Here is a 71,736-nt window from a genome sequence, read left to right on the forward strand (position 1 = left end):
ATAGTCAGGCCCCTTCATATCTGTTACAGCGAGGCTCAACTGTATTACTGTTAGACTCCTTATTTATTCAGAGGCTTGTAGCCCACCATACGTAATATCCATATCAGTTTCTAGAATTTTGAAAATGCAACTCTCGTCGCCACTGTAGCGCAATGCACTTTGGAGATGCACACGGGCGAAAGCAAAGCCGCACTGTCAGCAAGAGCGCTAGTGACTCATACGAGCGCGCATCAATACAGCGGTGCGGATGTCGCGTCCTCCTTCCTTTCGCAGGGTCCGACTGGAAGCGGCGAGCGGGCATAGGCCGTGGGATAACCGCAGCCTAAAAGTCAAGTTTTGCACTTTAAGATTAAAGGGACACTGAGGAGAGCACTATAAATATTTTTTTTTATAGTAAAATCCGATAGTTCGGCATGTCATGGCTTTGTTGCCACTTGGCCGGCAGCGAAAGATGCATTTATTTCTAAGAAATTTGGATTCAAAGTTGAAAAAGTTTTTCCCGCCGCTCTGATTCAAACTTGGGATTCTCTTATGACGACACAGGACTAAGAGACGTGAAACATGACGTGCGCATGACGTAGCGCAGACTCCGTGATTTCTGGCGGCCAGCAGTGCGGCCTAGCAGCAGCCGAAAAGAAAGCTACCGCCGACCGCACGTTGAAGGCATCTATCGGCTATTGCGGCCGTCGCTACAGTCGCTTCGATTACGTTTGCACTGGGGTTTTGCCAGCGTTACGATGGATCTCGTTCTCGAAGTCGTCAACGAAGTTCTCGCAAATAGACACCTTTAGCATACCGTGTACCTTGTTACCGCTAGCGGAATACCGGGAGCCCGCCTACTGCCGGAAAACAGGCGCTGATTTGTCCTGATGCTTCAGGAGCGCGCGTAGCTGCCAGGCACGTGGCGCCATCTGGCGAGGTCAAGGAGATTTGCGCATGCATTGGCTGCGCCTCAGTGATTCATGGCTTCTCGGTTCCTGGTGTTGCTAGAACCATTGGTTCTAGCAACACTGTTTTGTCCTATGACGTCATCACGCTTGTACTTGCGAGTTTGGCCTGTGGCGGCGATACCTGTATTTTGGTTCTTGCTCTTTTCTACGTTAGAAGAGCTTTGTTGTCAGTATGAGTGGTGTTTTTGTAATCAGGAGCTGGTATTCTGTCGATAGAAGCCAACTTCAATTTCTCTTCAGTGTCCCTTTAAGAAAAGAAGTTTGCGGGGACACGCGGGGCGCAGCTGGCAAAGGACAGGGTTAATTGGAGAGACATGGGAGAGGCCTTTGCCCTGCAGTGGGCGTAGTCAAGCTGATGGTGATTACATCTCACGCTGCATATGTTTATCAGAGTTAAGTTTTTAGGCATCCTTGCACTGTGCTTCAGTGGGAAACGCAAAGCCAACTGTTTACTGAGACCTCGATACTGAGTAATATCGTTCTAGCAAGTTGTCCCGAAACAAAAATTAAAAACATCTCACCATAGGCATGTGAAATGTGCGCGGCGCGGCCTTCAATTTATTTTTGAAAACTGCAGCTGGCAGTAGCTCGCAACTGATTGCAACTGATTAGGGCGACATCTTAGCGTTGCGCGTCCCCTATCTTGATGACATCATTGGAGTAGGGGACGTGCGGCGATGAGCTGTCGCCCTAATCGGTTGCAAGCTACTGCGAGCAGCAATTTTCAAAAGTTCATGGATTATAGGGTTTACGCAGAGCTTTCAAATTTGACTCGAGTACCAACAAAGACCATCTCTACACGTATGTTGTGCTATAATATGCCCATCGAAATCATTTCAGGGTCCCTTTAACCGATCAACACATCACCTGAAATCGCATGAAAAATGTACAAGGACAAAAATGAGGCTACTGCAATCTATGCGCACTGTTTTGCTGTTCACTTGCCGCACACTTTCTTGCTCAGTGCTTTTCAAGCACAGCCTGCGGTGACCACTGCAGCTGCCTTGGCAGTTCCGCTTTTGAAACCGTGAAAAGATGCCCCTTTTTGCACTCTCTGAAAGTCCCTGGAGTGCAACAAGCATAAGTGCTCTATTGCACAGTTGGGAGAATTTTAAAATGAACACAGATCCAAAGGGGCCAAGGTGCAAAAGAAAATACTGCTGTTCCTTCTGCTTCGATAACCAAAAGAAGTGGATGCTCAATTAAGAAAATGAGAAAACACTCAACGCATGCCATATATTTTTTGGATTCTTTTATTTCAACAAGTGCCGAAGCAAGTGAGAGGAGAGTTGAAAGTGATGAGAGGTTGGCCAAACCCAAATGCACAATTTCCACTCCGTTCGTCCAGTGGAACTCCCGAACTGCAGGATAATGGGCCAGGTGGGAACACGAAGTGGTAACAGGTGCCCTGCAAATGAGACATCTTGAATGACACCTGTGCTGCTCTAGTAGCAGCAGTTGCAAAGCACTGGAACTCCAAAAAATGTGACTGCTTTGTAGCGAAAGCTACATTACACGCAAGTCTCGCCGTGGCCGCACCGTGACCTTGAGCCGCTGCCTAGCAACCGCCATCGCTTGCCGCGCCATCTGGCTTGACGTCACAGGAGGAGCTGGTGAAACCGAGTTGCAACAGCTGTGCGCATGCACTGTAGGAGGAGGGGGGTTGGTGCAGCTGTATATACAGTAGACGACCGATTTTTCGGACTCTCTAGGGCATAGAGTTTCTTACTATTACCTAGAGGGAAAGCTGGCAAGCCGTCTATGGGAGTTTGCATGGAGACCCCACGTGACCACCTCAGCCACCATGGGCGCTCAAAGCATCATGGGACGGTGAGCTACTTGTTGCGGAACTGCAACTTTTGGCCAAAAAATAATCAAGAAATAAAGCTGTTTGATAGCTACAAACGTCCTAACATTCAATATCTTGTCTAATGATTGCAACAAACGAGCAGAAAAGCATTTAAGTGCAAAGTTTGCCTAAAATAAGAGATGACTAGCTTTCCTATTGGCCAAGTGATGAACACTAAAAAAACTAATATTTCGTAATTAACAGGCGCACTTTTAAAAGTAAATATGTTTTAAAAAAAAAACTTGTTGTTTAGATACTTTAATAGGTTTTTTAATGGCATTTCGGAAGAGTAAAACCTTTTATTGGCGTTGTGTGTCGTCGCGTCTTCACTACTATGGCTTTTGCACACTGCGTTCGCGCGAAAGTCGTCTGCGCACACACGAACTACGTTTTCGGAATGAAACGCCTTAGTACTGCCACTCTGTGTTCCCGAAAAACTACGACTGTTCCGCAACAAGTAGCTCACCGCCCCATGATGCTTTGAGCGTCCATGTTGGCTGAAGTGCAGCGCCGCCAGCTTTCCCTCTAGGTAGTAGTAAGAAACTCTATGCTCTAGGGACCGCGAAAACGACCGAAAAATCGGGCAGTCTGGAAAATCAAATTTCACCGAAAAAATCACGAACTTATTACCACTATGCCGGAGAAAGCGGCCAATTGTATTGTACACATTCTAAAGCTCCTCATTACTTTATTTCGCCGCGCGAAATACCGTATAAACGCGTATAAGGGCCGCACTTTTTTTTTTTTTTCCAGATTCGAGGGCCAATTTTTGGGGTGCGGCCCATACATGCGATGTGCGAAAAAAAAATTTTTTTAAGTAAAAACACACCAACCAGGGAATGAGCGACATTTATTCTACGTTCAATCGTCACTCGCGAAATATTTAGACTCCTGAGCTGGTGCTGCGCTCTGGTGCACGCTCATGCCAAAAGAAGCCGCGCAGCATGTCCGCTGTCAATGCGTAGCCGTTGTTCCGAAATTCCATCACATAGAGGAGCAGCTCTTCTTCCAGTTCAGGAAACTCGCACGGCTTGCCTCGGAAAGCGCGCTTTTTGCAGCTTGTGTTTCTCTTTTGGTTGCACCATCATCGGACGCACTTCTCGGCCACGTCGAATGAGTTCCGAATGAGGCCACAGATGAGTTCCGTGAACTCAGACTACGGTTCAAGTTCGTGCGGCGGAAGACATTCAAGGACAGTACGAATTCGAAAACACGCGAGCGCAATGTGCCGACTCGCGCAGAATTTCAGCGTCGCAAGAGGCTCCCTTTAAGCTTGAATTTCGTTTTGTTTGATCAAGTTTTCGATATCTTCTGCAGTCTGAATTAATGAGGTTCCACTGTACACATTATATGGCGGCTTGGGTACTGGCGGCGAGTGCGAACGAGGTCCGAAAAATCGAGTGGTCAGTTGCGGTGCGTCCGAAATTTCAAGCGCTCTTACACATTGGCTCTATGGGCCATGTCGCGGTGCCGCGAAAAGGTCCGAATAATCAAGCATGTCCGAAAAATCAGGCGTCCGAATTTTCGGTCGTCGACTGTATATATATACAGTTGAATCCTGCCACAACGAAATCGGCGGGGCGTACGAAAAATTTCGCTGTCGCGGAATTTCGTTGTCGAGAAATTACAGACGAGTCGGCTGATCCCGGGCTGGCGTTGCATATGTCAAAGGAGTGCATATTGCAACCGCGCTAAAACGACGCAGGACAAGAAAGGAAAGCACAGGACAAGACGCGTCTTGTCCTGTGCTTTCCTTTCTTGTCCTGCGTCGTTTTAGCGCGGTTGCAATATGCACTCCATTGTCAACCACCAACTAGCCCGCCTTCACTTGTTACATGTTGCATATGTCTCCTCGCCCAACGCCGCCTCTCCTCCTCCTCTTCTCCGTTCCTTCTTTCACCACCTCCTCTACTTGCCTCCTCCCCCACATCGTTTCGAGAGCCGTCGGGCCTCATTGCATCTGCACCGCTGCGTGCTACCACGGCGCTCTCGCGGGCTTGCTGCCGCCGGCCTGGCGTTGCTTAAGTCAATGCTCACGCGCGCTCCAACGAAACGTCTTGATACTGCTACTCGGGGTTCAACAGACCCCTGCGATGACAAAACGCCGGCTGTAAGCCGCCCTAGGCTAATATCGCAGTTGGCTGCGTCACCTTCTTGTGTTGAGCTGAAGTGCCCGACGCAAGTGCCTTGCCGATGTTTTCTTTGCTCTTCTTGCTCTTCAGTATCGTTGATAACGAACTCGGCGCAATGCCAAAATCTGCGGCAATAATCGACTTCTTCCCGCTTCAGCGATAATATGCGCTTTTTCTTCTAGCGAAAGAAATTTCCGTTTCTTCGCTGGCGGTGACATCCTAGGAATTCAGCAGAGCAGAGACGCGACGAGACCACGCTAAACGGTGCACACACAAAGGAAGAAATGGTGAAGCGGAGTGGGCTTCTTCCTGCACTCTCGCGTTTTCCTTTTTTTTTTTTCTCCGACAGGACACGAAGCTCCGCCCACCGATGGCTCCGCCCACCGGTCCACACAGACTGCCTGAAACGCGCTCGGTGCCTAGCAGACGACGCGGCCACGGAGGACGCGGCCGAAGACGCTAGCAGATGGCGTGCGCTGGCGCATTTTACACGCATTTTCGAGGAGTCCCTCTTCGTTTGGAGGCCGCGAACGGTTACCAGCCAACACTGCTAGCACGTGATCATGACGCGCTTTCGTGCTTGACAGGAAACCGCGAGCACCATGACAGCGAGCTACATCAATCGAAGAAGCCCAGCAAAGAGCCAATGAGCGGGGCGTGACGTCACTTCAAAAATCACGTGGGAATCTGGAGAAAAAAAAAAAGCACACCAGGGTGTGCGCGAGGAGGATGTGCGATTGAGTGCGCGTACCTCCCCCCCCCCCCCAACAGTCTGCGATGCAAAAAAATTAACGGCGGGAACGGGAAAGTCGCTCTTCAGCACTCAACTTCTGAAGAAAGACAAGACGGAGGGGCCACTCACCCGCGAAAATTCGCAAAAAAAATTCGTAGAAGCGAGCACGTGCTCGCAAAGTACTTCGTTTTTGAGGAAATTTTAATACATTAAGTCCTATGGGTGTTTCACGGGGAATGCAAATTACTTCGTTGTGGCGAAAATTTCGTTGAGGCGGCGTTCGTTGTACCGGGATTCAACTGTATATATATATATATAGAAGGTGACCCGGTGCAGCCGTCAGTAGATATGGATAGTGAGTCGGAGGGACTGAAAGAAGCCAGGCTTCAACTACAAGATGAAGAACCGGAAATAAAATAAATGCGTCACACTTTGCTGCATTACAAATGTCCTGCCTTTAATGTAACCAGAATTATACGCAACGGGGGGATAACAACCAAAGCTAAACATTGGACGTAGCCAGAGAGAAACGAAGCTAAACGACAAGGTGCAATCAAGTTTAACCGCACTCTTGCTATGTATATCCTGGCCTAGCTGAGCTAAGCCACTCCTATTTTTTTTTCACCACCTGAATGAAGAAAGGACCATGATTAAAAAATCTTTGATCCCTCAACAACACTTCACCTTGAAGTGCACTTAAAAGATGTACACTCTGGCTTCAAAAAATGCCTATGTGTGCCCAGAGGCATGGCAAAACTAAAGTGCAGTAGTGTTGCAGTACTTTAGTAGGTTTCTGGTGATGAAGCTTCAGCATAATGCTATATAATTCTGCATAATGCTGCCAATGGTGGTCACATGGTCACCAACGGTCACATGGGGGCCATGGGGAAGGTGCGTGCTACTGGCAGTGACATGTTGCACTGGCATGATGAGGAATTGACACGAAATTTTTTCACTTCATTATTCTGTGCAGTGCAAGTGAAATACTGGACGGGATCGCAATGACGAATGCCGAAGATGTGCTGTGCACTGTGCTGCCGGTTCGGCTTCAGGAGAACGCGCGAAAAAACGCCACTGCCCGCCTCACCGTGTGACCGCAAATGGCGAGGAGTGCGGTAATGGGCCATGCCACGGCAGTTTCTATCTTTCCTGTTGTTGTATAATGCACAACAGTCATTCTCAAATTGAGCACGGAAGTGGCCAGAAAATTCGCAGTTTTGTGCAAAAAGTTCGTTCTCTTTCACACTGTTCACGACTGTACCTCTCTGTGGCAAATGCAGGAGTCTGCAGATTTTGCTTACGACACCAAGCGGCATTCCAACATGTAATGTCCAAAAAGCAGAGCAAAACAACAGGACATGGCAAACAACACATGGGATGAGCAGTGGTGCCCATCTTAGTCGCTCAGTTGCTCACGTGATGGTGAAACCGATAGCAAATGCACAGCGGGTGTGGGAATGGCAGAGATCATCGGCAATGCAAGGCTAGGGCAGGAGTCCGTTTTTAGGACAACAGTGGCCAGAAAAAGCACACGCAAGAAGAGGTGGGTGCTTCAAACTCCCCGACCTCCTCATCCCACGCACTTTGGCGTCGCCAATGCAGCGGCAGGGGTGACGGTGGCGGCATCCGCTGAAGTTGCACTAATCAACACAATTGTCAAATGTTTTTTTTTGCATTTATGACTTCCGGTAACGGGAGTTCACTGAGAACTTTAACAACCTACATTTATTTTCCATTTTGGTTGTGCGCAACACAACGTACTAACCACTATACGACCACTATACTATACGATAGGGTAGCCAACCGGACACCTTTCTGGTTAACATCCCTGCCTTTCCCCCTCTCTGTATCTACCTTCTACAGTGAAACCTCGTTAAACCGTAGTTGGCCGGAACCCGGAAAAAGTACGTACTAAACGGTAGTACCGCTTAACAGGAGTAGCATAAAATCGCCCACTTACCTACCAAAAAACAAAACCAGAGATCAGTAGTAGTTGAAAGAAGGAAAAAAAACATGCAGCCTTTATTTTGCACTGAAAAAGTCGGCAATCTTCGTTTGACGCCGCGGTGTTCTGGCAGCGACAACAGCAGCCTCAAACTCATTTAGGCCCCGAGCCAGCTTCTCGGCCAGTCCCCTTTTTTCAGCGAACAGCCAGCCGCATCACGTTTACAGCGCGCGCAGCCTCTGCCACTGTTGGGCCCAAATCACCCTCACTTTCCACGTCGTCCTCATCACTGTCCGGCGCGCAGGCACTGCGCGCTACCCACTCGAAAGTAGCGCGGGGAGGAGGTGAAGCGGGCGCGGCTTTGGCCGCTTATCTGTTCTTTCAGCCAGCGTCGGCTTCGCGGTTGTTGCTGCGACACGCGTCTTATCTTTTCTCTTTATCTTTCCTCTGATCTTTGAACTCTCCTCTATCTGCACTAGGCAGCGGTGGTGGCTCGGCTGAGCCAGTAAGCAGGGTGCAATTTCCTTTCACCCTTCTCTCAGTCAACAAAACAGCAACAAGCAGCGCACGACTGCTGCGACACAACAAAGCACAAAAAAAAAAGACGCCAGCTGCTTCCGCCGCCGCTAACCTCGCTTCCCTCGCCCTTTCTCACGCTGCTGATGACGATGACCATACCGATCGCCTATGAGCAGTACAGTAGCGCCGCTCGTGGCAGTATTTTTTTCTTTTTGCTCTCGGCGCACCGGCTTTGCGGGCTGCGGAGTGAAGTCGAATTAACCGACGCACGACAAAATTTGTTCGAATTAACGAGAGTTTCGCCCCATAGACTCTTATGTATAATTGTAGGAACCTCGCGTGCGCGTCGAGTTATCCGATTTTCCGAATTATGGCCTCCGCGATCGGCTCCGGCGGCTCGCCGTCGCGGAGGCCACGGGTAGTTACTGCTGCCGCGGCAATAAAACCCCCAAAGATGGCGCTAGTTGTATGATTACCAACTTTGGCGCCAATTTGTCATTAGAACCGTCCTTTGGGTCGGTGCTACCGGCGTGAATTCGTCACGCGCGAGTGCGACGAAAAGTGAAAATGGTACGTGCTAACCGATACGACCGCGATAAGCTGGTACGGTTTATGCGGATGCAAAATGCATTATGTTCAATGGGTGCTCAGTCGGGGACTTGACTTCACTACTTTTAAAACGAAAGTACTGTTTAAGCGGGTACGTTTTAACGAGGTTTTACTGTATTTGGTTCTGCACTGTTCCTTAGCCTTTACACAAACTTTTCACAGACACAGACTTTTACAGAGACTTTTCAATTTCACTATGCCCAGTTTTAACCATATACCACAGAAATGCAGGAAATGGGGAAATTAACATAACCAGCACTGCCTCTACAGAACAGTGCAGTGGCACGCTGCGGAAGAATTCGCTCACCTACAAGCCGATGAGATGAACGTGTGACGCCGTCTTTTACTGGATGGGTGCTGGCGCGGGCACGCTCAGCAGAGGAGAGTCCGTCGACTCCGGCTCAGCCGCTGGCGGGGTCGTGTCTTTCAGTTTGCCTTGCAAGGCCTGGACAGCTGGCTTCAGTCCTTCATTGGCCTGCAGGCAGAGGGAGAATGCGCCACTGCTCACTGGATGTGCTGCCTCTCATTGTCACTCTCAGATACAGAAATAAAATTAACTAATTAATCAGTACTTTGGTGTGCGTACTAGACGCTCTAGCAATGGCACCCATGTCTTCGGATGTGGTAGAATCAACGTTAGAGCAAAAATGCAACTTAGAAACGGCAAAGGCATAAAGAAACAAACACACACCAACATAATCAGCAGCAGTAAGAGAAAATCCCTTCGCACTGGCACACCTAAGCGGACTTGAGTGCCCCCCTGGAATTTTCCTCGAGGGCTGTCCTTGTACGCAGTGCCAAAGTCGAGCCACTGTATCCACTCAGCCTGGGCCCCATTCACGCACACTTATCCACTAATCCCAGTCAGCATGCACACACGCTTTAATAAGAGAACCCACCTGGGACAGAGGCTGGAGTGTCTTCATGAGCCCCTGCAGCCTGGCCGGGGGCAGCTTGGGGTGCACGTGCCACAGCAGCCGAAGCAGGTGCCTCGCAGTGTTGTTGGCACACTGGAAAATAACAGGTGGCACAGGGCAATCAACATCAGAGGAGGAGCAGGCGCAAATCAAACAGTGCCCGTCCTGCAGCTCTGGAGGTTTCTCAAGGTTACCATACTCAAATTAAACTTAGTTTTTAAAAGCTGCTTTATTCGATCCCCGTGAATACGGAAATCCGGATGATTAAAACTGCCAGCTCAGTCCCAGCTAATGCCTGTGTAAGTCTAGGGCATCAGGCACCTTCCAAGGGAGGCCGCGTCCAGGTATGACTGGCACATCAAGAGATCGTCAAAATAGCCCTGCTCAAAGCCGCAATTCCATGCAGCATAGTCAGTCACTCACATAGCTCTGGCGCTTTCTGTGGCCTTAGTTGAGATGACTTTTATAAGCAACACTGCATTGCAATGTCACATACATTACCCAGATGTTAATACCCGGCCCCGGCTTCACCGACAAAATTTTGAGGCTTGCGTTAGGTCGTCCCAGAAATTTCATGAAAGGGCTCATCACTTACAGTCTGTTACATCCGGCATTCAACTTACATATGGGTGTCTTTCTAGTCACGTTTATGGCATCGTCCCTGGACAAGAACCTGGTTTCAGTTTCGACTTGCTGTTTTCATTTTCTTTTAAATGGTTTTCCTCAGTGTTTTGAAAAACACTTCGCTGTGGTGAGAAAAGGGGACCCTAAGAAATGTGGTGTAACTATCAACTCAGAATGTTTAAAAAACCCCAGGGTTGCCCCCTTTAAACTCGAAGTGACAACAAATTGAATCTGGCTGTAATGACAGATTATCCCATTCTAACAGCAAAGAGACTACTCTCACCAAATACACAGCTTTAATAAGGTACGGAAAGGCCACAAAACAAAATAGATCTATTGTGAATGCTGGCCATGTCAGGAAGCGAACTACAGTACAGTCAAACCCGGATATATCGAACTCGTAAAAAAACGGGAATCAGTTCGATATATCGTGTAATTCGAAATACAGCTTTTAACAAATTTGACAATGTACAAACCGCACCTCAGTAAAAAGCATTCTTTATTTGATAAAAACATGTACGGTGTGACTATTAATGCGAGAAATAGTCGTTGATCTTCTTCTGCTTTTTGATTTTCAAAGCATTATTCAGCATGCACTTCTCAACGTTATCGAGCGACTGAGAACAGCTGAGCCCGCAGCCTTCTATTGACTCACAGTGACGGCGAACAACGCTCAGCACGTTAAGTGCGTCGGAACACGATGGCGGGTCCGAACTCGTCGTAGCCTCACAGTTACTGTCGCCGGCGGCATCCCTAGTGAGGTCGGCAATGATGTCTTCGTCAGTGAGCTCTCCGGTTGTCGGAACATCGTCGTCGACGGAGACGAAGTCTGTTGCTGCAGTCCCATCACAAACAGCACCCGGGAACTCGGCAAGCTGGCTAAACAATTCATCAAGTTCCTCCAGCGGTTCACCGCTATCCAGGGGTTCATGGTGATTGCTTGATGAGCTCGTGCCAGCCTCGCCGGAAGCAGAGAGTCCACAATGACGGAAGCAGTTTTGAATTGTTTCTTGTTTGACGTCGTTCCATGACGCATTCAGCATGGTTATTGCTCCCAGGAGGTCAATTTTCAGCTCCCGGCCAGTGCGGAGGTTTAGCAAAAGCCTCTGCACAAGTCGCTTTCTGTAGCCTGCCTTCAGTGCACGAATGACACCTTGGTCTAAAGGCTGCAGCACCGACGTTGTGTTGGGCGGAAGAAAACGAAGCTCGATATTGCTGACGCTGACGTTGCAATGGTGGGCAGAGCAGTTATCAACCAGTAAGCAGACCTTTCTGCCTTGGCTTACCAGGTCGTCGTCCCAGGACTTGAGCCACTTGCCAAAAAGTTTGCTTGTCATCCAAGCTTTCCCATTCGATCTGTAAGACACCGGAACAGAAAGTGCGTTCTTTAGGCACCGCGGCGATTTGCTCTTTCCTATTACGAGCGGTCGAAGCTTGGTTGACCCGTCGACGTTGGTGGCGAGCAACACGGATATTCTGGCTTTATTGACCTTCCCGCCGTGGGACTTGTCATCACGACAGGCCAGCGTTCTGTTCGGAAGCATTTGCCAGAACAAAGCAGTCTCATCGGCGTTAAATATATCACGGGGATGGTACCTTGTTGTAATGTCGTTCCAATTTTCATCAATCCACTTTTGCACGCTGCCGAGATCTACAGCGCGGCTTTCACCGGTGACAGCACGGCCGACAATGCCGTGACGCTCTTTAAACCGCTGATGCCAGCCTGAGCCGCCTCTGAAGTCGGGTCTGTTCAGCATGAAAGCGAAATCCTTTGCTTTCTGTTCGATCATTGGGCCAGAAACGGGGATGTTTTGCGACCTAACGTCAACAAACCACTTATACACTGCTGCCTCTACGTCTTCAAATGCAGCCATTCGTACTCGTCGAGCGCTGGTGGTAGCAGTAGGCCTCTTGTCCGCCTTAGCCCTAATGTCGGCCTTATTTTTCAAAATCGTACTCAGCGTGCTTCTGGGGATGCTGTACGCTGCGGCGACATCCGACTTCTTTTCTCCGCGCTCAACACTTCTGATGATCTCCAGCTTTGAAGATATGGTTAGGTTCTGTCGCTTCACAGCAGCCATCTTTCACGAAGCGGACGAGCTCACCGCTCCCACAAAGCAACGAAGCACACGGAACAACGCAGTCGCAATGGCAGTCGCGCGAGTCGCACACCAGAATGCAGGCGCACGTGGCTGCGAGTAAACTGAGTGCGCGGTCGAACCACTTCTGCTAGGGGTGGCCGGGTGGCTGTCTGAGGGAGCGAGAGCAGCGCTGGGACCCTATTTATAGCAGCGCCGTGCGAGCGCTGTTGGGCTAAACCACTTTGGCCAAGGGGGGGGGGTGGGGGGATGGATGTTGGCGCAGCTCGCCCGGCCGCCACGCGGGAAAGCCAACTTCTGGAGCAGTTTTGCGCGGCTTGAAGTTCGATATATCAAGCGCGGCTGCTATTTTTGTTCGATATATTAGTATTTTTTGCTATATATTCTCATTTTAGCAATACAATGTTCATAAATTGTTCGATATACGGGGTAATTCGATGTAAATGGGTTCGATATAGTCGGGTTTGACTGTATTTACTCACATAATAGTCACACCCCCAGTTTGGTTGCGGAAAATCAGATTTTTTTATTTCCGCGCATAATAGGCGCTCCCCGAACTTGGCACTGTGATCAATACTGTATTTACACGATTGGAAGCCGACGCCTCGCCACCCCCCGTTTCCCAATCTTTATTTTAACGAAGTTTTTGCTGAACTGACTACTAGTCCTTACTAGTGCTGCTGCCGTTGCAGCTGCTGCGGACCCACAGCACGTACAACGACATCGCATAGAACAGCCGCACACAGTTTTCAGGGATGCTCACTTTAAACGTCTGTTTGGAAAGCTTGATCTCCAGCCGGAAACATTCCCAACAAAACCTCGGCGATGGGAGTGGCGTACGAAAATTTAGGCACGCCACAGTCGCAGCTGCCGCATTTCTCAGACACGTCAAATTTCCGGCTTGCCGCATGCTTGCCATGTTCGAGAGCAAACTCCCAGCCGTGTAGCTGTTAAGGTGCTTGCCCATCGTGCTAAAATAGCAATGCTCGGCGGCAGCACACGAAAGCTATATTTACGATGAAATGACAGGCTACCGCAGATCCTTGGCCTTTGACAGCTACAAGAAACTGGAGCTAGTGATGCCAATATGGATAGGGAAACTTTTGGCAGAGAAAAAAAGTTGATGATGATGATGACCCTGGTCTCGGGCACCATCAGTGAGCAGCACCTGGAAGCTCCTGCGCGCACGTGTGGCCTCCACGATCAAGCCCAGCGTTGCTTGCTGCCGGAGCTGATCACGGAAGCCACAGTGCGTGCATTTAGAAGGCTATTCCTGCATGGGTCATGGAAAGTATTGGTGCGACCCTTACATAGATTTTTTTTTAAATCCTTCCTTCGGGAAAACAGGGTGCAGCCTGTACACAAGTGCAGCCCTTACATGCGTTTATACGGTTTTTGGACCATTTTCCGGGTCCTACCGAATCTGAAAATTGGTTGGCGATTGTGTGTCTAAAACCTTTCAAAGTGAGGCTGCCAAGCACGGTGTGGTACACTACCTCCGCGGCGGCCAAGGAAGCAGTGCCAGCAGATGCGGTGGCCACGTTGCTGCCGCCCGACGGAGCAGAGCTGAGGCCGGTGAGGAAGAACTCGTCGAAGACCACCGTGCAGAAGTCCTCCTGGGCAAAGTCGTCGGCCATGAGGGCCAGGTGTCCCACCAGGGTGTGCAGGAACGGGTCGTGGTAGGCACGCTGGCCCTCGGCCCCCGCTAGGGACCCCAGCACCCGCATCACCCCCGTCCGGTCCCGCTGGCGAGCTGTGCGCACACGTGAACATGGGGGAACACGGCAATTATGCACTGAAGTGAAAGTCATAACTAGCCATTACTAGTCACAGGTCATGACTAACTATTCATTAACCAGCCATCAACTAATTAGTCAGGACTAACCAGTCATTAACCAGTCATCAACTAGTCACGACTAACCAGTCAACTAATTAGTTATGACTAACCAGTCATCAACTAATTAGACATGACTAGCGAGTCAACTAATTAGTCATGACCAGGGGTGGAAGCAGGCTCAAGCACTTTGGAGCAGCTCAGGGAGCAGTAATAATGCCATTCTGGAGCAGCTTTGGAGCACAAAAATTATGTTTTGGAGCACTGAAATTATGTCTTGGAGCATGTTTGTAGAGTAAAAGACCTGTCATAATTGCAATTTCACACTGACATACAAAATGAATGCAAAGAAAATAATTTCATTCAACATTCAATTTGCTTGTTAGAATTACTTGTTAGATTCCAGCGTGGAATCTATCATTCTAATGCGCTCAAGCACCGCCGGCAATTTGGAGTTCACGACAACGAGCAGAACGCTTCCACTTTCCACGTTGTCCATGTCCTTCGATTTTACTCTTGTGCTGATGAGTTCCTTGGCACTGGTAAGTAATGCCTTCAGGGAGGATAGAACCCACTGCAGGGTGGCCTTTTCCTCTTTCAGCCTTTTTTCTTGACTGCTTACTGTCTTTTTTTTGCGTGATTTTGATTCTTCTTCCAACACGTTTGCGATAACCACTGTATGACTTTCCATCACACTTCCTCTCTCGCACTCTGCGACGAAAGAACAGCCTTTGCGAGCCTTCCTAGTCTTGGATATTTGGGTTCGCCAGTGGGCATTTTTAGTGCAAACACATTCACCCAGTGTTCAACAACACTTGTTGAAATATCCCAATCAGAAATTTCACAGGAAAGGCGCAACCACTCATCAGTTAGAGATAATACTTTGCTGGGAGGTACGACTTGTGGTAAGGCATTCACAATGTAGCGCAGTGACGTTGTGTAGTGGTCTCCTACTACACCAGGCTTCAAAAATCTAATGTGGAACAGCACTTTGTTGTCCAAAGGTAACCGTGAGACGAGGTACCTTGTGCAGGATATATAAGAAGCTCTGGCCTTGACATGGAACGCCTTTTTATGAGTTGGTGTCCAAAGCTCTATTTCATTCTCAGTATCCAAGCCAAGCTCAGGTTTCACTTTTCAGTTAGCTTGCGATTCAACTTGGACAGTTTTCAACTGGAATCCAGTTACATCTACAAACAGTTATGGCGCAGTTATGGCGCAATATTGTGTTTTAGAGCAGGATGGCGCAGGGAAAGCAGTTTGGAGCAGGGTGGCGCAAATGGCGCACCCCTTCCACCCCTGCATGACTAGCGAGTCAACTAATTAGTCACGACTAACCAGTCATTACAGTAAACTAATTAGTCATGGCTAACCAGTCATCAACTAATTAGTCATGACTAGTTAGTCATTAACCAATCAGGACTAGCCAATCCAAGTCGCCCGACAGCCGCCTCGTGTCTGCCTACGGCTGTCGTCTCCGTATTGGACAATATGGAAAGCGAACGAAATAGCCATGCCAGACGTGCTCCAAACTGAGATCAAAGTTACAGGAAGGTTCAATACCACATATAAAGAAAAGTTCTACAAAAAAGGGAGTGAATATCAAGTGAATACTAGGAAGGGAAGACTCGTGAAGAAAGCAGCACCCCTCTGCTTCACAATCATACAATCCAGAATCATGCTTGCCAAAAAACAAAAAAAAGCTGTGCAACATGGCCAAGACGCAAAAGTAACTCCGGCAACAGCTGAGCTTGGTTCATGCAACTCATAACTCTATTTGCTTGTATAATTTGTGGACCCCTAAAGCATTACACAAATTCCTAAAAAAAAAGTGAAGCCCGAGGTACCATAAAGAAGCTTTCACTTCAAAAGGCGCATTCTGGAGTGAATGGGAGCTGAGCCTTGATCACTGGCAGTAGTGCTCTCCAAAGACCAATCTTCAAACGGCTTCTACCATGGTCCTTTCTGCACACTCTGGAGCTTAAATGGCTGATCTTCCAAGAACCAAATACAGTAGAACCCCGCTGTTACGTTCCTCACTGCTGCGTTTTCCCGGCTGTTAACGTCGTTTTCTTCGGGTCCCGGCATAGCTTCCATAGGATCCAATGTATTGGGAACCCCGCTGTTACGTCGTAGCCGAGGAAACGATCCCGCATGATACGTCGCAACCGGGTTCCCCGAACCCGCCCGGGCTATGCGCGCCAACTGCCATTTTGATTTTTGACGAGTCTTGGCCAGGCTTGGCTACGGAACTGGCTTCAAGAAGCCGCACGCGAGTTGGAGAGGCTGCCACTAGATGGCTATCTGCCTCGCGAACGCCGAATGCCGCGATCTTTATCTTGGGAGGTGGTGACGAGGAGGCGCGCGGCTGCGGTCGCTTATCTGTTTTTCTCAGCCAGCGTCCGCGACGCGCGTCTTTTCTTTTCTTTCACTCTTTCTTTCAATCTTTTAAGTCTCCTCTATCTGCAAGTGACAGCGGTGGTGGCTCGGCTGGAGCCAGTCGGCAGGCCCGTGCAATTTCCTTTTCATCCTTCTCTCAGTCGCAACATCTTTATCGTGCTTTGATGGCGGGATAGCGTTGCGTAAGCTTAAGGCACTTCCCCTTGAGGAAAAGCTGGACGTACTAAACACAGTCGACAGGCAGTCAGGGCGGCCTACGCGGAGCAGCGCGGTGAGCAGCCTATGAACATTTCAGTGCTTGACGCTGTGCACAACGTCGCTTCAGCGTGGACCGCAGTGAGCGCGTGAACTGCACAGCACTGCTGCGTGCGGTGTGGCCGCACCGCAAAGCGACGCTGACAGCAATGAGGCCTTTGCTATTGAGAAACGTGTTGTTCTTTCCAGCAAGCGAAAGAAACTGCAATCCACCATTCTCGAGTTTTTATAGTCCTAGGGTCAATTTGCGGAAATAAATTGTTTCAAGTCAAAGCTGCACTGTTTTCATTCATTTTCGGTGCTTTCCTCACTGTTGCGTTTTCCCGGCTGTTCGTTTTTTTTCCCCGGTCCGGTGAAAAACGTATGAACGGGGTTCTATTGTAAAGCCTTTTGTACATTAAACAGTGCTCTGCCTTGTTACCACCTGCTAGGAAGCTCCCTAGAAAAAAAAAAAAAAGCTGCTTGTTGATGTGCAAATGCAGACGCTAATTCCAGCTGGAAAACATTTTTCCACTCAAACTTGCAGCTCGTGAAGTTGGAAATGGCATTTTCCAGCAGGAGCTAGCTGTAAGGGGACATTTTCCACCTGGAAGCAGAAGGCTTTCTGGCTGGGAAATCACGGTTTCATGCTGGAAGTGGTTCCAGCTGGACATGGTTTCCAGTTCCATAATCCACCAGCAGGAAATGGAATTACTTTTTAGAGCGCAGCTCTCTGGCGTCCGTTCCTGGGTTTCGCGTCATCGTCGGCCTCGTAACCAGCTCGCGCTAGCAGCGACCGACTGATACCGCTGGATGCCGCTGACGCCGCTAGAGAGTCAAGATAACGTGACTGCATAGAACACCGTCGCCGCCATGCAGAAAGAGGAGGAAAGGGCCCCCCCCCCTGTTCTTGTGTGGCGGATAGGGTGCTCTTCAGTTGCCGACGCGCCGGTTATTTCACGTAGGGCCCGGCACGTCGACGAATACGTGACCACCTTCCCACGGCTAGACCTGGTTCTTAGCGCTGCGGAAGCGGGGGTATCATATTGTTTGTGTCGGCATCGGCGGCGTTGTCCCTGAAACCAACTCCGCAGCTGGGGTTGACTCACTATCGAAAAGGTGAAACAGCTTATTTGCTGCGCTCAAATTTCGCATTAGGAAGTAACGTAATCGTCGGTAATTTTTTTTTTATGTACCTCATAAATGAGCTAGAAAAGAAAAAAAAAAAAGAAGAGCTGCTGACCTGTGTGAAAGGTGTAGTACACTGCCAGCATGCTGGCCATGGCGTTCTCCTGAACGTAAGCCTGGTACGCATCTGGAGGTGGTCCCGAATGCTCGATGGTCGTGATGGCCGATTCCCGGTCGTCCTGCGGCAGCCGAGAGCACAGACTCCGCACCTGCACCAAAGGCGAGGAGCCAAGACAGGATGGTGCATGAGTTTAGACAGTGTCTATTCACCAATCAGCATTCTGACGACCAACTGCAAATTGATACGCCATGGTCTTTCAGCACTGCCTAGCCTCCAGGTGAAAAGTAAAGGGGAATAATTAATAAGCTGCACTAGACAGGGAAAGTGGCCTCTCAGGTAGTCTACTGGCGTCACATCGACAGCACCGCTTCTATAAAAGCAATACATTTTTACGGACTGACTGCATGAGCGTTAAAAATGCAAGGGCAACTAAGCCAAAGAGCACCACGGCATTCCCCCCCGCACAAGTCGAGCATCAGGCAAGGAGGAGGAAAGCTTGGACTCCCTGGACACCAGTGGGTAGCATAGCGGCATCTGTGAAATGGTCGGAGGCTTTTTAAGGTGAAAGCCTTTAAATGCCTCATCACTGTCAACAGAAGCTTGTTGACAAAAGCTTGTCAGCAGAGGTGTCACGCTTTTGACGGGTTTGATATGTGAGACAGTTACTGGGTAATTTCCTTTCCTCAAATACAATTTTCATTTTCTTCATCACGACCCTCTTCTTTCACTCCCATTTCCTCCCTTCCTGTAGGGTGCAGTTTCGGTGTCCGAACCAACTGAGATGACACAGAATTACTGCAAAGGGCAAAGCACTGGGTGGGGGGTTCCCTGGACTCCCTGGCAGCGCTACAACACACCACTCCTTACAGCGAAGCTTAAGCGTCATTAATTAGCAATTAATTGGTATTTAATCATTAATCAGTAATTAGCCATTAATTAGTAAATAGTCATTAATTGCGTGTAACGTCATCCAGTGGTGACGTCACCAGTGCCACAGAGGCAGTCAAAGTGGTGCGGAAAATTCTTTCGTCTCTGCGCACTTTAGACAGTCAAAGGGCCCCCCTGAATTTTAAGGCGGAAGCCTTTAATGCCTCATCGTTGTAAGCAGGGGTTGTCGACAGAAATGTCACGCTTTTCAGTTGGTCAAAACGGTCGTGACGTCACAGTGCACGAATTTCAATCGGGGCCAATTGTACATTATCTAGTAGCCATGCAACCAATTAAAGGGATCATATAGTGATGCTCCAAGTAAGTGGGACTGAGCTTAGTTAATTGCTTACTTAACCAATTAGCCTAATTAACTTTTCTAGTCAGACCAGATAAATAAATAAAACCAAGTAGGAAATTGGCCGAGCTTGGGAATCGAACCCGGTCTCCGGAGTGCAAGACGAGCAAACTACCACTCTGCCAAGCCAGCTCAATGGTTTGGAATGAACAAAGGCACCTCTAGTGAATACGGTGTCTTAGTTCACTCCCATCTTCCTCCCTTCCAGTTACGGTTATGATGAGGTTCAGGTGTCCACCAAGTTATCAGAGACAGATACATTCCCTTTCCTCAAAAACAAATTTACCAAGGACGGGCGATGGCGTTCAATGGACTCCCTGGCAGCGTTGCAAGACGCTGTCACATTCCGCTCTTAGAGGCGAAGCTTAACACCTTAACCACACATCAGTGACACAAGCAGCAACACCACGCTTAAGGCTTTCGCCTCACCGCACTTTAGGTCAACAAAGTGCCCCCCTGATTTTTTTCTAGCTGTTGGAGGTTTTTTGGGCACTAATCCCAGACACTACACTACACCGCCAGTAACTTCAAAATGGTGGCAACCGATCCTTTTCGGTAGGGACATCACAAATGGAATTGACTAGCGGGAAAGTTTCTAAGTCCAATTTTACTGGCAATAAATGCGTCTTTGCAGCTGCAGATACACCAATATACCCAGAAAGAGCCAGGAAACCAATTTTTAGTGAGAACGGTATTTTTCCCTCAGCGCACTATCAAAAACAGCACGGCAGAAAAAAACTGCCTTCATTCAGTCAAATTCAGCGCTCGCCACTTGAGCCACACATGAACGAAAAAAAGAAAAAAAAAGTGCCCCCAGCACTCCTCACCTGATCGTCAACCATGAGGGACATCAGAGCAGGCAGAAACTTTGTGACGAGCTGCACATCCTGCACGAGAGTGAGATAGGCTCAAAACAAGTTCAGCCTACCTGCATACTCGGGATCTGAGCAATGCAATACCCGTCCAGAGGCTGCAATTATTTCTACACTGCATACACAATCTTGGATCCTATGGATGGGCAGCTAAACAATTCCCAGGACTCGGAGGGTGACGACAGAAAAGCATCTCCCGCAGTCACCGTCAACAAAGTTAGTAGCAGGTGGGTTCAATCCTAGCGTCAAGGCTAAAGGCCTTACTAATCAGCTAAGTTGTTACAGGTGTTAGGAAATACAGCTCAGACCATTAATAACGTAACCGCTCATAACATGGGGCCGCAGTATATGCACCTTTTAGCAAAAACTGCTTCACTTCCCACAGAGTTCAACGTATTGGTGTACTGGTTAATATGTGGCAGCGTGCAACCGGAGACCGAGTATACAGTCAAACCCACTTATAACAATACCGGTTATAACAATATATTGGATATAACAATGGTCAGTAGTGGCACCGTCAACTTTTGCGTGTGTTCTGTGGTATTTTCAGCACAACCCTGTTATAAAAATTATTGATTATAACAATGGTATTTCCATGGCACTTCAGTATTGTTATAAGTGGATTTGACTGTAGTGTAGTTTCTGGAAAGCCTTGCGGCCTGCGTACTGGCGTGGGCCCGTGGGTATCGGTGGGCGCGACAAGTGTGCTTCCCAGATTGCGCAACAAGGGGGCAACAGGCGGGACAGGGGAGCATTGTAAGTGTGGTTCAAGGAAACGCTGAAGGCAGAAGGGAGACAAAAAATAGAAGCCACAAAGCACGCATTTTTCATCTCACTCTATGATGTGCGTCCATTGGGCACACTGATTGGGCACACTGATTGGACAAAACTTGAATGCTTGTGACGTCAAGGCCAGACTTAGCAACGCAGTTAAATAGCAGTGCCAGACTAAAATAGCGCCGTTCGTTCATTCACTACGACGCTTCAACAAAAAGATCAAATAAACTTCTTTACTGCCTGCGATTGCAGTGTTGTGCATCTGATGCATTTTCAGGTGCACTTTGAAAGGTATGCTGGCCATACTGAATAAGCGAATGCATGGAAAAGCTATGTTTTGGTTACAGTGCAGTACCGCTTATACTAATGTGGATTTTCCCCGACTCCCGCGGTATGCGTTATAAGTGGTCTGTACTGTATACAACAGTGTACAGTGAAAGTTATGGCGCAATAAAATACATTTTAGGTGAACTGGAAGAGACAATGAAAATTCGTCTCATATGAAACCCTGCTATAAAGGATGCGTAAGCATTACAGGTGAACCAAAAAAATATCAGACACTTAGGCTCTGCCTTTCAGGGTATGACGCAATAACGTTATTGGGTCTCGTCAGTGGCTACTCTTGCCCACGTAGATACAGACACACGCATAGTCCAAGCTATACAAGCGTGTCTGTGTGGTCTAGCGGTAGTTCTTCGAAAACATAGCGCAAAAAGGACACGGACGACACACAAGTGGACAGGACGGGCGCTAACTTGCAACTTTATTTTTCGAAAAGCCACCACGTCTAATACATAGGAGCCGATCACCACCATCAAGCGATGAGCATGCGCAAAGAAGAGCACAATCAGCATTACAGCGTGTGAAAAATAAGCAAAAAATTACGACAAACTAACAAAATGAAAGCACGGTGCCGGGGGAACACTGAAAGAAAAGATATAAATCATGTACTGAAACTTACTGCAAAAAGCGCTTTTCAAGCTTGTCAAGGTTAAGAGCCAAACAAATAACGCGGCAAAAAGGGGAGATAAAAACAGATCGACTAAAAGATGAGGGGAGTGTACAAGGCTCCACACTAAGACAAGCACGTGGTGAAGAAAGACAGAATGACAATGGGGAAACTACATTTAAGGGCATGGCAATGGAAGTAAAAGATAGCAGAAAATTAGGCCGAAAACAGATAAGGGCTGTGATACTATACATAATCAAATGAAAAAAATGAAAAAGTTTAAAACTAGGAAACTAGGACACAATGAAATATATAAGAAAAAATACAGAAAGACCTAAACAGAAAAATGATAAAACCAGAAGTATAAAACACGAGTGTAGAGGTCTCCACGCTAAAACAACGAGGGGGGATGCAAATATGAGAAATGGAAATAACAAATGAAGTAAAAGTCAATAAAATGCCAAGGAATAAAAGCAGCAGGAAAACCCAAAGGAAAAGCGGAACCGTTCCAGTTCACAACAACCAGAAAGGGTGCTTACCACAAGCATTCTTGACACATGGTTCACACCTACAGATAGCCATCAAGGAATTCAACTTCACTGTCCAGTACAGTGAAAGCTCGTTAATTCGACCCCCGTTAATTCGGCAAATCGGATAATTCGACGCGCGCGCGAGGTCCCTACAATTATACATAGGAGTCTATGGGGCGAAACTCTCGTTAATTCGAACAAATTCTGCCGTGCGTCGGTTAATTCGACTTCACTCCGCAGCCCGCCAAGCCGGTGTGCCGAGAGCAAAAAGAAAAAAACACTGCCATGAGAGGCGCTACTGTACGGCTGATAGGCCATCCCTATGGTCATATCATCCATCCATCCATCCGTCCATCCATCCGAGGAAGCGAGTTAGCGGCGGCCGAAGCGGCTGGCGTCTTTTTTTTTTGTGCTTTGTTGTGTCGCAGCAGTCGCTATCACGGTTATTTACGGCGCCTTTTTTGGTAAATGCGCGCTTTGTCAGCGTGTTTACTGCGCTACTTGTTGTTGCTGTTTTGTTGCGACTGAGAGAAGGGTGAAAGGAAATCGCAAGGGATTGCCTACTGGCTCAGCCACCACCTCTGCCATGTGCAGATAGAGGAGAGTTAAAAGATCAGAGAAAAAGATAGAGAAAAGATAAGACACCCGTCCACCGTGCAGATAAGAGGAGAGTTAAGAGATCAGAGGAAAGATAAGACGGGGGGTCCGCTGTCCCCGCAGACGCTGGTTGAAAAAACAGATAAGCGGGGAGCGGCGCTCGCTTCACCTCCTCCCCGCGCTGCTTTCTGGGGGGTAGCGTGCAGGGCCTGCGTGCTCGCCTTCGTGTCCTGTCAGCTGCCGAGGATGAAATAATTGAAGTGACAGGCGCTGACAACGACGACGATTTACGATTGTGAGCAGTTGCACCAAATGCCGAAGTGCACGGTGAAAGAAGCCGAGAAGCCTTGTCCGTGCGGGAGGACTTCTGTGAACAAATCCCTGACGGCGCGTGTGCCGCGGAGCACCTGGCAGCTGTTAGAGCTATCGCAGTCGCTCAAATTCGCTCGAAAAAGCGGACGGTGATTACAGATTTCCTTGCCAACTAAAGGTATACGTCCTGTTGCGGCAAACATTGTTTTTTGTTGTTCATTCGATAATTCGACATTCGGATAATTCGACAATTTTTCGCGGTCCCGTCAGTGTCGAATTAACGAGCTTTTACTGTAATTGAATAGAAGGTGCGCTGACGCACTTTTTCCCAGCTTTTCTTATAAAATACGCCTCCATGACTTCACGCTCTGTTTTCCCTTTAGCTGATGTTAAGAATTCTGTTTTATCTATTTTTTGGATAGCATCCGCTCTCTTGGTCTGTGTCACATGCTTTGCAATGGTCGGCCAGGTTACTTCCTGACTTGTTGCGTACGCATAATCTATGTTCTCTGGCCCTGTCATTGAAGCATCTTCCTGTCTGCCCAATGTAATGACGCCCGCAACTGATAGGAATTCTGTACACAACGTTCGCCTTACATTCCGTAAACTTTGTTTGATGTTTCGTCGTGCCGGAAGCATAACGACGAAACATCAAACAAAGTTTACGGAATGTAAGGCGAACGTTGTGTACAGAATTCCTATCAGTTGCGGGCGTCATTACATTGGGCAGACAGGAAGATGCTTCAATGACAGGGCCAGAGAACATAGATTATGCGTACGCAACAAGTCAGGAAGTAACCTGGCCGACCATTGCAAAGCATGTGACACAGACCAAGAGAGCGGATGCTATCCAAAAAATAGATAAAACAGAATTCTTAACATCAGCTAAAGGGAAAACAGAGCGTGAAGTCATGGAGGCGTATTTTATAAGAAAAGCTGGGAAAAAGTGCGTCAGCGCACCTTCTATTCAATTACTGGACAGTGAAGTTGAATTCCTTGATGGCTATCTGTAGGTGTGAACCATGTGTCAAGAATGCTTGTGGTAAGCACCCTTTCTGGTTGTTGTGAACTGGAACGGTTCCGCTTTTCCTTTGGGTTTTCCTGCTGCTTTTATTCCTTGGCATTTTATTGACTTTTACTTCATTTGTTATTTCCATTTCTCATATTTGCATCCCCCCTTGTTGTTTTAGCGTGGAGACCTCTACACTCGTGTTTTATACTTCTGGTTTTATCATTTTTCTGTTTAGGTCTTTCTGTATTTTTTCTTATATATTTCATTGTGTCCTAGTTTCCTAGTTTTAAACTTTTTCATTGTTTTCATTTGATTATGTATATCATGGGAAGTAGTGGGGCCAGTTGGTTCATTTTTCAACTTAAAACAGTGCGCAGGGACAGGACACAGTCAAGAAACACACAGACACAGCACTGACTGACAACTGAGGAATTTACTGCTTTGCTTGCAATAAATACAGAAAGTATCGTCTAAAATACAAAGAAAGCCTTGAAATCGTCATTTTGTCACTTCTGTCGTCATTGCTTGTCCAGATAACCCATTTCTTTTTTCGTCAACGTTAGTGATGGTGTGCTTACGCAGGTGGAACGATTCTTTTGAATGATGAACGCTTCGTATATCTCTCGCATGAGCTTTCGGGGGTATCTTCTCAGAATATTGCAGCGTCGAAAGTGTGGAATGCATTCGCAGTCCGACACGTGTCCCGCTAGCTTGCTGCCATATCCTTTTTCGATGTTGCCGACGTGTTCCATGAGACGTATGTTGACGCAGCGTCCTGACTGCCCAACATATGACGCCCCGCATGACAAGGGGATCTTATAAACTACATCACTGTCGCATTCGGTGAATTTGTCTTTGTGCTTTGTTTTACAACGTGCTGTTTTTTCAGCGCCTTGGTTGACCATTTTGCACAACTTGGATAATTTGCTGGGCGCATTGAAAACTAAGTCCACTCCAGCTCGCGCCACCACTTTCTTTAGTGCGTGGCTGACACCGTGGACATATGGCATGACGGCTACCTTCCGCTCTACTTTTTTGGGGCTTCTTGGGGTTCGGTCGCCGGAACTCTTTCAGTAACTTGAAGCCAAGGCTACAGATGAGGTCGTCCGGGAAACCAGCTTCACGTAACCGTGTCAGCTGTGTCTGGACGCTTTGCTGCTGACGGTGAATGCAGGATCTATTCACGGCACTCCTCAATGCGCCTGTGGCCACAGCTCTTTTTACCAGTTTCGAGTGCGCCGATGAATATGGTAGCAGGCATTTTTTTGACCGCGGTGCATAACACCAGCACAGATGGGCTTCTTCGATGAATAGTCGTAGATCAAGGAACTGAAGCTGATTCTCCGTCGGTAATTCTTTGGTCAGTTCAAGGTCAGCAAGACCTTCACAGAAGATCTTGAAGATGCCGTCGACAACGTCCTTGTGACGGAGAATCAGCTTCAGTTCCTTGATCTACGAATATTCATCGAAGAAGCCCATCTGTGCTGGTGTTATGCACCGCGGTCAAAAAAAGGCCTGCTACCATATTCATCGGCGCACTCGAAACTGGTAAAAAGAGCTGTGGCCACAGGCGCATTGAGGAGTGCCGTGAATAGATCCTGCATTCACCGTCAGCAGCAAAGCGTCCAGACACAGCTGACACGGTTACGTGAAGCTGGTTTCCCGGACGACCTCATCTGTAGCCTTGGCTTCAAGTTACTGAAGGAGTTCCGGCGACCGAACCCCAAGAAGCCCCAAAAAGTAGAGCGGAAGGTAGCCGTCATGCCATATGTCCACGGTGTCAGCCACGCACTAAAGAAAGTGGTGGCGCGAGCTGGAGTGGACTTAGTTTTCAATGCGCCCAGCAAATTATCCAAGTTGTGCAAAATGGTCAACCAAGGCGCTGAAAAAACAGCACGTTGTAAAACAAAGCACAAAGACAAATTCACCGAATGCGACAGTGATGTAGTTTATAAGATCCCCTTGTCATGCGGGGCGTCATATGTTGGGCAGTCAGGACGCTGCGTCAACATACGTCTCATGGAACACGTCGGCAACATCGAAAAAGGATATGGCAGCAAGCTAGCGGGACACGTGTCGGACTGCGAATGCATTCCACACTTTCGACGCTGCAATATTCTGAGAAGATACCCCCGAAAGCTCATGCGAGAGATATACGAAGCGTTCATCATTCAAAAGAATCGTTCCACCTGCGTAAGCACACCATCACTAACGTTGACGAAAAAAGAAATGGGTTATCTGGACAAGCAATGACGACAGAAGTGACAAAATGACGATTTCAAGGCTTTCTTTGTATTTTAGACGATACTTTCTGTATTTATTGCAAGCAAAGCAGTAAATTCCTCAGTTGTCAGTCAGTGCTGTGTCTGTGTGTTTCTTGACTGTGTCCTGTCCCTGCGCACTGTTTTAAGTTGATTATGTATAGTATCACAGCCCTTATCTGTTTTCGGCCTAATTTTCTGCTATCTTTTACTTCCATTGCCATGCCCTTAAATGTAGTTTCCCCATTGTCATTCTGTCTTTCTTCACCACGTGCTTGTCTTAGTGTGGAGCCTTGTACACTCCCCTCATCTTTTAGTCTACCTGTTTTTATCTCCCCTTTTTGCCGCGTTATTTGTTTGGCTCTTAACCTTGACAAGCTTGAAAAGCGCTTTTTGCAGTAAGTTTCAGTACATGATTTATATCTTTTCTTTCAGTGTTCCCCCGGCACCGTGCTTTCATTTTGTTAGTTTGTCGTAATTTTTTGCTTATTTTTCACACGCTGTAATGCTGATTGTGCTCTTCTTTGCGCATGCTCATCGCTTGATGGTGGTGATCGGCTCCTATATATTAGACGTGGTGGCTTTTCGAAAAATAAAGTTGCAAGTTATCGCCCGTCCTGTCCACTTGTGTGTCGTCCGTGTCCTTTTTGCGCTATGTTTTCTAAGAACTGTTACCAACTAGCCCAAACCAAGCTACTGCTAGCGGTAGCGTGTCTCACTCACAAACCAAAGATCAGCGGTTCGATACCCAACTGATTACCCCAATTGTCTTGTCAGCTCAACTCATTTACTTTGTACACTGACATGTCCTAATGACGTTTGAGTCATGCTGTGATCTAATCACCTGTTTCCTAATCCTTCAGTCAATTTTCATTCCACAGCTCCACGTGTGGTGTCACAACCCTCTCTACCAATCCGGCTCCTCCGCACACACTGGCAACGGCCACTACACTGGATACTCCACTGCAAGACCTACTGAACTACAGATCTCCACACATGGCGGGGTCCTATGGAGCAGCGTGCGCCAACTTGCCTTAGCTTTTTGGCCGTTGAGGGCAGTCGGCTGAACTCATCGTCTGCTATGATCATCAACGTTTGCCTCTTCATGCACATTATTTCATACATTTGATTTGTCTTTCTCTGCTATCTTAACATCAACAATGAAAATAGCCATAATAACGACTTTTTTCACTCTGGAGGAGTATAAAAAACGTCTTCCTTTTTGTCCGCTTTCTTTTCGTCGGCACCAGCGTCTGTTGCACAGATAAATGGATGATAATGATTACGTGGTCATGTTAGAAATAAAATCATGTAGGAGGCCATTTTCTCAAGAGGTATACATTAGCGCCACGCCGCCCGTAATGTTTCTATCCTAGCGGCAAAAGGCATGAGCTAGAACATGCGCGCTGGAGCAGGGCCATTTGCGCAGGTCTGTAGTTCAGTAGGTCTTAGTTCCACTCAACGGGACCTTTTGCATTAACATATCTACGTGAAAACAACGAACAGATGATAACTGCAAAAAGAGAGCATTAAGTGCACAACGCACGAAGTGAGCTGAACGGTGCAGGCCACAAAGCAGGATCATGTCACGGAAATTTCGCCTGCAGAACCTAGTTGGCCCAGCAGAGGGTAAAACTGCTCGACCCTGATGACTGAAAACACCACCATTAATGCCACCCAGCAGAAAAAATTCAGGGGGCATGTTGCTGGCCTAAAGTGCAGTGAGGGGAAAGCCTTCAGCGTGGTGTTGCTGCTTGTGTGATGCGTGGTTAAGATGTTAAGCTTCGCCAAGAGTGGCACCTTGCTCATTAGTAAATTGGTTTTTGAGGAAAGGAAATGTATCTGTCTCGCATATCTTGGTAGACACCTGAACCTCGCTGTAAGGGAAGGGAGGAAGATGGGAGTGAACGAAGACACCGTATTCACCAGACGTGCGTGCCTTTGTTCGTTCCAAACCATCGAGCTGGCATGGCGAAGTGGTAGCATGCTCGTCTCGCACTCCGGAGACCCTGGTTCGATTCCCGAACTCGACCAATTTCCTACTCGGTTTTATTCACTTATCTGGCCTGACTGGAAAGGTTAATTAGGCTAACTGCTTAACTATTATTACTCAATTAGTCATTCGAATGCCGTCGATTAAGTAATGATTGGCATATGCCCATATAAGGCACGTAACCGAAACGCGGACATGGCTGCTAATGACAGTATGAGGCATTAAAGGCTTTCGCCTTAAAATGTTTGCGGGTGAGGATTCCCCGGACAGTGCCTCAGAGCAACCACTGTCAGTCAAGAGCGTTGTCAGGGTGGCGGGGGGGAAGGGACGAAGTCAGCGTACACACCAGCTTGGGCTCCCTGTACTGCTGGGTGCTGATCATGTCCCAGGCCTGGAGGCCCAGGGAGAGCATGCGCAGCACCAGCACCAGCACCTGGTGGTCCTGTGGGCAGAAGGGGAGAAAAAAAGAACAACACCGGTGCATCTTCACACCAGCACAAGCCACAGACACAAGAGTGCTTTCCTCCCCTCTTGTGCAGGACGAAATCAAACAAAGGCACGCAGTGCAATGGTGTAGCAGACACTGCTCGGAGATGACCGCTTTAGTATTTGCCACTTCTGAGCCCCAACATATCAATTTTTTTTTTTTTTTTATTGCTACTGCCCATCCTCTGAAACGTTCCTGCCCATTAGGCACTCCGCAGGCACTGTTGCTCGCCAGTGTATAGGAAACTCCAAAATGAAAGGGAAGAGCGATTTTATGCACAACAATAAGCTTTGGGGCAGTCTCTGCACTGAAGTAGATAATGTCTTCTGGATGCTGTCCCTCCAGGAGCAAACTGCAGTGTAATCCGCTTATAATGATACCAGATATAAAGATCAAGATTTATCAGTTCTCCCATTGCCCTAATGTAAGTATAAACCATGTATAACGACAAAATTATCAGCAAAATAACGGATACAACGATAAGAGATTGGCTGCCCGGATGGCGATGGTGAAGACCAAATAACCAAACCTATCCAAGCCAGTCCGTCCGATTGTCTCCTTTTCAAATCCAGGACGGTGCCTTTCGTGGCGGCGGAGGACTGGTTGGTTGTGACAGCGATGCCCGGTGCATCTACATCAGGCCACAAAAACTTGCTTTCGGTCGGAAAATGATCTCCGTGGTACTGTTGGTGTCTATTTTATTGGGGGCTTCAGAGAATCTCAAATATCACTCATGAATATGTGCACATTCTTACGGGGTGCATGGCGGTTCCTCCACGATTGGTCGGCTACTTTCGAAATTTCAGAAAAGAATTGCTCAGCTCAAGGCGCCTCGAACTGGGATCCTTGCAACCTTTGGGGTTCCTTGGAGTGCGTTTTGAGCTCCTCAAGCACCTAAACTCATGCATGCCTCAACCTTGGCATCTCTTTCACCCACCTAATCTTGGGGCCAATCCTATCGTAACTGCTCGCAGCAGACTGCTAGATTCTCAACTCAGTCATTTTGGTTTGGGCCATTTTTTTTTAAATGAGTGGCTGAGAGTCTGCACGCTTCTCTCTGAACGCATGTTAGGCAAGGGGGGCCACAGACTAAGGCACACAGGTTCCCTTAGCAACCTCTCGAAAGCAGCTCAGGGTTCCCCCAAAGATGAGAACAGTGAGAACCCATTGCTGAGCTTAGAGGTGCACCCGGGAACCAGAGAAAAATGGGCACAAAAGCCAGCTGGTCTGACGCCACCTCCAGGCTGGCATTGCTAAGAAAAAAGGTTTTGAAGAAGTTTAGAGTTGAGTTGTGAAAGCACAGCGCCACCAGTGACTAAAAGTTCTTCCAAAATATCACTATGCGCTCACCCTAGGAAGCCCCTCGACGTTGATGAGGTGGTTGATGATCTTCATCGCCGACTGGGCCAGGAAGTTGATGGCGTATGGATCACAGAGTGTCATTGATAGGTCCCTGCAGTGGCAAGATCGAAGCCATTCAAACTTCTGCCCTCTGCTCTCCCCGTTAGTTAAACATTTAGTTAAGATCTGTAAAAATATTTTCGTTAATTGCACAGAACTGAAAGCAGAGATTAGTGCCACACAAGCTTGGCATGAGACTCGAGAGCTATTTCAATGGCCTTTGAGATTTACTGGGCAGCAGCAACTCAACTCCTCTGAGTTCAAGAGTGACAGAAAACCAAGAAGGCTCCCTCTGCTCTATGGCCACTGAAACTGGCCGTGTACTAACAGGGGTATAAAAGCTGCGCTCTACAATGGCAATTGCTAAGCTCACTCAGACGTCGCGCAGCTACAGAGGGGCAAAGTGGATGCAGTAGGTGGAGAAACGCTGACCTCTGAGCGTGCAAAAAGTGACGACAGGAGAGAGGAAGGCACGAAGACACCGAAATTCAAATTCTGACTGCAGATAGCTCAGCTTCTACGAAAAGCATCGAAAAAATTCTTGCTGCTGGATATTCGTGAAGGAGCACCCCCTTAAAGGGACACTGAAGAGGATTCTGAACTTGTCTTTTTGCCGCGGGAACTTGATCTACGCGTTCCTAGCATTCTTAGAAACTGTGACTTATTGCCCTGTGTGGCCGATTTCCCCAATTAAATCGAATTAACGTCCGGCTCCCGCCTTTTTTTTTTAATTCTCCCTCGTACGGTGGGCGGAGTTGACCAACGCGTGGAGCACCTTTCACCCAGTCCCGTGGAGGCTTTGCTTTCGCTTTATTTTGTTTTTTAGGTTTCCATGAATAAGTAGTTTCATTCGCAGATAATATAGCCGCAAAATAAGCCCAAAGAAATAAAAATACACGCGGACTATTTGCTACTACGGACTACTACATATTACTCCGCCGATGTCAGAGCGGCAAGCCGCCACGGGACTGGGTAAAATGCGCTCCACGCGTTGGTCAACTCCGCCCACCATACGAGGGAGAATTAAAAAAAAAAAGGTGGGAGCCGGACGTTAATTCGATTTAATTAGGGAAATCGGCCACACAGGGCAATTGATCGAAGTTTCTAAGAATGCTGGGAACGTGTGGATCAAGTTCCCGCGGCAAAAAGGCAAGTTCAGATTCCTCTTCAGTGCACCTTTAACATTACACCCTTACTGAACAGTGCTGCAGAGGCATTTAAACGCCCTTTAGCTGGCACGAAAAAAGCAGTCTTGGTTATGAAGATGTAACTAGGGAGGGCTTAGCGCAGTCAACACTGGGTAAACAGCCCAAAGTCAGAAAAGAAGAAAAAAAATTGCTGGCGGCTTGGCATTGCTAAGCATGGAACATTGTGTGAAAGCTGTTTTTTGCAGGTGGACACCAATGGCACATACCTGAAGATGCGACTGAGGTGTCCACTGACCCTGGGAGCCAGTTATGTGCTTTTCCTTTCCTCAAATCAACGGAGTCTATAACATTGTCAATGCCAATGCCAATGAACCCAATGAACGCCGGCTGCCTATTGCCCCAGTGTTGCGTTTCTGACAAAACATCGCCAATGCAAATGCAAGCAGCGTACATCTCTCTCCAACTACAGCCATGTAGCTCAAAGTGCAGTTCAGGTGTCCACTGACTCAAGGAACCGGTTGTGTGTGTTTCCTTTCCTTTCGTGACTTTTGCGCAACAGATGGAGATTGGTGAAGATGACGACATGCAACGCACAGCATGAGAGTCTGTTGCAGTAGTTTAACGCGAGGCATGATCACCTGTGGTGATAGCATAGTGCTTTCATGCAGAGGCCAACGAAGCTGACCTGTTTGCACCATGTGGGGTTCAGGCCGGCTTCCGCTTTGTCCCAAGTGTCCCCTTGAATTCATGCTCCTCTTCCAGGGGCCAAACACGCTTCACTAGGAAGCGTCCTGTTCGCCGACTACCTTTGGCATGATGCTAATGTTCCATGCCATCCTGTGCCCCATTCCCTTGTGCATCCCACCTGACGATGTTCTCAAGGCATAGAACAACTGCCTAGACAGTGTTTAAAAGTCCCCGTAACAGATTATACAGTAAGTGGAGAACGCCCAATGGCCAATATGGCAGAGGCACACACCCCAGCACCTGTTCCTGGCCCCGCTTGATGCTGTCGAGGAAGCCCTGCAGCTCCCGGGACCGCTTGGTGTCCACATTCTTCTCCCGGATGCAGGCGTCCAGGCACCAGGTGAACTTGTGGCAGGGGTCCACAGCCGTGATGTCCTGGATCTGCAGAGCAGTCCCAGCACCACGACGCCAAATTAGATTCAAAGGAAAGAGATTAACTCGGGACCTTGAAATGAAGGCTCACAGGAATATGAAAACTAGTTCGTTGGCCAATCAGTTGGTCCGAGGGCTCTGACATCTTGAAGCTGCATGCAGGCTACGAAGAACGCCACAGTACGGGGCACCTGATTGACTTTAACCACTCGGGAGATTTTAACCTCCTGAGGATTTGCTGCATAGCACATGACAATTATTGCCAAGAATAAGAACTTCTACGCAGTAAAACACGGCACCACGGTCTACCTTTTCTGTCCCAGCCAAAAGGTGGGTGCCATGAGGAGGAATGAACAAGCTGGCAACCATGATGTCAAGGCACAGTTTGGCCATGAAATCTCAGTCAACAAGCAAAGCATGTGTCACACAGGAACAATAAACAACAGCCCCAGCTTTTCAATAGAGGCCCGTGTACTGTGCGATGTCAGTGCACGTTAAAGAACCCCAGGTGGTCGAAATTTCCGGAGCCCTCCACTACGGCGTCCCTCATAGCCCGAGTCGCATTGGGACGTTAAACCCCCATAAACCAACCAACCAAGAGATATGAGAACCAGTTTAGAGTAACATCACAGCCATGGGCAAGTTGCCGGCAATAAAAGCAACCCTCAATGAGCCAGGGGAAAAACCCGCATCACGGTACCAAGCTTTTCAGCGAACCAAGGAATCTAGAAGCCAGGCCTCAACCTCTGCCTTCTACCCCAAACATGCTCAGATTTCACTCCCTCCCAGTGCAAGAAGCAGCAGCCACACAGTTTCTCAAGATTAGCTCGGTGGAAAGGAGGCGCCACTGTCTATGCAGTTACCACAAAGAGCCCTTTATCCACCACAGGAACACCAGGAACAGGAGACTTCTCGTTTCGCGTGGCTAGTGTTGGGCCAAAAATATTTATGCAGCTGCGGAATCGTAACTCTCCTCTGTATATCGATAAATTCCTTTAAAAGTGCGCATTTCACAAATCTTATCAATTTAATGCAAGTGAAGGTTCTGAGTTAGGCTCGTATAAAAACTTTTACAAGCCTTATCAGAGGTATGCCTCGACAAGAGCTGCATTGACACAATTGAATTCATGTTTCCTGGCCAACAATAGCCAAACCAAAATGCGCAACATCTTCTCGGCATTTCTGCACCTCTCCGCGTGGATGAACCACCGCAGTGGCACTTTTCTGTCCAGGTAATTTTCAGAAGTGCTATGGCAACAGCAACAGGCACAAAACCCTCCTCCCAAGAGGGCCTACAGACCTCATTCATACACTGTGACACAAGGTGATCACATGACCCTCCAACACCTGACTGCTTCTTACAACAGAACTTACAATAGAACTAAGTTACGTTTCCGCCCACACCGACCACCCACAAAAAGCGCGAGAGTACAATTCCCGAATTAACACATTCAAATATAGTTTTTTCCCACAAACAATACATGACTGGAACAGTCTGCCTGCACAAATTGCTGCTTCCCCTCCCACATCTTTTTACAACGCTTTGCAAAACCACCTGTTAATACAACTGTATTAAGTTAAAATGACTGTCAGTATCACTGACAATATCAGTGTAGCAATAGTTCTTATCCCAGTGCATTGTGTTCTAGTTTTGTGTTGCTAAAACAGTGCTGTATTTTTAAACATCGCTCTCTCCGCGTGTTATTCTTTCTGCAACGTTCTTTTCATTTTTCCTCCCACAGTCCATGGGTTTTCTCAGTATATTGCCACGTATCATTGTAGTGTCCGTTCGTTCGCGCTCAAGCAAGCAGGAAAGGGGTGTTATCATTTTTGTTCGTGATGCGAGAAGTGACCGGACTAATCTCAATTGATCACAGCCATGAACAGCTCCATCTACGTGTTTCCAGATTACTCTAGATGATCTCGACCTGTTATCTCGAAGTTTCCTTGCCGGCTTTAAATTGAACGATGCTGCGAGCAGAGGGCATTTGTAGTTCGACGACTGACAAGCACGTTTGTTGCTTACGCCGCCGCCGAGTGATTCAGCTCTTTTGCAGGCGCAAGTTAGCCCAAATAAAGAGCTTCGTTTCCAAGTCTTGTTTGTTGGTGTCCTACTGACCGCTAAACTGCCGTCACTACATTGTGACAATATTATCAATTGCCTCAATTACTGTATCTCATCTGTTGGTTTTATGATGCTTCCCCTTTACAACAATGCCCCAGTGAGGGCGCTCTAGGTATTTTGTATAAATAAATGTATAAATAAACTACTCCTTCAGTCACACTTAAAGAAGCCATACAGAATTGTCTCAATTACCCAAAAGTCAAATCCTTGAACAGCCCCCCCTCTACCCTAACCCAACCCAAAAAAATTCCCAAAAGCTATTTGTATGACAGAAAATTTATTTGGTAAAAAAGCTGGCCACGACAACTATCTTTAATAGTTTCTTTGAATGCTTTGCTGCATGCAATGGCAGTTATGTCAAAGCACGACCACTCCAGAATGGTAAGGACCTACACAGCCTCTGCTGCAGTGTACGCTGTTAGCACGTAGAACTGTCGCACATGCCAGATCATTGCATAAACAGCGGGCAACATGTGACAAGCAACCATCTAGACTGAGGGAAAACGCATGCCAGTACCAAAATGGCAAACTGCCAACAGTCCGAACAAAAAAAAAAAACAGCGATGTGCCAATCAGCAGCCAGAATGACGAGTTGAACAAGCTGATGCCTTTAATCAATTCATTCATGAATGCCCAAAATTCAAGCCAGAGACGCAGATGGAAACTGGCTGGAACCGCGTCGACAGTGCACGCTGTGTGGAATCTCAAATTAGCAATGTTCCAACTAATATTGCTCCCAGAAGTACCGAGACGATGAAGTAGCAGCAGTATTACTAGTCCTAGACTACAACTGCAACTTTAACTCAGCCTGACGATGATAAACCAGACGCATACTAATGATCCAGCTCAGCAAAGGAGTCGTGGAAGCACTGGTAGCTCTCAAACGTACATCAACCTAGTCAAATAGGCCCAGCTACGCAACACCTTTGTATATTTTTAACTCCTAACAAGAACTGTCATCTACGCTGTTTATTTTCCACTGAAGATCGTGGACGACAACAGATCAGATCATCAAACGGTTTGGTTTGGTTTATGGGGTTTAACGTCCCAAAGCGACTGAGGCTATGAGAGACGCCGTAGTGGAGGGCTCCGGAAATTTCGACCACCTGGGGTTTTTTAACGTGCACTGACATCGCACAGTACACGGGCCTCTAGAATTCCTCCTCCATCGAAATTCAACCGCCATGGCCGGGATCGACCCCGCGTCTTTCGGATCAGCAGCTGGGCACCATAACCACTGAGCCACTGCGGCGGCTCATCAAACGAGACTGCCTCCTTAAAAAATATTTAAAAAAGACAGAAAATGCATGAAAAATGAAAGCACCTCTTTCTGCCAAACAAGAAAACCACAGAGTCACACAAGGCCTCACAATTGAAAAATTATAGAGGGAACTTAAGACTGCCTAGGAGCTCTGAATGTGAAAGCATTGATAGGTCATTGTGGGCTACCAGTTAACTATATTTGTTTACTAGCTAGTACTAGTTAGTATGCAATAGTGATGTCTGAAAGGCATTTCCAGTAAAGGCCTTTAGGTCAAAGGACCTTAGGGTGAAGGCGTTTAGGAAAGACCACAAGACAACAGCGTCGGTATAAAGCATCTATAAAGCATCTATAAAGCACCCAAGCCAGATCTCATGGTATCAGTTCCAGTCTGATGACATCACTCCTGGTTCCGGGACTACTGAGATGTCGCAGTGAATTGTCACAGCCTGGGGTCTAAACTCATTTCAGAAGAAATTTTTTTTTCTTTCTTTCCTAATGATGTAAACAGCATAGGTTCCGGGTCCGTTTCTCGTGGATGGTTGGTCACCGCTGGGTTTTCTGACTGACAAGCCACATAACGCTTTCACATTAATATTTCTTTTTTCTATCAACAGCAAAAAAAAAAAAACTGCCATCGGCATCACTTCAGCCGAAACTGAAGACAGTGCGCCCCCGCGGTCGTGCCGACGGTTTGCCCACCTCGAGGTCGTGCAGGGCCATCAGGAGCTCCACACGCAGGGTGCAGTAGTGGACGTTGCGCGTCCGCAGGAACAGGGTGCGCACAAACTGGAGCACCATGTCGTAGAGGACCACATTGCGGCCCACCATCACTAGCAGCTGCTGCAGGACGGCCCCCTGGCGGCGCTGCTTGGGGGAGGAGCCAAAGAAGGAGGAGGCCTCCCCTCCACCTGACCCTCCCACAGCTGCAGAGGAGGATGAGGAGGAAGAGGAAGAGGAGGAAGAAGAAGAGGAAAGGGGGCTCCACAGGGCCTCCTCTTTCTCCCGGATGTACTGGGAGAGCAGGGGAAGCACCTCGTCCCCAAAGAGGCTCTGGTGCTCCTGCCAGATCTGGCGCTTCACCTGCACCCACCACCACACACAGCAGGGGTTTCAGTTGTTGCAAGCTGTACTCCATTTCGTACATAGCAGGCAACACTTCAGAGGTTGCTGAAGCAGTGCGTTTCCGAAACTACATTACTCCACCACGTATCATTCCTTCTTCTCTAAACTCCAGACATTGTTTGGGTGCATACAAATAGCGGTATGAAACGATGTAGTAGCATTGAAAATCACAGTCAAAGCTGTGAGGCGCTCAGTGTTCGGCCTCTCTGGCTGTAATTTTCATTAACTGCTTTTTGGGCACGGATTTGGTAGAAGCGCCCTACCAATCGCGTATCATACCACCACGGGAACTTTTTGCTTCTCGAAATCTCGACAAGTCGCAGGACGAAAATGTGGCAGAAGGTAAAACGAAGTCCAGGAGGCGCCAGTCACGGCACTTACGATTTGTCGCTACTAAATATGTTTGTGTCCGCTTTGGTTGTGGTTGTATGTTGTTGTGGTTGTATGGCGAACTACTTTTTCCGTGTGGACTTATCCTTGCAAACAGGCGCACTAGCTTTGGCAGCGTTGGCTGCTATGTATGAAACGGAGTATACTAGTACGGTTAGCCTCGCAACTATTCCACCAGCAATCGCTCCATCATAGTAGTGACACTTAATACTGACTGCAAGAGTTTTGGCACAGACGTGCGATCTAGCACAACTATACTCCGTTCTGTACATGGCACTCAGCATGCCAAAGCTAACGCACCTGGTCGCGTAGGCTAAGTCCACGCCCAAAAAGTGGTTCTCCACACAACCAAACCGAACGCAGGCACATTTTGTTGCGACAAATCTCAAGTACCATGACTAGCAACCTCGGGCACTTTGTTTTAGCTCTTGCAACAATTTTTTCGCCCTGTGACTTGCCACAATTTTGAGAAGTAAGAATGACACGTAGCAGTATGATACGCGGTTGGCAGGGTGAATTGCTGAGACTCCATCTGCACCTAACATGTAGTTCCCACTCAGTGAAAATTTTTGACAAAGGGTATGGACACTGAGTGCCTCACAGCTACAACCGTAAAATATACAGCTCTTTGTTTTCGTCCAAACAATCACTAAGGCTTCGGGAAGAACGAATGATATGTGGTGGAATGATACGGTTGTGCTGGCACACTACCTCTGCAGCCTCTGTAGCACTGACTACACATAAACTGAGCATACACCACTAAGCACATGAACACCGACAATAGTCATCAACTGGGGCTCAGTTGACACTCATAGTGAATCAAGGGTATACCTCCCATCAGAGGCAAACGCACTGAAAGCGGCCACCGTATCCCCGCAAACTTCTTAATCTCATGCGCCCACCTAACTTTCTGCCGCCCCCCGCTATGCTTGACTTCTCTTGGAATCCACTCCGTTACCCTTAAGGACCAGCGGTTATCTTGCCTTCGCATTACATGCCCTGCCCAAGCCCATTTTTTCCTCTTGGTTTCGACTAGGATGTCAATAACCCGCGCTTGTTCCCTCACCCACTCGGCCCACTTCCAATCTCTTAGCGTTACACCTATCATTTTTCTGTCCATAGCTCGCAGCATTGTCCTTAACTTAAACTGAACCCTCTTTGTTAGCCCCTACGTTTCTGCCCCATAGGTGAGTACCGGTAAGATACAGCTGTTGTATACAGCCACTTTTTAAATTCACTTGCATAGAAATGGGCACAGGAATCGAACCCGCAACCTCGTGCTCAGTAGCAGATCACGGCTGTTCAGCCAGCACAGCGGGTGTGAAGTGTGGTGATCTAGCAGAGGCACACTATCAGAAGGCTGCCAATTTAGGGGTACCAAATTCTCTTGCGCAAGCAACACGTAAAAAAAATAAGGTTCACAAATGCATTGCTATCAAGCAGTGGCATGCAAAACGAGGCACATGAAGACGTTCACAAGACGTCTTGTGTAACAACACACACTGTACACACTCGACAACGGAGCATCGTGCTCTAAGCAAACCATTTCCACAACGTTCCCTGTCCGTACGCAATCGGTAAAAGCACATGCGAGTCTGCTCACCTGCACATCGCATTCTTTGTAGAGGGTTTTGTCGTTGACGAGCTGCTTCAGGTATTTTTCTTCCACGTGATCCATGTTCTTCAATATGCACATAACCACCGGGCGAAGTGCCGGCACCTGCAAGGATGATAGAGACCCGAGTGCTCGTTTTATAACTTTTCTCGCAACAACAGAGCACACGACTTGACTTATGGGGGTCTCAAAGCGACTCAGGCTATGAGGGTCGCCGTAGTGGAGGGCTCCGGAAATTCTAAAGCATTTCACAGATTCCTACCTTGATGACCGGAAAACTTTTCTGCAGCATCTCCTTGAGTTTCTTCTCCTTCTCACGGCCCTCCTGCTTGCCCAGGTTTTCGATCTGCTGTAGAAGCCGCTCCTTGAGCTCCTCCCGGACCGAAGTGTGGAAGTCGAGCCGGCAGACTCCGTGCAAGTCTAGCAGCGGCAACATGGGACGCAGAGAGGGCAACAAGATCCCGTTCTCCTCTTGAAACTCCTCTATCGCACGCAGCGGGTCCGAACAATTGGTCAGGGCTTCGCGCAGGAACTCCCGACCCGGAATGCCCACTTCTTCCAGACCGGCCATGGCGCACCGACGATCGCAACTCGAGCTAGACGCAGCAGCGTTCGATCAAGCAAACACAGACGCGAAGCTCGGCTGGTAACCCCCCAAACACCCCAACCCGTCCTTTTCACTCGCTTCTTAGACGGCCTGCCTCGGCTGCTGCGTAGGGAGCAGGCTGTACCGGCGCTTGATGAGGATCCGGTACTTGGAGTAGGGGTCGGCGGGGGAGAAACGCGACGGATGAGCCGAGATCGTGGGCTTCCCGTCCGGCGACAGGGACTTCAGAGTGTACACCCGGTTGCCGCTCTCGTCGAGGTAGTACATGAGAAGCATTTTACGAACTGAAGATGTGGTGACTTGGCCGAGAAACGCACCCAAAAAAGATCAGTGCCACAAAACGACGCTCGATCAGCAGCGTTTCCAACCACGAGGTCGTGTCAACAACAATGATGATGGTGATGGTGAGCGAAAACCTAAGAAGAGAAATATACTAACAATAATTACCTACACTATTCTCGGGTAGAACAAGTTGACACGAAGCTGCCAACAGCGCTGCATTTTATTGCACATGAGCTTCCATTTGAAACAGCTGCTTCCTCCAACCACTTTCACCACCAGGGCATAAGCACTCATCATCATCATTTTTGTGCTGTCTGCTACACATTTGGACAGCGGCTCCGTAAATTCGTGCTATCTAAATAAAAGCACTACGTTGAACCTTCTTCACGACATACTTATCATAAGTTAGGTTACGCGACACTGTGCAGATTGCTTTGCCTTTATACCGACTGTTGCGTAAATCAATGAAAATCGGGAAAGAATTACCTAATTTCGCACAGATGTCGTATTTGATAGGCAGTTTTGTTTTATACTACATTTAGGTGGGGTACTTGTCTGATTCGGTCAGAATTATTTGGAAATCCCCCTTGCCTGCGGCGACGGAGAACCAAAACCGAAAGACTTCGCAGCAATGGTACCCGTGGCGCCATCTCACAACCATCGGAGAAACGAACCCTCTAAAACAGAGGACGGGAGAGATTGCGCGGTTGCTTTAAAAGAACTTTCTCGGCTACGTTAAATAGGGCCACCTCCTGGTGATCTACAGACATTCAGAAAAAGAACAAAAGGATCTATCCTCCTCTGGATAGATCGCTTAGCTCGGCTGAGGCCTATGACTGGAGAAGACTCCAAGCTAGAAACTTCGCATCCCCGCTCTGGAGGAGCTGGACAGGAGGTGACACGAGGGATGATGCGGAGGTGTGCGAGTTCTGCGGGCATACCGCTACACTCGAACACATACTATGGAGATGCCCCAGTGCCCCAGGATATGGCAGAATCAATAATGGAGAGGAATGGGAGACCATACTCAGAAGCGCCGACCTTAGCATACAACGATACGCTACCCGCCTGGCAGCAGAAGCTGCGCGACTATACCGTTGCTAGTCTTCCAGCTGCGACGCTGCCCCTCCCCGGACGCCTGCGTGCGGACCCGGAGGGGCACGGGTCTTCTTCTGGCGGAAATAAAGTTTCTTCACTCACTCCTGGTGATCTAGTTACCCCTCGTTCTCTCGAGCGATGGGCTGGCTAGCTCTGACCCCAGAACGCAACTTCTGGCGGTGGAGTGGGCTGACAAAGTCGTCGAGGGCTACATACTTTCTACCACTTCGCGACCTCTTACCAAGCTCTTTCCGGGGAATAAAATGTTTTACAATCAATTAATGTTGGACACAAAACACATTGTTTGCACAAAATTGCCGCAATTTCAACGAGTTCGATTTCTGTCTACCGCAATACAGCGCTTAAATCTTCGTTTCGTGTCGTCTTTCGTTTTTCTGTCACCGACGGCAGCTGGCTGTGCTAGTTGGTGAGCAAACTAACTTTGCTAGGTTATATTAACTCTATGACTAGAATAGGGGTAGTGTACTCACTGGCCAGGCCGGAGTGAAGCCACCGGTGTCGCAAAACGGCAGCCGCGCCGTGGCGGCGCTGCTGTCGCGTTCACTGTAGGGAGGCCGGGGGAAACCGGTCCAAGCGTATGCGGGATGAAAGGCCGCGTTATTGCCACAAGATCGTGCTTGCGCGGAGTAAACTAGCTTGCATCATGTGTTTTGCTCAACACTAGCAGATGAAGGTTTAATGGAATCCTCATCCGCGCGAAGGCAGGGCGGGTCTAGCGCGTGGAGCGCAGTGGCCGCCACTTTGAGATTCTGAGAACTCATCGGCTCAAATTGCGAACACGACGCTCAGTATGGTCCTACCAGCGTTACTTTAAGCAAATGCTTTGAGCACACCAGTTCGGCTACGGCGTGTCGCATTATTCCCAATATTAAAGACAAAGATCGTTTCAGATCATTGCCAATGAATGCTGTGAAATTCTACACCTGCTCGCAAATCCAACCCTGGCGTTCCACTACCTTGCAGTTAATTTCGCGACTCGTTCGTGCTTTTTGATTTGCCCGTACCCACCAATTCCTTTGATGTAGGTACGAATTGCGCACAAAAGACACACAGGCAGAAACACGAGGGAGACTGAAAGAGCGCAATTTGCGCTCTTTCAGTCTCCCTCGTGTTTCTTCCTGTGTGTGTCTTTTGTGCGCAATTCGTACCTACAACAGTATGCACCAACTCGCCCAACAAGGAGTTCTTCTTAACATTCCTTTGAATTTGCGTGCTGTAACTCCTCTGCCATAGCATCAGCCCATGGGCTAATTTTCAGCAGATTTGAAATGAAACAGTACACAAAGCCACCAACTTCAAATTGGGCAAAGACAAATTTATTTACTTTGTTTGCGATAAGCACAGAGGGAAAGCAATTTGTGGCAGTGCTTCAGCTACGGCTCAACTTCAAGTGCTTGGCCCGTTCACGTCTGCTAGGCCTCTCAGTATTCACTCCTTTCACAAGAAAGTGAAGCCTGGCTACGATGTAAAATTTTACAATTTCCTTCGAAAGATCTGCGTGAAGACGGCAACCGACCTCTTTACACAATCCTGACCACGTCCAGCACATCAAAGATGCTCTCTGAATGGAGTTGGCTTTGGCTGAAGCATTCGGCAGAAAGGTTCTCAAGCTTCAGCACAAAATCATACAGCTGTGTGGAAGGGTTGATGAGTCCTCCCCTGTTGCATTATCTTGTGTACCTTAATTGCCAGCTGAAAACTGTGATCAGTGGCTGTAGTTAGGAGGCTAATGCAGCTTTCAAACTTTGCCTTATTTTCGTGCTACATAGCCTGCAATATGAAAGACTAGTTGTGAGTCACTCTTGACTACGTGCTGACTATGATTACGGCGCGCTCCAGCCTGATCAACTGACAACTTCACTGTAGTTCCTGCTGGCATGCGACGTTCATGTATCTCGGCAGAGTCTTTATCTCCCACATCAAGCAAGGAGGCAACAGAATCTTCACAGTTTCCCTGAGAAATCCATTTCACCAAGCCATAAAATGAAAGGCAGTTTGCTATGATTAAAAACTGCGTCGGTGTCGGGTGCTCATTACTGCCGGATGATTGTCTTATGTGGCCGCTAAGGTTCTCCAGTGGGTCTTGGCATAGCTTAGATGTCATCAAGTACTTATAATTCAGCTTTTCTGTGAGGTAAGACAACAATTTTAGAGTGCTTGCATAGCCGGTATTGCAACCCGGCGCGAAGGAATGGTTCTGCCGGCGACGGGGCATTTTTTTTCCTTTGCTGAACACTCTCGCGATTTATCCAGGATGATGTATCCTTGCCCTGCAAGTTCGTGGGACACGAAATAATGTTCTAAGCACCCCAGTGAATCCGCCAAATCAAGCACGAACTGCGCACAGCACACAACGACGACCAAAACGCCAAACAGCCAATGCGCGAGACTGCGCCTACTTGTGCCGCGCCGACTACAGTGTTCGGAACAGCGGCGACACCTAGCGGACAAGCGGGAAACTAAAAAATGTCGACACCAGCGGCTTCACCTCGGCCTATGGAGGCGCGGCACGGTGAGCACACTACCCAATATTCTAGTTCACTGTAGCTAGGTGCTCTCTGCCGCAAAGCAGCGCAAGACAATACCGAAAATGCGGTCATACAGCGACCAAGAGAAGGCTATGGCCGTGACTTGGCTATGCGTATGCGAGTCCAACCATGGTACCATAGTGTTCTTTATCTAAGGTCCAACTCCTTCCCACTGCCCTCCCGGGTAGAGGGCTCGTTTCTCCGGTGGGTGCAAGATGGCGCCACGGGTACCATTGCTGCGAAGCATGTAGTTCTTTCCTTCCTCCATGCTGCGAAGCGTCAGACAATTTCGAAATAGTTCTGACCGAATCAGACAAGTATCTCACCTAAATGTAGTATAAAACAAAACGGACCCCCAAGTACAACCTCTGTGCGAAATTTGAGCTCGAACAAACGTGCGATTAGGCCGAGAGAATTTTTTCGATTTTCTCTGATTTACGCAGCAGTAGGTAAGTGCGCCTGTTATCGCGGCTATCGCTTGCGAACATTGCAAGCTCAGGCTCAGTACTGACTGTGCCCGCGGAGTTATACAGATGCCGCCTCTAGCATCGCTAGAGGTCAATGCTTTCTAAAGCACGTAGCCACTAGTCAAGTAAGGTGATTGGGCGAATTGCTGTCGGGCTGGGGTATAACGGGCTATAACGCGACATTCCAACAAAATGGCCACTAGGAGGTCAAGGAAGAAAACTAATAAAGAGAAATTTAACACCATGATCAGTTACATAAACATGCAAGGGGGTAGAAAGACAGCGAAATGGTTAGAAATAGAACGCAGTTAAAGGACGAAGAAGTAGGTGTGTACGCGCTATACGAGACACATCTCATGGATCTAGAAGATCCACCGTTTATTATGTGGCTACGTCTCGGGAGGGTGCAACAGAACAACAACGGAGAAGAAGCAAGGGCGTTCGCAGAACTTTTTGCAGGGGGAGGTGGGGGCACCCGATGACCGGGGTTGGGGGAGGCAATAGGTTAGGACAAAAAATGCACTATTTGTTGCATAAACTACGCACATGAAACAAAAATTAGAAACAGCAAATTATATCTAGGCTTGGAGAACATTCATTGGGTTTTATTAATGAGCAAATAATTAAACTTAATACCAAATTGCGTGATGACACGGGTGACAGTCATCCTTGTGATTCATTACACGCTGTCGATGCACACTCATCGCACGAAGGCCCTCCAGTCTATACAAGTTTTCTCTGTCCTCACTGTACTGAAGGAGCGTTCGACAGTGCAGGCGGTAACTCTGGCACGGCCACAGCCACCTCAATGGCTTTTGCAACAGCAGGGAAGAATGCATTGGCCTCTAGCAAAAGTTCAGAGTACAGAAGGCAAAACGCTGGCCTAGAACACGTTCTGAGCGTGTTTCCGGCTGGACGCGGGACATCTAGCGATAACATGTGGTTAGAAATGATATGGGTGTAAGCAGGTGCAGTTAAACTCAAAGGATTTAACCGCAATTTCTTGCCTTCCTGGTCGCAGCGGCTTTGGGAGCTGAGGGACACACAGTTCGGTCGTTCTAGACATGTGTTTTGCCCTCTGTGCGTTATTTATGACGAGTCCGCACCTTTGCTTCTCCACATCTCGTACCACGAGATGCCTTCTTCCTTGGAGTTTAGTAGCGAGAGCTACACGACGCCAGCTCTTAGAGCCTAGAGCGTGGCACCCCTTGAGCTCCGTGATGGCGGCGTTGGTGACGTGGTTGGTCACGTGAGTTCGTCACGTGGTGCGGAGCAGCTGCCGCTGCCGGCGGCGCGGCGTGCCAGCGAAAAAAGCTGCAACAGCTGCGCGCATGCGCCGTGTCGAGTGGGAGTGGAGGGGGAACCACTCCAGCTGTCGCGTCACTCCAGGATTAACCAGAGCTACACCACAGACAATTTTCGATGCAGTACAAGCTTTGGAGTTCTTCAGCGAGGGCAACCAACTCAACGCGGCTCAAATACTTCATTTTTGCTGGATGCAGCTGAAGAAGTTTGAAGCTTTTCGTATTGCTTTCAGAAAAGCGGCGAGCCAAAGGCAGTAATTAAGAGAGTCCAAGAAGGGCACATATACATGGTCTGTTCTGAAAGTAGTAGGACTGGTTTTTTCCTGGGCGAACGGGCGGACGAGAGGTGGTCTGCGCGTGCGGGATCGTTGAAGGGGGATATTGGGAATGCTGTGGAAAATCGGCAGTCGGCTCTCGGCCGTTAAAAAGAGGAGGTCGCTTGTACTGTGAACCCCTGTCGAAACGTCTCGTCACGCAGAATCGTCGAGCGTTTACTGCATCAGCGATCCGCGATCAAATTTTGAGTAAATCTTGGTAAAACGGGCAAAGAGACTCACAACATGATTAAGGAGGCCTACGGTGACGCTCCCATGGGTAGATCAGGTGTTTTTAATAGGCACAAGCTTTTCCGAGAAGGTAAGGAAAGAGTGGAGGAAGACGACCGCTTCAGACGCCCTTCGACCAGCAAGACCAACGAAAATGTGTAGCGAGGGAAACATTTACTTAACAGTGATTTATCAGAATGATTGCTGATGACTTGAGCATTCCTCAAACCCAAGTTTTTGGGATCGTGACAGAAAACTTACCCATGAGGAAAGCGTGCGCGAAGTTGGTGCCGGGAGTGTTGTCAGAGGAGGAAAAGGCCAACCGGTAGGATCTTCTTCGTCATCTGAATGAGGACCCCGATTTTTTGTCCCGCACAAGGCGGCAACGCTGTCTCAGCCCCCCTACAGCCTCGACTTGGCCCTGCCAGACTTTTTTCTATTCCCGAGAATAAAATCGACGCTCGAGGGGAAACATCACGGATCGGTGGAGGTGGTTCAACAGGCCGTGACGAGGGAGCTAAACAGCATTCCGGTCCAGGCGTTCCTGGAGGCGTACGAAAATTGTAAAACTCATTAGCAGCAGTGAGTAGGTGCGGAAGGGTGCTACCTTAAAAAATTGTAATCGTTTGTACTATTCTCTTGAATAAAGTTTGTTCAAAAAAATGAGTCCTACTACTTTCAGAACAGACCATGTATTGCCACGCGATAGTAGGCCTCCGGCGACTGAATCCCGTGTAACGCCTTGCGCCCCAAGTGCTGTGCTCCTGGGGCGGACCCAACCACCCATTCAGTGTACGCAGTGCCTTGTAATCTCGACAGCTCCGTAATCGTGGAAGAACGCTAAAATGATCTTAATTCATATGAAAGGGGACGTCGAGGACTTGAAAAACTACAGACCAACCAGCTTACTGTCCGTTGCCTGCAATGTATTTATTTGAGCAAACGCTAAGAGAAAAAGCAGCCTTTCATTTCAATCAACCAAATTACCAGGCTGGCTTCTTTAAAGGCTAATCGATAATAGACCATATTCACACCATTAATCGAGTGATAGAGAAATGCGCAGAATGGAACCAGCCCCTATATGCCTTCACATATTACGAAAGAGCATTTCACTCAGTCAACATCAGCAGTCATGCAGGCATTACGGAACCATGGCGTGGCTGCTCCAATATTTTCGACTAAACTGGTTCTCTCTCCAATGGCTAAGGAATACCCTTCAGCAAACTGTGTTTACTACGTTCGTATTTTACCATGCCATGCTTGTGCTGCAAGTATGCTCGCTAATTGCGAGAACATTTCTTCTACGCCCCGCCGCGGTGGCTCAGTGGTTACGGCGCTCGGCTGCTGGCCCGAAAGACGCGGGTTCGGTCCCGGCCGCGGCGGCCGAATTTCGATGGAAGCAAAATTCTAGAGGCCCGTGTGCTGTGCGACGTCAGTGAACTTTAAAGAACCCCAGGTGGTCGAAATTTCCGGAGCCCTTCACTACGGCGTCCCTCATAGCCTGAGTTGCTTTGGGACGTTAAACCCCAATAACCAAACCAAACCATTCCTTTACATTCTCGGAAGACTATCCGTAACCCGTTAGATTCCTTGTCGCGGGTGCATTTGAGCGAAAAAAAAGTTAAATAAAGGAAATTGGACTGAATAAATTTATTCGAAAATATTCTCTGTTAAAAATCAGACAGAGTGAATCAAGAACAGCGAGTGTTCTTTTACATTAAATCTTTTTAGCAAATAGGCGCACAGGCTTTCTTCGTGCTCACACAATGGGCTTGGAGGTGTCGGGAACTCTGATATCTTTCAGCTTGAGGTATCGTCGGACGCGTCCCCAGCAGTGGTCGTCGAGGCTGTCCAACTGCGCGCTCCCCTCTCGGTGCGCTTCGCACACGACCTTGTCCCTGACCACGCCGGCGAGCCGCATGAAGTCGTGCATGCCTTGGAGGCTGCGCAGAGACTCCTTGATCGAAGCAGCTGCCTGGTCCTCGCTGATGGACGCCAGCTGGGCGACCTTCTCCGGTAGAGCGACATGGTGGGAGATTCGTTCCAAGGCTTGGGCGCAGTATCTGCGAACGATGGAAGCCTAGCGTTCATGAAGGGAAGGCAAAGCCGTGCTCGCTGGCGGAAAAAAATACAATAATCTTTAATGGCTCATGCCGTCGTCCGTTAACAAAGCGTGTCACACGCGTTTAACTCGGGAACCAAAAACCAATGGTCGCGTCAGATAGAGGAGGCAAAAATGAACCTAGAAGCCAAGTTTGATGCGTGTAGATTAATTAATTAATTATAGGCAAAATGCCGAAATTGCTTCGAAGTAGCGCGGACGTGGATATAGCCATGGGAACGGTGTGACGTCACATCCAACGGAAGTCGTCAGGGCTTAGTGAAAATTTTCACAGAATGGTAGGAAAAGCGTCGGATTTGTGTCAAATCAGATGGTAAAATGTGTAATTAACGCTTCATTAACACTTAAGATCCCCGAAATATGTATAATTTGGGTATCGATATAGCCACGAGAAATGTGTGACGTCGCGCATCCACCGGAAGTTGTCACGGCATAGTGTCCTCGGCTTTCGCCTCTCAACACTTCAGTTGCCAAAGTGTCCTCGCAAATTTTCAACGAAAACCGATGTACTGTGCTTTCTGATTCCTTCTCAAGGCAGGGGGCAAAACAAACACGACGCGCCGTCAGCACACACCGACAGTAGGTAACTTTCTGCCGATCCAGTCTAGGACATGGTTTGGGTTTACACTGAAAGAAAGTGTGAAACAAAATGTCTTACCTAAACATGGCACGGTGCCTTAGATCACTACTGACTACTGCATAGCATACAAACTATTGGGGCATTTAATTACCTTACGGAGGTGGGAGGGAATGCGACAGCATTCAAATCACCCAATTATAAGATTCCTTGTCCTCGTCCCGCTGACAGACCATAACATCCGTTTTTCTTTTCCATGGTGAGGCATCTGTTTGCGGCGATGCAGGTGGCGAGAGACTTAAGGGGTGGTGACTGGTGGAGTGTCACCTGATCATATGACGTCATAACTGTCTCGACCAATCAGCGAATTTTACAACAGACCACAACGCCGGTTTTTTACAGAGACAGCTGTTAAGCGCCCGTTTCTGGGTTTCGCGACGTCGATAATGTGTTGGTGTTGTCGGCGTAACCATGGGTGCGTTGCCATGGGAATCATTCACAGGGTGGTTACCGTGTAAGGAGGAAGGTATGACGTGACCGGAGAAATGCGTAACCATTCGGTGGTTGCCACAGGAACCCTCCAGAGGGCGGTTACCGTGGATGAAGGAAGTTATCGGGAGAGTGAAGGAATCCCCAACTGGAGGATGGTTACCTTGGAAAGGGGAGGGTAAGGCGGGAGCGTAAGAAAGCGCAACCGGTCTGTGGTTGGCACGGAAGCCACTCGGAAGGTTGTTACCTTGGATAGACGAGGAGGGTTACCGCATAAGAAGGATAGTACCTCAAGAGCGCGGGCAGGCGTAACCAGGCGGTGGTTGCAAAAGTAACCGTCCTGAAGGTGGTTACCGTGGAAGGAGGAGGGTGTGGCGAGAGCGGAGGAATCCCCAACTGGAGGATGACTGCCGTGAAAGAGGAGGGTATTGGTAGTGCGTGAGAAGACGCAAATAGTCCGTCGTTGCCATGCGAACCAACCAGAGGGTAGTTACCTTGTGCGGACGAGGAGGATTACCGTAAAGAAGGATAGTACCTCAAGAGAGTAGGCAGGCGTAACCAGACGGTGGCTACAACGGTAACTGTCCGGAATGTGGTTACCGTGGAAGGAGGAGGGTGTGGAGAGAGTGGAGGAATCCCCAACCAGAGGATGACTACCGTGAAAGAAGAGGGTATTGGTAGTGCGTGAGAAGATGCAACCGGTCCATGGTTGCCATGGAAACCAACCGGAGGGAAGTTACCTTAGAAGGAGGAGGAGGGCTGCCATGGAAGGAGGTGGGTACGGCGGGAGGAAGAGTAATAATAGTAGTAGTAGCAGTAGTTTTGATCTTGATTGTGCTCGCACAGCCCGCACTAAATGGCCAGGCTAACTTCGGCTATACAACGCTTCCGGCGGCGAATCCAACCCGCCACCTGCACTGCCTCGCCATTGTGTGGTCGAGAGGAAGAGGGTATGCCAAGAATGTAGGAAGGTGGACCATTGTAACCATTAGGAGAGCGGTTACAGTAGAAGGAGGAGGGAGGGTATGGCGTGCCGTTTGAGGACGGGCGGCAGCGCTGCGCTTCTAGAGCGGCAAACTGGAGAGTTGACATACGAAAAACGACAACGCGTGGAAAACTAAAAAGAGTGCCTAGAGTTATATAGATGTGCGGTTGCTCTCATATTCTCTACTTAAAAACATACTAAATTATAGATTTTATTTAACAGCCGTCGCCGAATCTCGCGATTAACAAGCGGTCACCATCCTGTAATTTCTTTTTCTGAACTTTATGACGCACCAGAACGCCAGATTTTTCCGTGATGAGGCTTCCAATATTCTCGTATTAATACTCCTGTAAAAACGCACGCATTGCTATGTTGGAAATCAATTAGTTGAGAGCAGATGAATTTTACGCTAGCGCGACTTTCATTATGCTCGTAGAAAAGCAGCTAAATCAGATGAGTTTTTCTGTGAATACCATCTAAAGACGTGATCTTGGAAGTTAGTTAAGCAGAGTTCTTGGGGACAAGCCTGAAGCGAAAAACTATGTCTGCACACATGCACAGCAGTTTCCAACGCTTAAAATATTGCAGAGTCGGACGCCTTGATGAAAGCGCTAAAAGGCATAAGTTAAAAATAAAATTCTGGTACAAACAGCAGCGATTCTATGGAAATTTTTAATGCAAGTAAAGCTGCGCTCCTGGGTTCTTAATCAATGTCTGACAGTAAGAAGGATGAAGTGGAAAATGCCATTTTACTGATACTTCTAAAAAGCCTAAAAAATTCTCAGCGATTTAGGATTTACCTCTTGTTCAGCTGTAGAACGCACCCAGCGATGTAAAAGCTGCGTAAAGTAAACGGAAAACTTTCTTGAACAGCCACGAATGAAAGGCGTGCCTTTTTTTTACAATGACTCAAGAAGTTACTGCACATTGCGCTCTGAGGCTTGCAAAGTGAGAACTGTGCAACGTATTTTGCTTGTTCTTTCCATATGGATACCTTTGCGGCGTACACTGGCAAGCCAGTAAATGTGCATAGATTGCGCTCGCGTCCGGGTGCGCCTTGAAATTTTGAAACACATTTTGTTCTTATTCGCAGGACACCACTCCCTGAACTGTTTAATGGCTGAGAACCGGCAAAAAGTATGCGCGCTGAGGGGTAAGCGATTTTGAACCTCATGGAAGGACACAAGTGTAACTTAAGTCGCCATCACTGCTTGTCTTCGTACCTGTCGCATCGGCGGCCACTTGCAAACTCGGCAGCGCGCAGGATGAGGTCGGAATTCCTCCTCGCTACGTCCCGCACAGCGAAGAAACCCATGGCTGCCTCCCTGTCCACGTATCCACGCAGGTCGACGCTCAGAATGGTGTAGTTCTCCTCGACACCGGCGCAGAAATGTCGGAAGAACGCTTCAGTGTGACAGCGCCGCTCAGAAACGTAGTGCACAGTATGAATGGTCCTGCTGGACTTGACCACGCCAGCGAGCAGCACGACGTCTTCTTCCTGGATGCATTCTGCGCTCATACGTAACTCGGTGACACTTCTATTTCGAGATAGTGCTTCAACAATACTCGTCCAGTGCCTGCTTGCGTACTGGGCATTGAAATCGCCTCGGCTGAAAACTAGCTGCAGCTTCTTGAGTGTCTTCGTTGTTTCTAGGAGCGTCGAGATAGTCGCAGATATTTCTTCGTCTATAAGAGGCATCCATATGTCTATGTGCGCTGAAGCGACCCGACTAAGTGATGGCAATTGCTGCAAAATGCGCGAGAATATCGGCTGGGTAGAACTGCGAAGCCAAGCATAGCATTTTGAATATTCCTTCCACACCAGCGAATCTAAGATGCAGCAGGCGACCCAACTTCTGAAGTAAATCTTGTCACCCACTCTGCTTTGTTCGAGCAATTCATACATCTTGGGCAAATGAATGAAGTCGTCGAGACCCAGTTCTACCGTTAATTTTCTCACGTTTCCTTTCGTCGAAAGCGCATGGAAGAAGTCCTCCCATTGCTGCGGAGTCCAGACGCGGAATGGTAGGGTGAACTCTTCTAGCTTTTCATTGTTTACGAGCGCTGGAAGCCAGGAGTCAAACACGCCCACTTGCTGCATGTGGCGGGCAGCTCGAATTCCGGACATGTTAAAACTACGAAGTGCTGTATTTTCCGAGAGAATCTCTCTTATGACTTGGGCACTATCCTCGTCAACTCCAACGTTTGGGAGGGCCACGTCTGTAATGGTCCTGTTCGATTGCAGGCATCGAAGGACCCATTTGAAGACATCTTTTCGCATCTGTGCGCATCCACAAACGCTCAGTGTAGTTAACGAGGAGCTCTTGCATATCTTGTTGGCGAACGTGTGGCGGTGGTCATTCGAAGCTTCGCTGATAATAGACTCGTGGATTGAGAGCTCTTTTAGCGTAGAATTCACGGTTAGCGCCGTGAGGAGAGCCTCCGCTTCTTGCTTTTGTATTTCTAACGCAGTCAAATGCAGTTTAGTGAGGGAGGATGTTGACTCAAGCAGCGCACAAAGAGCAGACATGAACTCTGGCGAACATTTGCCAACTGTCTTGCATTCCAGCTCCCTTAGGTTTCCTAGATAGGACAGGGCACTGGCTACGCTCTTGAGCAAGTTCCAGCTTCTAAAGCTGAAACCCAGCTTTAAGGTGTCGATGGAATAGTTGCCGTGAATGGCCTCCAGGACCAGGATTTTGTGCGATTTCAAGCTGTCCGATCTGATGTCGACAACCGAAACGCAGGGGTGTCTCTTCAGTAACCAGTAGAGAAGCGAGGCGACTTTGTGTGCTTGGTCTGCAGGTGGATCCAGGAAGCGAGCTCCCTCGATAGCAGATAGGGACAACTTTCCACGCGTCCCGGCCAGTTGTCGCAGCTCTAACCGCGCCTCCCAGAGGATCTCGTTCCACGCTGACAGGTGACGCACGATGTGGCATGCCCTGTCCGCACCTCCTGTACAGGTCATGTGGAGGTCGAGTGTGGCACCCGTGAACGCTCCTTTGGCGTCTTGAAGGTCATCGACTCGAAGATGCCGTAGAGGAGTTGGCAGGGCCTTGTTTAGTCCCTCTGGTTCATTCGCTGCTGCATCAGGGGTTTCCATTTCACCTGCGTGTAAGGTGTGGTTACTTCATCTTTCCCCAAACTACGTCCACTGCAAGACAAAGGCCTTTCGCATATCTCTCCAATTAGCCCTGTCCTGTGACAGCTGCGGCAACCCTGTCCACACAAACTTCTTAATCTTATCCGCCCAGCTAACATTCCACCGTCCCTTGCTTCGCTTACGATCTTTCGGAATCCATTCCGCTTCCCTTAAGGACTATCGCGCATCAAGTATTCACACGTATTTATTTATATTTATTTATTTATACAAAATACCTACAGCGCCCCCACTGGGGCATTGTTGTAGGGGGCATTGTTGTAGCTTTCTTTTGTAGCTGTATGTCTGCGCTTGAGCGGATCAGTAATTGCTTCCTTATTACTGATTATTCAGTCCAATAATGTACTGGTAGTAGAAACGTAGCGCGGTCGTGCAACGCACAGAGTTCAGCATTTTAGGGGCAAGATATGGATGATGGTGTGTTCTCATCATTCTACAAACACGGCCTAAGGACATAAGGGTTCGAGGCTTAGCTTCGTGGAGCAGTGCTTCCGCTTTCCATATAGTATTGGTGCGCACATAAGCGAAAAGAGTGGTGCGGAATCGAAGGAGCGTAAATGACACTCACTGAAGTCTCTGTGCTGCGTAACCTCCCTCGTGGACTGCGCCGGTGTCGTCTGTCCTGCAGGAAGCTGGCGCGCAGACATGGCGTCGCGGCTTCTTCTTCCACTTCGTTGCGTGGTGTCCGCTCGGGTCGTAGGAAACACCAGGGGGCGCGTAATTTCGTTATGTTAATAGCACAGTATCCCAATGTCTGGTCTATGCGCCCGGCTCTTTTCACAGCTCTTAAACGGCGACTTTTGTCCAGAAGCGCCACGAAGTGCAACCTTAACGCACACCCAAGTTCCCCGTAAATGATTTGCATAGCGTTTATGCTTGGTGTGAGAAAGGAGGCAAGAAAATATTTTTTTTTCGAGGGGATCCGCGCTGCTCTCTCACGGATTAAAAAACGCAGCGCCAATTTTTCTTACGACATAGACACCCAATGTGAACAGCTAAGCGCACTATATCTCGAATTCAGGGAGCGTATGCCGTCCTCATCAAAAGTGCCTTAGGTTACCGTCACTAAACCCAGATCGTACCACAAATTCATGGTGTCCCTCCGGCAGAAAACGAAGTGATAAAGTGGAAATTTAAGGCGAACATCATGATGGGGTTATCCAGAATCTTCAAAGAATCTGTGATCCTCGCATATCGTCCACGTCAAAGAGAAGGGAACGCGATGTCCATGCCGCGATTACAAAAAGCTAAACAAAGTAACCAACCAAGACGTGTACCCTCTGCCGCGGATCGACATCTCCCTCGAACGCCTGCGGCGAGCCAAGTATTTTTGGTTTCGTTAGCCCAGTACTTTTGGTGTAGTTTGGTTAATGGGCGTCTAACGTCCCAAAGCGACTCAGGCTATGAGGGACACCTTAGGGGAGGGCTTGGGAAATTTCGATCATCCGGGGTTCTTTAACGTGCACTGACATCGCACAACACACGGGCCTCTAGAATTTCGCCTGCATCGAAATTCGACAGCCGCGGCCGGGAACGAACCGTCGTCTTTCGGGTCAGCAACTTAGCACCATAACCACTGAGCCACCGCGGCGGCATCCAAGTATTTTTAATTCGTCGGTGTGAAGAGTGGACATTGGCAGATTAAGATTTCTGAATAGGAAAGTGAGAATTCTGCTTTTGTAACTGTAAACTGCCTTTACGATTAAAATTTTTACTTGTCGGCCGGATGATAGATTCTGTCCTTGCCGGTCTTAACGAATCATATCTTCATTTATTTAAACAATCAGACAAGTGGCTTCGAAGTGCTCAAGCTTTTTTTTTTGACGCAGCGGGAAGCGTGTGGTCCGAAATGAAATCCCACAGAAAATGTTTGTCGTAAACGCTGTAAAATTTGATTAGGCTGTTTGTTCAGGCGTATTGGCTCGTAATGACAAAACTTCCGACGCTTGAAAACAGGGACAGATGAGAAGCAGATAGGAAGTAGCTCCGAGTCTAGCCGTAAAATTGTTAAGATAAAACTTTCTGTAAGAGAAGCTATATTCGCTTTGATATAGAGCGAAACTAGAAGGGATCATTATAAGAACACTGGCTGCACGCCGGCAAGGAACTGAAACCAAAAACAACTGTTTTGCGAGCTGCAAGATAACTATCCGTTAGATAAATCTGCAACGCTATGTCGTCTCTGCGCCTGCGTTCTGGATTGCTGCATGACCTTTATGCAAAGGTTACCTATGCGCGCTTCTACACACGAATGCAGTCAACGGGGACTATGACCGTAATCTTTTTAAAGGTGTCGGGTTCACGGCTCTCCTAGGGCTGAATGCATAAGTCTTCGCGGGACACGCCCGCGTCTTCGCCGTCGCCATGGGCGGCAAGATAACGGCCGACGAAGAGGCGCATTCACCGGTGAAGTTTCCCGCCAGAGGCTGCGCATGCTGTTTGTTTACATTACGGTTACAGCGGCGCGTGCCATCTGTCGAGATGTTGATGAATGCTGCGCTTCGGGAACGACGTCATTTCCGGCTTCGGAACAGACAAACAGACAAACATCTCTGCATGTCATCTATACCAGGACAGTGCTGGGATTGACTTAGTGAATTCGCACTCACCTATAAAAAACCTCACCTATTCAGACCCAGCGACGAGTGCTTTCTCAAGCTGTGTATGGTTTGGTTTATGGGGGTTTAACGTTCAAAAGCGACTCAGGCTATGAGAGACGGCGTCGTGAAGGGCTCCGGAAATTTCGACCACTGTAACATCTTGCCAGCATTTATTCCTTTCGATTAATACAGATTACATCCCTGCTATCACGGTCACACCACCGGCTTCCTTCGCCGGACGCACACACCCAGCATTCCTTGCGCGGGGTGATGTCCATGTAGGTTGGAGTACAGGTGTTAGTTGAAACCGAAATCGTAACACACAACACTACACCTCTCCTCCATTTGGTTACGCTCAGCACTCCTCAATGAGCCTCTTTGGCCTCCTTTTATGACGCTTCTTTGTACCGCGTGGAGAGCGTGGTATAGCTTACTGCCCGGTGCAAAACGGCGTAGATGGTGCACTGGGTTCTGGTACGGCAGTGCCAATGATAGATTCTGGTCCTGCTGCGCAGCCAGGTGCTTGCAGCTTTTTGAAGTATGTTTTGTTTCTGCATACCATTTTCCCTTCCTGGTTTGCTGCAGTGATGGTGTTGCCTTTTGTTGAAATCACAACCAGGCGGTCAGGATCATAGAGTGGTGCTTTTTCCTTACTTCTCTTTTCTTGAGTACTTCTTCCCCCACAGAGAAGTCATGGTGGCCAGCACGTCTGCGCTCGTCGGCGTAGGCCTTCATGGTTTGTTTGCTTAGGGTGTCTTTTGTAGCCATTTGCTTGTGCTGCTCTGGTGGCAGGATACATGGTAGGAGGCCTTTGGCATCCCTTCCAAACATAATGCGATGAGGGGAGTGCCCCGTAGTGAGATGGGGTGTTTGCCTGTAACTCGCTAAGTAGGCATTAAGTTCCACAGCCAAATCATTGTTTTCAATGTGCGTTGTCTGGGTCAGCTTGACCAGCGGCTTCATGAACCTCTCTACGGTTCCGTTCGCTTGAGGCCAATATGGAGTCACTTTGCGGTGATGGAAGTTCAACTCAGTCGCAAGGGAAGTCATGTCTTTGCTGTTGAAAGGTGGGCCATTGTCTGACTTTACCACTTCTGGGATGCCAAAAGGAGCAAATATGTTCCACAGCTTTGGCAGAACTTGCGTAGAAGATGTTGAACGAACGATTTCCACCACTGGAAATCGTGAGTGCTCATCAATGATGACCAGTAGATATTTGCCTGACTGAAGGGGCCCATGGAGATCAATAGCTACTCCTGACCAGGGTCATGCTGGGAGGGGTGTCATCGCGAGTGGCTCTTGGCGTATCTTTTCGTCGCATGACTGGCACGGGATACAACTTTGGATTCTGCCCGTACAGAGCTGGTCCATCTGGGGAAGCCATACTTTTGTACGCAGGAGCTGCTTTGTTTTCACTATTCCCTGGTGGCCAACGTGGGCTAGCTGTACAGCACGCAGGCGAAGAGGTCGTGGTATCAAGATTCTTGAACTTCGTAGGATGATGTTGACTTGTGTGCACAGTTCCTCTTTTACCTTTGACAGTGCACTGATTTCCTCTTTGTCACTTGGGGAAGTGAACTATGTATGTAGTTGATGCCAGGTTGTTGGTGGTGATGGCCTCAACAGCAGATTTGTAGAGCGTATCTGCACAGGTTTCAAGCTCGGTCAGGGAGAGTGCTTTTGGCTTGGCTGACTGCATTATAAGACAGACGAATTCTTCGGTGGAGCGCTCAAGGTCTTCTCTTGGAACCTCAACTGGATGTCGGGAGAAGTAGTCTGCTGGGTTGAGGGTTCCAGGTTGATAATGTACCTTAAAGTCATACAGCTGAACTCGAAGACGCCACCTCTCAATTCTTGACGGCGTGTTTGTCGCTTTAGCAGAGAATATGGTGGTTAGCGGTTTGTGGTCTGTTACCACTACAAAAGGAGCTCCATACACATACGGGTGAAAATGTTCACATGCCCACACTATGGCAAGGGCTCCGCGCTCAGTTTGTGAGTATCTTTGCTCAGTTGGGGTGAGTGACCGGCTGGCATGCCACACAGGTCGAGGTGAAGGGTCATCTGCAGTGTGCTGTGTCAGAACTGCACCGAGGCCAACTGGATTTGCATCTACTGTAAGGGTGGTTTGTGCTGCTGGGTTGAAGTATGCAAGCGTGGCTACCCGTACGACAGCCTCTTTGATACGGTTGAAGGCGTCTTGCTCATCTGGACCCCAGTGCCACTCGGTAGTCTTCCGTAGCAGGTGCCTAAAAGGTGAAGAGCTTGAAGGGAAGTTGGTAATGAAAGGGGAGCAGTAGGTAGCAAAACCAAGGAACCTTCTTAATTCGTTCACAGAATTGGGGGTGGGTGCCTGCTGGATGGCTGTGACTTCTCTTGGTGATACTTTAAGACCTTCTTCGCCAAAGATGAAGCCAAAGAACTCTTTCTTTGATGGAATGAGCATTTGGCAGGGTTCACTCTTAAGCCACAATGGTTGAGTCGTTCAAATGTGCCATATAGTGCACGGTCATGTTGTTCTTTTGTGGCACCATGCACTAGGATGTCGTCACTGGTGTTCAGGGTGGCAGGTATGTCCGCTATGACATGCGAGATAGCTCGCTGGAACACTTCAGCTGCTGAGCATATGCCGAAAAAAAGGCGTTTGTATCGGTACAGGCCAGATGGTGTTGTGAAGGTAGTGATCACACGAGACTCTTCATCTAGTTCCAGTTGGTGGTAGCCATGTCTCAGATCAGTTTTGGAAAATACTCTTGAGTGCGTCAGCTCTGCAGCCATATCGTGGAGCGTGGGAGTTGGGTGTCGTTCTCGCTCGATAGCCATGTTGGCCCTGCGCATATCTACACATATGCGAATATGACTTGGGTCAGATGATTTCGGAACCGGTACGATTGGGCTTACCCATGGTGTTGGTCCTTCAACAGATTCAATGATGTCAGCAGCTCAGAGAGCTTTATTTCAGCTTCTACCATCGGTTGGATGTGGAAAGGCACTCGGCGAGGTTTCTGGGCTACAGGAGGTATGTCAGGTTTGATGTGTAGATGCACTAGAGTTCCTTTCAGTTTGCCGATTCTTTTGGTCAGCTCCGGGTACAAGCTGAGGGGATCAGCTCTGCTGAGCAAGTGTGTGATGTGCAGAAGCCCAAGGGCAGTGGCTGACTCACGGCTTAGCAGTGTTGCTAGTGGGTAGCTGTTCTCCTTGACGACGTAGACAACTGTCTGAGTGCTGCTGCCTTCGTACGTCAACCTTACTCGGAATTCACCAACAATATGTAGTGGTTGTAGAGACCCTTATGAATATATCTGGTGTGACGAGTAGTGCAGGTCAGGTTTCTTCGCTAGAGAGTTGCATGCATGCTCGTCCATTGTGTTGACTGTTGCTCCAGAATCGATGATGGCGCTTGCAGAACCGTAGGGGCCATATGTGATCACTGCTTGAGGTAGCTGCTTGCTTTGGTCGGCAGTGTGAAAGATTGAGTCCGAAGACGCACTTCTCGCGATGGCATTGGTCTGGTCCGGTTGCCGCTGAGGTTGTCGCTGGGATCTACACATACGTGCGAATTGGTTCGGCTTTCTACACTTGTGGCAGGCTCGCCCTCGCGCCGGGCATGGTGAAGAACGATGCGGGTACGTACCAGTCCACACATACGATCTTTCTGCTGTCCGAATGAACGGGCGCAGTCCTCGACCCGGTTGTCCCTTGGTCGTGAGGGTCGGTGCGTGTCCACGTGCAGGGTGACAGCTTGCTGGCACAAAAGCGCGTTTTCCATGCTTTTAGCATGTTGGTCGGCCAGCTCTGTTGTTCGGGCAAGTTCCAGTAGCTCAGCTAGCGTCATTTCGGGTTTGCAGAGGGCTTGCCTTCGCAGTGCGGCCGAAGAACAAGTCTGGATGAGGTGTGATTTGATTTCTGCGTCGGTGTCCGTGAACCCGCAGAGCAGTGCTATTTTTCGCACCCGGAGGTGGTACGCGTCCATGTTTTCTTCACTTGATTGACGTTCTTGACGAAATAAGCAGCGCTGCACTTCGCGGTTATCTTGCGGATCAAAGTGTTGAGTCAGCTGTGCCACTGCGGTAGTGTATTCGTTTGGGGCGGTGGTGCTCGTAGACGAGACGGCTGCTGCGTCAGGAGTCGGTAGTGCGTCATATATACCGTGCACTTCGTCGCCGGCGTAATGAAGGATCATTGCCTTGCATCTTGCCGGATCATTGATAGTGCACGCAGTAAGGAAGTTTCCAAAACGGGTTACCCACTTGCGCCAGCGAGGGCGAACAGATGCGGCGTCTTCATGGACGGTGAAGCTTGGGAACGGTGGCAGTATTGACATGGTGACGTGCTTAGCTTTGAGCGAGGTCAGCAGCAGCGATGGTAGTGGCACGTTGATGCGGTTGGACGGAGGGGGTCGATGGCTTTACGTTTTTATCCTCGTCGCCATTTGTAACATCTTGCCAGCATTTATTGCTTTCGATTAATACAGATTACATCACAGCTATCACGGTCACACCACCGGCTTCCTTCGCAGGACGCACACACCCAGCATTCCTTGCGCGGGGTGATGTCCATGTAGGTTGGAGTACAGGTGTTAGTTGAAACCGAAGCCGTAACACACAACACTACAACCTGGGGTTCTTCCTACGAGCGACGTGCGCAGCCGAGGAAATGCGACGAGTGGAGAACTTCCGACCAGCGCCGCCCACTATGCTTCCACCGTGGCGAAGCCGGTCACGTCCTCCGGCACTGCCCATACAGAAGACTGGGCATCCGAGGGTTCTCTTACGACGCCCCACGACCCCGACCCGGCCAGCGACCAGCCGAAATCGAGGAGTTTTTACGTCGGGAAGAATACTCACCGCCGAGCCGCCTATCACGTTCCCCGTCGCCATCGTCCCCGCGCTTTGTTTCTCCTAGCCGAGGTTACGCCGTGCGTGGACGCTCCCCCAGCCCACGAGAGAGAGAGAGAGAGAGGGGGGGGGAAAGGCAGGGATGTTAACCAGAAGGATTCCGGTTGGCTACCCTGCACAGGGGAAGGGAATGAGGGGAATTAAAGAGGAAAGAGAGAAGTAACGGGAAATAATCACAGTCTGTCAATTAAGGCAGTCGCTCTCAAAAAGCGAAAGAGTGCCTTGTAAGCCTTGATGGCAGTTGACTGTTGTGGCCACGGACCGAGGATCTTGGCCTCTGTGAAAGGGCGAGGGTCCAGGCGGTCCAGAGCACATCGCAGCTTATGTCTTTCGGCTACAAAGGCAGGGCACTCGCACAAGATATGGGTGATTGTCTCATCACAGGCGCAGTTCACACAAGAGGGGCTGTCGGCCATCGCGATCCGGAAGGCATACTTATTCGTGAAGGCAACACCGAGCCATAGACGACACAGTAGTGTTGCTTCACGACGCGCTACATTACACGGAAGACGGAGGCGCAGTCCAGGGTCCAAAGTCCTGAGGCGACGGTTGCACAACACACCAGAGTTCCACGCTGAAAGTGTGAGCTCCAGCCTCAAGGAACGAAGCCCACACGCTGCGTCAGCTCTCGTTACGGGAATATTAACGGGGATTCCGTAATTGTGGGCAGAACGGGCAGCTTCGTCAGCCTGGTGATTGCCATGAATGCCGCAGTGGCCCGGCAGCCACTGGAAAATTATGTTATGTCCTTTCAATGCGGCGTCATGGTAGAGCTTGCGGATTTCGGCAACGAGTTGTTCGTGTGACCCACGGCGTAGTGCAGTTTGCAGGCCTTGAAGGGCTGCTTTAGAGTCGGTGAAAACTGTCCAGTCATGTGCAGATTCCTGACTAATGAACTGAACTGCAGCCCGTAGGGCAGCTAGTTCTGCACCAGTTGAAGAGGTGAGATAGGTAGTCCTCACCTTCATTAAAATAGACCTGGCCGGTATCACCACAGACCCAGCAGAGCTTGTTGAAGTCACTGAGCCATCTGTGTAGACATGTATGCGGTGTGTATGGTTAAAATGCAAATGATGCAGTGTCAGTTGCTTGAGAGCAGGCAATGATAAATCAGATTTCTTATTAATTCCAGGAATAGATAGGTGCACCCGGGGTTCATGGAGACTCCATATGGGTGAGCATGATCTTGATGGGTGGGCGAACTGCGAAGGAAGATAGGCACGGTGAGCTTGAATTACATTTGCAAATGCAGTATGTGGTCTGAGTACGGGAAGAGCTGCAAGATGATGACTCGGAACTCGCGTGAGGTGCCGAATGTGTGTTCTCATGGTTTCAACAGCAATGTGTGAAGTAACAGGATGCTCCCCAGCGACAAGAATAGTGGCTGCCGTTGAGGCACATTTAGGTAGCCCAAGGCAGATTCGTAGAGCTTGCGCTTGAACACTTTGAAGTGTCTGAAGGTTTGTCTTTCTGATATTGTTTAAAATGGGAAAGCTATACCGCATGTATCCCAGGAACAGCGAACGGTAAAGTTGAAGCATCGAGCGTACAGATGCACCCCAGGACTTTCCCCCGAGGAAGGAGAGAATATGAACAATCGCTGTCAGTTTCTTTCGCATGTCGTAAAGATGGGGACTCCACGAGAGGTTCCTATCGATAACAACGCCAAGGAAGCGATGGTTTTTCTCATAGGGAATGGGGTTGCCATTAATATATATGGGGTAACTTGTCATTTTTTTTCGCGTGAACGCCACGAGGGAACATTTCTCGGTTGAAATATTTAGGCCCTGCTGACGAAGGTATAACGTCAGTATCGTTGCCGCCTTTTGTAGTCTCGCACGAACTTGGGGACGGGTCACGCTTGATGCCCAAATACAGATATCATCGGCGTATATTGAGATCTGGACTGATTGTGGCAATGAGTCAACCAGGCCGACGAGAGCTATGTTGAAAAGAGTTGGGCTCAGCACTCCACCCTGCGGGACTCCGCGCGAATTTAGATGCGAAGAGGTTGGTCCGTCTTCAGTCTGGACAAAACACGACCTCCCTGACAAATAGCTGCGTATCCAGCTGTACATGCGGCCTCCAATCTGAGCAGCTTCTAATGCGTCCAAAATGGCCTGATGCGTTACGTTGTCGTAGGCGCCCTTTATGTCCAAGAATAGTGCCGCAGTCAATCTTTTCAAGTTTTTTTGGTGCTGGACGGACGATACAAGGTCAACCACATTGTCAATGGAAGAGCGGCCACGTCGAAACCCAGACATAAATGCAGGGTAAATTTGGTATCGCTCTAGGTACCATTCCACGCGTGTTAACAACATTCTTTCCATGACTTTCCCGACACTGCTGGAGAGTGCAATTGGTCGGTATGCTGAAATGTCGAGTGGCGATTTTCCCGGTTTAAGGAGTGGTACGAGACGACTGGTCTTCCATGCATTAGGAACTATGCCCTCGCACCATGACTTGTTGTATGAGTCCAGAAGAATCCGTCGAGCCTCTTGGCCACGGTTGGCGAGCGCGGAGTATGTCACACCATCGGGCCCCGGCGATGACGACCTTCTGCAACAAGCCAGCGCAGCGTCAAGTTCCTCCATGGAGAACAAGTTATCCATTCGTGAATCCCGCGAGGGTGGAACATCACTGCAGTGCAGCGTTGTGGATGGGTTCGGTTGGCCTGTTATCCTTGCGCAAAATTCTTCGGCTACCGCGACCTCGCTGCGTTTTTGGTGGAGCGCGAGGGATTTAAACGGGTGGCGCTGTTGAGGGGACGTACGAAGGCCACGGATCACATTCCAAACGCGTGACAAAGGCTTTCGTGGGTCAAGTGTCTCACAAAATGTTCTCCAACGTTGTGTCTGCAGGGCTTTAATTCTGCGCTGGATTTTCTTCTGCAGGCGTCTTGCATCTCTGAGGTCTAAGCGCGACGTTGTGCGTCGGTATCTGCGCTCTGCCCTGCGCCGTAGTGCCCGCAGTCGTTGTAATTCAATATCAAAGTCGGTGTACTTTGCGACGGGGTTGTAGCAACACGTTGCGCTCTCCATGACCTCCTTAATTTTTTTTCAAGACCCTCACGCTTCTTCCTCGAAGGACTGCCCTCGCCTAAAGACAGAGAGGGCGGTACTGAAGCAAATGGTGCGTGATCATTCCACCCACAGAGAAGCCGCTGCAAAGGTGCGACGACGTCGAAGGTCGTTGAATGAAACAAATACCTTCGAAGAGAAGACCCCAAGCGGCAGTGCAGATTGTCCGCCTCCACCGACAACAAATCAGGAAAGCCTGGCGACTCGTGAAGCACGCCCTGCTGCCTCTGACACAACGTGGCCACCACTACCAAAGCCTAGAGCACACACTTCGTCCGGTACGTTGCCGCACCCCATGTCTGCATTCCATCATACGTGAAGGTGGGGCACTTTCGTCACCCAGTTCGTGCATTCATACCTAAGCCGCTACAGTGCCGGAAATGTATGAAGATTGGTCATGTGAGCGGGGTCTGTCAAAACACCATTGTGTGCCCAAAATGCTCTGAGCCACACAGCGGCGACAGTTGCCGCGCGACTGCCTTGAAGTGCGCCAATTGTCGTGGCCCAGCCCACGAAGGTTAAACTAAATAAAGCAGCCTCTGGAGGTGAGGTTGCTTCTAAGCGCAGTGACAAAGATCCTCCATCGACGAGTACTCAAGACCATGCCTCAACTACGACGACAACACCGACGAACGACAACACCGACGACGACAACACCGACGACGACAACACCAAAGACGACAACACCGACGACGACGCGGCCAGACTTGAAGCTTTTACCGCTGCCCAGTGAAGTAACGTCGCAGTACGCCCACCGCAGCCTCACTACTCGACGAAGCCGAGATCGGACACCGAAGACAACGTACAATACCAGAACGCGAACAAGTGACCTTGAAGTTACGGTCGACGGTCACGCGGTTACTGCCTTGGTGGACACGGGAGCTGACTACTCTGTCATGAGTGGCCCACTCGCTGTTCGACTCAGGAAGGTAACAACAACCTGGGATGGCCCGCTGATCCGCACCGCAGGTGGCAACCTGATTACGCCGTCAGGACGCTGCACCGCGAGAGTTACTGTAAATGGGAGAACCTATGCGACAACCTTCCTGATCCTACAGCAATGCTCGAGAAACGTGATTTTGGGAATGGACTTCCTGAACGAACATCGGGCAATCATCGACCTTCGATCTAAGTCGATCAAGCTTTCCACGGAAAAAGCCATACCTGTTGCGACGAGCGCGACTCATCACGTTGCCTTAAACGTCCTCGATGAAGCATTGAGCGTGCCGCCCCGATCAAGTGTTCTCGTCGGCATAGGTACTGGAGACGTCGAAAATGCCGAAGGCGTTATCGAGGGGAACACCCAGTTACTCCTGGATCGAGGATTGGGCGTCGCGAGGGGAGTCGCCGAAATCCGAAATGGCCAAGCCCAGGTGTTGCTAACCAACTTCACCGAAGAATACCGGCATCTAAACAAAGGTATGACGATAGCTTTCCTCGACGAGCTGGCAGACATCAGAGACGTATTTGCCCTACCGGACCAACCCGCAGAACTATCTGACCAAGGCCATCAACGCACGTTCGACATCAACCCGGCATTACCCCGGAGCAGACAAGACCAAATACGCAGTCTTCTTCAGAGGTACACCGATTGCTTCTCACCAGCATCGAATGTGCGACGAACCCGCCTTGCCAAGCACCGCATTGTCACAGACGAACACGCACGACCACTGCGACAGAGCCCCTACCGCGTAAAGCCGCTAGAACGCCAAGCTATCCGCAAGCAAGTTGAGGAAATGCTTCGTGACGACGTCATACAGGCATCGAGGAGCCCCTGGGCAGCACCGGTCGTCCTGGTGAAAAAGAAAGACGGCACCCTTCGCTTTTGCGTCGATTACCGTCGCCTGAACAACATTATGAAGAAGGATGTCTACCCCCTCCCCCGCATCGACGATACACTGGACCGGCTGTGCGACGCTAAGTACTTCTCATCGATGGACCTGAAGAGCGGCTACTGGCAAATTGAAGTCGACGAAAGAGATCGCGAGAAGACTGCGTTCATCACGCCAGCCGGACTCTTCGAGTTCAAGGTGATGCCATTCGGCCTCTGCTCTGCCCCAGCGACGTTCCAGCGAGTAATGGATACGGTGCTCGCAGGCTTGAAGTGGCAGATTTGCCTAGTCTACTTAGATGACGTTGTTGTCTTCTCCTCAAGCTTTGAAGACCACCTCAGAAGGCTTCGGATAGTGCTGGAAACGTTCAAGTCTTCAGGCCTGACACTGAAATCAGAGAAGTGCCACTTCGCCTACGAGGAGCTGCTGTTCCTTGGTCACGTCGTAAGCAAGGATGGAGTTCGCCCAGACCCCAAGAAGACGGCTGCGATCGCAGAGTTTCCACAGCCTAATGACAAGAAAGCTATACGCAGATTCCTTGGATTGTGCGCTTATTACCGGCGATTCGTCAAGAACTTTTCGCGCATCGCTGAACTTTTGACCCAACTTACCAAGGCTGACGTGCCTTTTAAATGGGAAAGGCCGCAAGAGGAAGCCTTCAACGAGCTGAAGCGCCGCTTACAGTCCCCTCCTGTGCTCGGGCACTTTGATGAAAACGCCGAAACCGAAGTTCATACCGATGCAAGCGGGGTGGGCTTAGGAGCGGTCCTCGTTCAGAAAAATGACAGACAGGAGAAAGTTATCACGTACGCTAGCCGTTCACTGTCGAAAGCCGAAGCCAACTATTCGACGACAGAGAAAGAATGTCTCGCCATTATTTGGGCCACGTCCAAATTTCGCCCCTACCTATACGGACGACCATTCAAGGTTGTGAGCGATCGCCATGCTCTGTGCTGGTTGGCCAATTTGAAAGATCCCTCCGGCCGCCTTGCTCGTTGGAGCCTGCGTCTTCAAGAATTCGACATAACTATAGTCTACAAATCTGGCCGCAAGCATTCCGATGCAGACTGCCTATCGCGAGCCCCCGTAGACGCACCACCGGAAGAGGAAGACGACGACGCTTTCTTAGGACCGGTAAGCGCCAGCAGTTTCGCGCAGCAGCAGCGCTCGGATCCTGAGTTGCAAAGCCTAGTTGATTATTTGAAAGGCAAGACCGCATCTCCTCCCCGGTGGTTCAAGCGCCAACTGTCGTCCTTCGTCCTTCACAATAATGTCCTTCTGAAGAAGAACTTCGCGCCCAACAGGACAGTGCATCTTCGTGTCGTGCCCAAAAATCTCAGGCAAGAAATTATGCAGGCATGTCATGATGAGCCGACTGCAGGGCATCTAGGGATTGCTCGCACGTTGCACCGCATCCAGGAGAAGTACTATTGGCCGCGGCTAGCTACCGACATTTCCCATTACGTGAAAACGTGCCGTGAGTGTCAGCGACGCAAAACGCCTCCGACTAGAACAGCCGGACTCCTCAACCCCATACCACCGCCAACTAAGCCCTTTCAGCAAATCGGGATGGACCTCCTCGGCCCCTTTCCGACTTCATCATCGGGTAACAAGTGGATCATCGTGGCCACCGACTACATGACCCGCTACGCCGAAGCAAAAGCGTTGCCTAGTGGTACCGCAACAGAAGTTGCAAAATTTTTTGTCGAACAAATTCTCCTGCGACACGGCGCCCCCGAAGTGCTCATCACAGACAGAGGGACGGCAGTTACAGCGGAGCTGACGCAAGCGATTTTAAACTGCAGCCAGACAAGCCATCGAAGGACAACTGCCTATCATCCACAAACCAAAGGACTCACAGGGCGTCTGAACAAGACCATCGCAGACATGCTCTCCATGTACATCGACGCCGAACACAAGACGTGGGACTGCATTCTGCCCTACGTGATCTTCGCGTACAATACTGCCGTCCAGGAGACAACCAGGTTTACCCCATTCCAGCTGGTATACGGCAGGAAGCCCACGACAACACTCGACGCAATGCTCCCGCACGTTTCTGACGAAGACAACCTCGACGTCGCCGCCTACCTTCATCGCGCCGAGGAAGCCCGAAGACTTGCGCGGCTTCGCATTCAAGACCAGCAGCACACCGACGTCCGACGCTACAATCTGCGCCGACGAGACACGCATTACAAGCCAGGTGATCGTGTTTGGATATGGACGCCAGTTCGCCGCCGTGGATTGAGTGAAAAGTTGCTGCGACGCTACTTTGGCCCGTACAAGGTTCTCCGTCGCATCGGTGACCTCGACTACGAAGTCATCCCCGACGGCACGACAGCATCTCAGCGACGCCGCGCACGCCCGGAAGTCGTACATGTCGTACGCCTGAAGCCTTATTATGAACGCTAAAGGACTGGAAGTTTTCATTGTCCGTGTTTATTTTCATTTTAAAGCATCGAGACGATGCTTCTTTGGAAGGGGGTAATGCCACGTATCATTGTAGTGTTTGTTCGTTCACGCTCAAGGCTGCAGGAAAGGGCTGTTATCGTTTTTGTTCGTGACGCGAGAAGCGACCAGTCTAATCTCGATTGATCGTAGCCATGAAAGGCTGCATCTAGGTTTTTCCAGATTACTGTAGATGATCTTGTCCTGCTATCTGGAAGTTTCTTTGCCGGCTTTAAATTGAGCGATGCCGCGAGCGGCGGACATTCGTAGTTCGACGATTGACGAGCACGCTTGTTGCTTACGCCGCCACCGAGTGATTCAGTTCTTTTGCGGGCGCAAGTCAGCCCAAATAAAGAGCTTCGTTTGCAAGTACTTCTGGTGTCTTCCTGACCGCTGGACTGCCGTCACTACAACGTGACAGTATATACCGTGCACTTCGTCGCCGGCGTAATGAAGGATCATTGCCTTGCATCTTGCCGGATCATTGATAGTGCACGCATTAAGGAAGTTTCCAAAACGGGTTACCCACTTGCGCCAGCGAGGGCGAACAGATGCGGCGTCTTCATGGACGGTGAAGCTTGGGAACGGTGGCAGTATTGACATGGTGACGTGCTTAGCTTTGAGCGAGGTCAGCAGCAGCGATGGTAGTGGCACGTTGATGCGGTTGGACGGAGGGGGTCGATGGCTTTACGTTTTTATCCTCGTCGCCATTTGTAACATCTTGCCAGCATTTATTGCTTTCGATTAATACAGATTACATCACAGCTATCACGGTCACACCACCGGCTTCCTTCGCAGGACGCACACACCCAGCATTCCTTGCGCGGGGTGATGTCCATGTAGGCTGGAGTACAGGCTTTAGTTGAAACCGAAGCCGTAACACACAACACTACAACCTGGGGTTCTTTAACGTGCACCAGCATCGCACAGTACACCGGCCTCTAGCATTTCGCCTCCATCGAAATGCGACGCTGCGGCCGGGATCGAACCCGCGTCTTTCGGGTCAGCAGCCGAGCAACATAACCACGGAGCCACCGCGACGGCTGACTCCAACCGTGTATGAATGCACCTGCTTCAGGATATATGCGATTCGAAATTCGGAGGTTCCTAGTCTTTGTGGCAGTCGGAAGCTTTAAGTTGATCTCCACGGCGGTGCTGCATAGCTTGGTAATGGAGTGGCTTATTCACACCAAAGCTTATAAGCAGCCCGTTTAGGTGAGTGATTAGAAACCTACCCACCTGAAGTGGTCGCATTCCGGTCCATGCACGTTGGTTTCGCAACTGGTACGACCGAGTACCTAATCTTCTAAAGATAGTCTTAACTGAAATACCAAAAAAAGTTTGCAGTGCAGACTGGCTCGTTGTCGAGAGTAGGAATGAGCAGGCAACTGCTGGATGTACTTCCATAACATTCTATAACTGCATTCTCATCTCTCTTCTTACCCCATCGGACCCATCTCGACGTTCTTTTTTCCGTTCCCCTTACCCAGGGCAGAGTAGCAGGCCAGATATTCATCTTTCTGTCTGGCGAATAACCGAACCGTTAACGGTACAGCGCACCAACTCAGCCGCGCCGCCTAGCACAATATAGAATATTTGTGAGAACGGGTAAGTGCACAATTTACACCGCTGTTTAACATCACTTCTGTGGCGCATGCTGTTTATGACACTGAAGCCATGTTTAAAAAACACGCTTCTCTGGCGCAGGTTGGGAAACAACGCAAGTTGGGAAACAACGAGGGAGCGCGCGCTGTAGGAATTTAGGAGAAAATCTTTCTGTAGCGTCCGCTGCAACACACCCCAAAACAAAATCACGTCTTTGTAGTTTATGAAGTAATGCTCAGTTGTTTCAGACACATTGCACCAGCGGCAGTTTACAGAAAGCATAAAAATGTTTTTCCTATCGAACCACGTGCTGTTTCCCAACCTGACTCTAAACCCTATAATATGATTCTTCAGTTTGGACTTCATAGTCTTTGGAAAACGCGCATGGAAGACCACAATGTTGAGCCTGTTGTTTCGCCCAGAATTCATTTTAGCCGAATGTTGCTGCAGGTAACAGACATTTACGAAGGATTGGACTTTTTACCTGATTGGTTTCCTTTCCTGATGCGCTGTATATCCTAGCCGGCCTTTTAGTTCTGTTATGTTTTATATCAATTTTGTGCCATGTAGCGCCTACTTAGGTGCTCTGTAAATAGTTATATGCACAATATATGCACACACACACACACACACACACACACACTTTATATATATGGTCCTCCAGCCGAAACGTCGTGAATTAGATCCTGTTATGTTTTTCAATTTCTATATACATATATATACACACACATACATATATCCCTTCTGTACATAACCATATTGAAGAATAAATGCCGTTAAGGAAAATAATGCTTCTGGGCGGCTCAATGGATGACAGCCCTGCTTTAGAAGATGTAAGATACCAGTTCGAATCCATTTTTTACTTAAACTTTTAATCTTTTCTTTTTTTTAAGCATTTACACCACGTGAACCATATGTCACGTTCCCATGAGGGTGTGTTGGCGTTTAGGTCGCGTTCTGAGATGTGAGCGAAAATAGCTATGTAAGCCACTCAATGTAAACCAATTGTACTCTCCTTTGTTTTTATTTGAACAACCAATTACGGCACCCTGCAAATAATTCACTATTTACCCTCACGGTGCGTGCTACCTTGTATACAGGTAGCATTATGATGGTTTGAAGCAAAAGTGTCTGTAACAGACTGACGCGTGAGTCACACTGCACAGAATCAAGAGCACTTTATTGAAAGAATACGACTGCTTAAATAGCTACGGTGGTGGCCATGGTTATCAGCACAACCAGTGATAGTAACACAGGCACAAAACTGGCGCATGCTCTCCTGTGGCACACCTACGTCACAGTGCGTGACTGCGCAATCTATCACAGTGTCCGTTCAAAAAACTTTCGGCCAACTCCTGGTCAGGAGACAAGACCAGGAGTTGGCGTACTGGTGTGTATTAAGGTTTAACCTCCCAAAGCAACTCAGGCTATGAGGGACGCCGTAGTGAAGGGCTACGGAAATTTCGACCACCTGGGGTTCTTTAACGTGCACTGACATCGCACAGTACACGGCCCTCTGGAATTTTGCCTCCATCGAAATTCGTCCGTCGCGACCGGGATCGAACCCGCGTATTCCGTTCCGGGTCAGAAGCCGAGCGCCGTAACCACTGAGCCACCGCGGCGGGTGGCGTACTGTATCACTGACGGAAGGAAAATACACTTCCGGCTGACCTCTTTGCCCATCCAGTCACGGAACTTAAATATCTCTCAGTTCCTAGTTTAGCTCTCGAGCGACACT

General features: G+C 49.0%; 1 protein-coding gene and 1 pseudogene across 2 annotated transcripts; both read right to left on the reverse strand.

The window, feature by feature from the left end:
• Window positions 1-2,187: 2,187 nt before the first annotated feature.
• Window positions 2,188-39,924, reverse strand: LOC149345911 (negative elongation factor B-like). Of its 2 annotated transcripts, XM_089586275.1 has the most exons (12): window positions 39,616-39,924; window positions 39,342-39,458; window positions 36,926-37,306; window positions 32,698-32,846; window positions 30,520-30,622; window positions 29,029-29,124; window positions 20,207-20,266; window positions 18,089-18,242; window positions 13,874-14,130; window positions 9,637-9,747; window positions 9,045-9,212; window positions 2,188-2,358 (listed from the first exon to the last, which is right to left on the reverse strand). In XM_089586275.1, the coding sequence occupies exons 1-11, from the start codon at window positions 39,922-39,924 to the stop codon at window positions 9,081-9,083; spliced, it is 1,869 nt and encodes a 622-aa protein (XP_089442401.1). In that variant the 3' UTR covers window positions 2,188-2,358; window positions 9,045-9,080. The 2 variants fall into 2 exon arrangements, with proteins under 2 accessions (XP_089442401.1, XP_089442403.1); XM_089586277.1 differs by lacking the exon at window positions 20,207-20,266.
• Window positions 39,925-40,041: 117 nt separating this feature from the next.
• Window positions 40,042-40,365, reverse strand: LOC149345912 (H/ACA ribonucleoprotein complex subunit 3 pseudogene; annotated as a pseudogene).
• Window positions 40,366-71,736: the final 31,371 nt, after the last annotated feature.

The sequence above is a fragment of the Amblyomma mixtum genome, chromosome 4, assembly GCF_055824585.1.
Source record: "Amblyomma mixtum isolate Tamu chromosome 4, ASM5582458v1, whole genome shotgun sequence".
NCBI lineage: Eukaryota > Metazoa > Arthropoda > Arachnida > Ixodida > Ixodidae > Amblyomma > Amblyomma mixtum.

What these genes read in the sequence shown, in the direction of transcription:
- LOC149345911 (XM_089586275.1), bottom strand. Translation starts at nt 39,924, where the DNA reads ATGGCCGGTCTGGAAGAAGTGGGCATTCCGGGTCGGGAGTTCCTGCGC. An exon ending in ACAAAGAATGCGATGTGCAG is followed by an intron (nt 37,307 to 39,341) that starts GTGAGCAGACTC and finishes TGGTGGGTGCAG; the next exon opens with GTGAAGCGCCAGATCTGGCA. An exon ending in GTACTACACCTTTCACACAG is followed by an intron (nt 14,131 to 18,088) that starts GTCAGCAGCTCT and finishes GTGTGCGCACAG; the next exon opens with CTCGCCAGCGGGACCGGACG.